Below are 72089 nucleotides of genomic sequence, written 5' to 3'. Positions count from 1 at the left end.
AGGCTATGGGTTGAGAGGGAAATATCTAGAGCCATGTAACAACTATGTTACCCTAGAGGCTATGGTTTGAGATAATAGTCTCCATATCCTAAGACATCTTGTGAAGAGGCCAATATTTGGGTAAAATATCTATGGAAATCATTCTTGAAGAGCTCATTATTTATGTCCTTGGTTTTAGGAGTGGATTCTAGACTTCTTGGGAAGGAGGTGAATCACTGGCACTACCATGGAGGGTGGAGGTGTTAAACCTCTAGATTCCCCATGTTGAATAAAGTTGCAACAAACAACTGGTGGGATTGAGGAGAGAGGTCTTCAGGAGTCCCTATTCAGCTAGCAGATGGAATTCAATCCCTTAAGCAAGCCCCTCAGTCTATGGAATATAGCTCGAGGGTGACAACTGTAAGTGAGCTTAGTTGTAGCCTTCTATGTTTAGGTGGAGAGTCCTTGTCCCAAACTCAGTTACCTTATAAATCAAAAGATAAGTGCTCTTATGTATATGAAATTCCCATGAATGCTTGTTCATTCTAGATTAAAACAATGTTTGTAAATGAATTGAATATTTTTTCATTTTTATGTGACATGGTATTGTAGAGATAGTTTAAGACTACACTCTATCATTATGATTCGAAATGGTATAACGTGTTATGTCTATACTTAAGAAGTAGGATCATGTTACATTTCTGGGTTGAAATGGTGTGCTTAGGAGATACATGAATGTGCTTTGTATGACTGCACAAATAAAATATATTGTGAAGCCTTAAATTCATTAAAAGGATCTATATGGATCTAAACAGAAAAACATAACAAATATTGGAACAAGAATCTCTTTATTAATGAATAATGGTTACATTGACGATGCCTATTTAACAGGGTGTGCGTGCGCGCGCATATTAGCTACTAACCTATGAATCAACTTATGAGGAATTGTGCTAATGCAGAGGAGTCTTTCCTCTTTCATATATAACAACTCGTGATCCTTAGATGAAGGCCTCCCCAACCTTGCATTTTCAATAGCATATGCTCTTTCCTATAGGCATTGATGGTAATGGCTATGCATCCCCACTAATAGACAAATTCCCTTGAAGCCCTTGAGAGGTGCCATAGAGCCACTTACAAGATTTCTTAGAAGCATAGAGACCCTGGCATGTGGTAGGAGAGGTGAAGGCCCTTCAAGAACTCACAACAAGTCATTAGCAAAGGATGGTCTAAATATCACTACCGTTGGCATGCCTAAAATTCCCTATCCTGATACAAGGAATTTTTGAAGGCCATGAAACCATTGGAGTGGCTTTGGCCTAATCTCAAGAGTGGTAGTGCTGATGGGTGCTTTACTAAGCTACGACTATCATTATCAAATGTTGGAGTAGATCTCGATGTCTACAAAAACATGACAACTGAGACATGGTCAAATAGACTAGTGCAAGGCTATAAGTGCAGAGAGGAGACGAGGTCTCTTGATAACCACTGATACCAGTGATCTAAAATGATCATAAACTAAAACTGATGTAGAAATGATTAGCCATTTATGATTTGAATGTTAGCTGAAAAGTGCGGAAATTGAGGAAAACTACTTGAGAAGATGACTTTACGACAACTAATAAAATACAAGATAGATGCAAACCAACAATGAAAACAATGAAAACATAGTGATAACAGACAACGAATTGATGACAGAGTTCATCCCTGATGGAATACGTCTCTGGGTCCGCTTTCAAGATGGGCGACCGTTTTTATTAGGAATGAAAATAAGGAGTTGATTACACAGATATTTGATCAATATGAATGTGAATGCAGTGTTGGCAATATGATACATATGTTGTACTTGATGGCAACCACTCATCTCAGATAATAAATTATAGTGTAGAGAAAATTTCACGCACTTTTATGCAGAGAAAAGTTTATTTCATGTAGAGAAAAGTTCACGCACTTTTATGTAGAGAAAAGTTTATTTCATGTAGAGAAAAAGTTCACGCACTTTCATGCAAGGAAAAGCACATATATGTTGGAGAACTTACCTTTGGTCCATGGTAGTTCGTCCTTGGTATTTGAACCTATGAGGAAAAGTGCGTATATGTTGGAGAACTTACCTTTGGTCCATGGTAGTTAGTCCTTGGTATTTGAACCTATGAGGAAAAGCGCGTATATGTTGGAGAACTTACCTTTGGTCCATGGTAGTTAGTCCTTGGTATTTGAACCTATGGTTTTGGACCATGGTACGCACTTTCATGCAAGGAAAAGCGTGTATATGTTGGAGAACTTACCTTTGGTCCATGGTAGTTAGTCCTTGGTATTTGAACCTATGGTTTTGGACCATGGTACGCACTTTCATGCAAGGAAAAGCGCGTATATGTTGGAGAACTTACCTTTGGTCCATGGTAGTTAGTCCTTGGTATTTGAACCTATGGTTTTGGACCATGGTACCTCGTCAAAAGTGTTGATCTCACGTAATTTCATGGTTGGTTCATGGTATTAGTCCGACAGTTTTTGATCCTATGGTTTTGGCCCGTGGTATTGCATCCAAAAGTGTTGATCTCACGTACTTTCATGGTTGGTTCATGGTATTAGTCCAACAGTTTTTTGATCCTATGGTTTTGGCCCGTGGTATTGTGAAAGGCCTAAGACTATAAAAGAGGAAGGAGATCATTTGGCAAAGCATCTTCTGAATTATCGAATATCTGATAAAGTTCTAGATCTGGAATATTGTGATTGGGTTTTGGTGCAGATCTGGATCTGAATGAAGAAGGAACCTGAGCGTAAGGAGAAGGATAAGTTCTATTGACGGGTCAAAATCTTAAGGCTGGAATAGTGGTATCTCTATATGATCTTGATCTGTGATATGTGGCATACGCTTGATCTATAAATCTAATAATCTGGGTTTGAATTATTGATGCATGTTTTATTTTACACATGTTATGATCTGGGTATGTCTGATGTAACAACTGCAAAGTTATAAGGAAATATTTGCAGATCTGTATGCGGGTTGGATTTGGTGAAATCAGAGATTGATGATGCAAGTGTAGTTGATGGGTTTTTGATGTTCTTGAATCCAGTTTGAAAATTTATGAAAAGTGGTCCTTGAAAGAAAAGAAGTAGGGGGTTGTAGCTCCCTTTCAGGAGAGACTGGAAAACGAAAGAGAGTTGTAGCTCTCTGCAGGTTGCAGCTTGCGTACTGGTAAAGGACTGCACCAGTACAAAACCATTGTAAAAGGAGTTTCTAATTTGAAAGAAGATAGAGACATATTGCAGAAGGTGGTTTTCACCCACATTGGGTTTCCACCTTACATCTTGTGTTCTTTGGTGTGACTATCTGTTTTCTTTGTTCATGCTCATTATTTTATGGTACTGACATGCAAAAATAATTCAAAGAATAAATAAGGAAGATTTATTAAAAGAACTTGATAATACTGATTCACCCCCCCTCTCAGTATTATTTCCAACAATTGGTATCAGAGCAAGTCCTTCAGAGAAGCTTGATCGCTTGAAGGAAGATCATTCATCATGAGCAACTACGAGAGGGAAGCATCAATCAGGCCACCAATTTTTGATGGGACAAACTTCAATTATTGGAAGGTAAGAGTTACTGCCTATCTTCAATCTCTTGGTACAGAAGTTTGGGATATCATAGATACAGGCTACACTTTTCCTTCAGCTACTCCTACAGAAACGACCGAAAAGAAGAAATATGAAACAAATTCTAAAGCAGTCAATACTCTGCTGGGATGCTTATCTCAAATAGAATTAGTGAAGGTTATGCAATATAAATCCGCAAAAGAAATATGGGACAAGATTGTCTTGAGTTACGAAGGAGATGAACAGGTAAAGCATGCTAAACTTCAAACCCTCAGGATTCAGTATGAGAATCTCAGAATGTATAATGATGAAAGTGTGGCTAACTATTTCCTTCGGGTAGATGAGATTTTTAATTGCATGAAAAACTTGGGTGAATAAATAAAAGAGGCTATTGTGGTTGCAAAAGTTCTAAGATCATTGTCCCCCAAGTTTGAATCTAAAGTGTCTACAATAGAAGAAAAGGAAAATCTACGAATTCTTACTATGTCTCAGCCACACGGAATTCTAACTGCTTATGAAATGAGAAAGGGAGGTCCATCAGACAAAAGAGAAGCTGCTTTCAAAGCTTCAGGCAAAGGAGACTATTATGAAGCAAGTCACGTGCGAGAAGAAGAAGAAGAAGAATCAAATTTTGTCAGAAATCTTCAAAGGGGAACTGGAAGGTTCAGAGGTAAGTTACCTTTTAAATGCTTTGCTTGTGGAAGAGTAGGTCATTATGCTGCAAAATGTCCTCATAAGGATAAAGGAAAGGAACCTGCTAGATGGAACAAGAAACAGATTGCAAATAAGAAAAGCTACTACACTCATGAAGATAGTGATGGTCTATCAAATAGTGACGAAGATGAACAAGGTAATGACTATAAACTCTTAATGGCATTTGAAGATGATGATTACATGGATGCTATAGATGTGGATAGCTTTTGTGAAGAAATTTCTAGACTCAAGACATGTATAGAAGAAAAGAATAGGATCATTGATACTCTACAACTTCAAATTGATGAAAAAGAAAAATATCTTGAAAAGTTAGAAGGTGAAATTGTTGGTCTTAGAAAAGAGATTGAGAAAACAAAGGCTATTAATCTTAAGTTTGTCAAAGGATCTGAAACTCTGGATGAGATCATCAATGTACAACGCTCTCCTCTAAACAAGACAGGTCTGGGCTATAATGGAGAAACTTCTCAAGCATCCACCTCAAAGAGTTATCTTGATGCAGCAAGAAGGAATGAGCAAAAGCACAATGGAGATCACCAAGTAAAGCAGGGACCAATTACAAACAAAGACTATCAGGCAAATCAGGGGCAATCTGTCTTAAGGATGAACAAAAGCTACAACCAGCCACAGGTAAAATCCTCTCAATTTGCTTCAAGAATGAATGACAATAGAAATTACAATCGTTTGGCCAGAAGATTTGATAACCGCAGAAATTTCTTCAATGGACAATGCTTTTCTTGCCATAACTTTGGTCACAAAGCAGCTCAATGTGTTTCATATAAAACGATCATGACTAGAGAAGCTCAAAAACAAAGAAGTATGACCGGGATTACAAAAAGGACCTATAACAACTTTTCGGTTCTTGAAAATGAAGTTGAATGTTCTATTTGCAATAACTTTGGTCATGAAGATTCTGAATGCAGGAGCAGGTTTCAGCAGACAAAGGAACAAGCCTCAAGCACCAAAACATGGAGAATAAAGGAACCACAAACAGAAAGATGTGGGATAGCATTTTATGCAGAGGGACAGGAAAATCTATGGTACATTGACAGTGGATGTTCGAAGCATATGACAAGTGATAAAGAAAAACTTGAATCATATTCTGATCTAGAAAAAGGAAAGAAAGTTTCTTTTGGAAATGATACTCTTGCAACTATAAAAGGAAAAGGCACTGCTCAGTTAAAAGAAAAGGTCAAAGCTGGAAATGTTTTGTATGTTGATGGATTGAAACATAATCTTCTAAGTGTCAGCCAGATGTGTGATCAAAGAGCCGAGGTGATATTCAGATCAAATGGATGTCTTGTTCGTGGTCTTGATACAGGTAAAACAGTGATCAAAGGTAAAAGAACTCCAAATAATCTATACATATTTGAAGAAGGACAACAACAATGCTATCTGAGCAAGGATGATGAGCACTGGTTATGGCACCAGAGGTTGGGGCATCTAAGCTTTTCACAAATAAGGAAAGCATGCAAATATCAGGCAGTTTTTGGTCTTCCAGATATCAAAGTTCCAGACAACACCATATGCAAATCATGTCAGTTTGGAAAGCAAACCAGATTTACCTTTCCGGAAAAGGAAGGATCAGCTAGCATGCCTCTTGAGCTAGTACATATAGATACATGTGGTCCATTTAGGAAAAGGACACCTCGAGGAGAAGAATACTTGATATTATTCATTGACGATTTCTCCAGGTTTGTCTGGTTATGACTTATGAAGCACAAAGATGAAGCATTCAAAAAATTCAAATCCTTTAAAGCCTTGGTTGAAAATGAATCAGGATACAAAATTAAGTGTCTTAGATCCGACAGAGGTGGGGAGTTTACCTCAAATGAATTTTTCTATTTCTGTGAAGAACATGGGATAAGAAGAGAATTCTCTACAGCTAGAACTCCTCAGAAAAATGGAGTGGTGGAAAGAATGAACAGAACTGTCCAACAAATGGCTCGTGCTATGCTTGATGAATTTGGAACTCCTGCAACTTTCTGGGGTGAAGCAGCACATGCTGCGATTATTATTCTCAACAAAACAAATGTCCGAGTGAACAACATTCAAACCCCTCATGAGCTCTGGTATGGTGAGACTCCTTCGGTAAAGCACTTCAAAATATTTGGGAGCAAATGCTATGTTAAAAATACTGATGAGCAACTTGGAAAACTTGAACCTAGAGCAGATGAAGGCATCCTTCTTGGTTATTCTCCACACAGCAAAGCATACAAGTGCTATAATAAAGGACTTGGAAGAATTGTTGACAGCATGATGTAGTGGTTGATGAGAAGGGATACATTCCTAGGCAAGTAAATCATGAAGATATCGAAGAAGATGAAGGCCATCCTCAAAGACAGAATGATGAAGAAGAAGAACCTCAAGAAGAACCAGAGGAGCAGATAAGGATAGAAGAGAAGACTCCATCCAGATATGTTCAGAAGAATCATCCAGAATCTCAGATTTTGGGACAGAAAGAAGCAGGTGTACAAACAAGAAGAACAATTGCAGAAGCTTCAAACTATTTGGCATTAATCTCTTCCACTGAACCACAAAATGTGAAAGAGGCATGCAAAGATGAATGTTGGGTCAAAGCAATGGATGAAGAACTTGAGCAGATAAAAAAGAACAACACTTGGGAGCTGGTTCCTAGACCAAAGGATAAGAATGTTATAGGAACAAAATGGGTCTTCAAAATAAATTGAATGAAAATGGAGAAGTAATTAGAAACAAGGCCAGACTTGTTTGTAAAGGGTATGCGCAGCAAGAAGGAATAGATTTTGAAGAAACTTTTGCTCCTGTTGCAAGACTTGAGGCCATCCGAATGTTCCTTGCTCTCTCAAGCTTTCAAAACTTCAAAGTATTTCAAATGGACGTGAAATCAGCCTTTCTGAATGGAGACTTGGAAGAAGAAGTACACATTGAGCAGCCAGATGGTTTCATTCTTAGAAATGATCCAAATCTTGTATGCAGATTGAAAAAGGCTCTCTATGGCCTCAAACAAGCTCCAAGGGCTTGGTACTATCATTTGGACAAATATCTTCATCAACAAGGTTTTTCAAAAGGATCAGTAGACAACAATCTTTATATAAAAGTTGAAAATGACAAATTGCTGATACTTGTTGTGTATGTAGATGACATTATCTTTGGCAGCAATGAAGAAGCTATGAGTCAAAGCTTTGCCTTGGTGATGCAGAAAGAATTCGAAATGTCCTTGCTGGGAGAACTGACATATTTTCTTGGTTTGCAAATCCAACAAAATGAAGTAGGGATCTTCTTGTCTCAAACCAAGTATCTCAAGCAGATTTTGAAGAAATATGGTATGGAAGAAGCAAAACCAGTATGTACACCCATGGTCACAGGATGTAACCTCAGTGCAAATGATGAATCAGCAGCAATGCATCAACCAACTTACAGATCTATGATTGGAAGTCTACTTTATTTGACAGGTACCCGAACAAACATCATGCATGCAGTGGGAATAGTTGGAAGATTTCAGGGAAATCCAAAGGAAACTCATCTTCAGGCAGTAAAGAGAATCTTCAAATATCTTCAAGGGACTCAAAACTATGGCTTATGGTATCCTAGAGATACAGATCTTACACTTCATGCTTATACAGATGCAGATTGGGCCGGAAGCATGGATGACAGGAAAAGCACAAGTGGTGGTGCATTCTTTATGGGTTCCAGATTAGTATCTTGGTTCAGCAAGAAACAGAGTTCGATTGCCTTGTCTACAGCTGAAGCAAAATATGTTGTTGCTGCATCTTGCTGCACTCAACTCCTTTGGATGATGCAGACCTTGCAGGATTTTCAAATCACTTGTACACCACCCATCTCCATCTTATGTGATAATACAAGTGCAATCAACATTTCAAAGAACCCATTCATGCATTCAAAAACCAAGCACATACCAATCAAGTATCACTTTCTCCGGGAACAAGTGCTTGAACAAAAGGTCAAGTTGTAGTATGTTCCTTCTAAGGAACAGGTTGCTGATATACACACCAAACCATTGCCTAGGGAGACCTTTGAATACCTTAGGCAAAAGCTGGGGGTTGTTGATGCATCATCTTGTTGTTGAATCTCTTCTGATTGTTGGTTGTACGCAAGGTTCATCTGAAGTATATGCGTACATGTGCTGGGTTGCGGATTGGTCAAAGATCGAATGGCACAGGTTCAGGGGGAGCATATCATGCATTGTTGGCATTATGGAGGAAGTACAGAAGGAGATCATGGATTGGTCTGAATATTGCTGCAATACGTCTCTATCTCTTTCATGGTCATGGATTATGGTTCTTCTTTGCAGATCTGGTTTATAGTCAGGGGGAGCATGTTCTTAGGGGGAGCATAACCCTTTGCCCTTGATGTCAAAGGGGGAGAGTGATTGGTTGTTGTTGCCATCAAGTCCAAAGGGGGATATTGTTAGCATTATGATACATATGTTGTACTTGATGGCAACCCACTCATCTCAGATAATAAATTATAGTGTAGAGAAAAGTTCACGCACTTTTATGCAGAGAAAAGTTTATTTCATGTAGAGAAAAAGTTCACGCACTTTCATGCAAGGAAAAGCGCGTATATGTTGGAGAACTTACCTTTGGTCCATGGTAGTTAGTCCTTGGTATTTGAACCTATGAGGAAAAGCGCGTATATGTTGGAGAACTTACCTTTGGTCCATGGTAGTTAGTCCTTGGTATTTGAACCTATGGTTTTGGACCATGGTACGCACTTTCATGCAAGGAAAAGCGCGTATATGTTGGAGAACTTACCTTTGGTCCATGGTAGTTAGTCCTTGGTATTTGAACCTATGGTTTTGGACCATGGTACCTCGTCAAAAGTGTTGATCTCACACAATTTCATGGTTGGTTCATGGTATTAGTCCGACAGTTTTTGATCCTATGGTTTTGGCCTGTGGTATTGCATCCAAAAGTGTTGATCTCACGTACTTTCATGGTTGGTTCATGGTATTAGTCCAACAGTTTTTTGATCCTATGGTTTTGGCCCATGGTATTGAGATCATTTGGCAAAGCATCTTCTGAATTATCGAATATCTGATAAAGTGCTAGATCTGGAATATTGTGATTGGGTTTTGGTGCAGATCTGGATTTGAATGAAGAAGGAACCTGAGCGTAAGGAGAAGGATAAGTTCTATTGATGGGTCAAAATCTTAAGGCTGGAATATTGGTATCTCTATATGATCTTGATCTGTGATATGTGGCATACGCTTGATCTATAAATCTAATAATCTGGGTTTGAATTATTGATGCATGTTTTATTTTACACATGTTATGATCTGGGTATGTCTGATGTAACAACTGCAAAGTTATAAGGAAATATTTGCAGATCTGTATGCGGGTTGGCTTTGGTGAAATCAGAGATTGATGATGCAAGTTTAGTTGATGGGTTTTTGATGTTCTTGGATCCAGTTTGAAAATTTATGAAAAGTGGTCCTTGAAAGAAAAGAAGTAGGGGGTTGTAGCTCCCTTCCAGGAGAGACTAGAAAATGAAAGAGAGTTGTAGCTCTCTGCAGGTTGCAACCTGCGTACTGGTAAAGGACTGCACCAGTACAAAACCATTGTAAAAGGAGTTTCTAATTTGAAAGAAGATAGAGACATATTGCAGCAAGTGATTTTCACCCACATTGGGTTTCCACCTTACATTTTGTGTTCTTTGGTGTGACTATCTGTTTTCTTTGTTCATGCTCATTATTTTATGGTACTGACATGCAAAAATAATTCAAAGAATAAATAAGGAAGATTTATTAAAATAACTTGATAATACTGATTCACCCCCCCTCTCAGTATTATTTCCAACATGCAGACACTTCTAATCACTATCATCATGTAGACCTCAGAACTAGCTTTCCAATGCCTCTTACGGATTCTAATTCCGACTCTGGATGCTCACGTAACACTGAAAACAAAACTTCTGATGATCTCCAGAATCTACAAACATTTATCAAAACCACTGTAATATCCTCCATGGACAAAAACTGCATCTTATAGGCCTGCAGGTGTTTAAAAACCACCTTTGGCTACATTTGAGATGAATTTGGTTGATTTTGGATAGGGTTTAGCTTCGGTCTAGTTGTAAGAGGACACTTAGGATTAGGTTAGCATGGTCACCGAATTAACAACTATACATTTAAGCAACATAAAACCCAAAAATAACCATATTATAAAAATAACCCATTGGCGGTCATCAAAACTGTGCGCTCTGGCTAACTACCTATGTGAACAGGCTTGCAGTCAAACCATAAGTGGACACGGTTACAGGTTTAACCCGCGGTTTTAGAACCATTTTCCAACATTGCATGTGACAGCTGCCTCTTGACGGTCTCGGCTGATGGTGCGGCTTCCAGACTCCAACCCCAGGCCATGGTAGTTAAACACATGTTCATATGTCGCCGTTACGTTACAATCTCCGCCACGGTTAGAACAATCTTCGCCACGGTTAGAGCCTGTCCATTAGTTTGTTCACATGTACCGTGGTTCTGATGCAGCTAACTACTATGGTTAGGGACTGTGGGTCTGTTTTATAATGTTTTGATAGGTGATTAAGCTGGGAGTGTTGTGGTAAGGTTTTATGCCATGGAATTTAGGTTTTTAGCATAGGAAAATAGGTTTTTAAGTCATAGTTTGTATTTGTTTTAGAACTAGGTTGATACATAGTTTTGTAGTACTTTTCAATATTTGATGCATAGATTTAGTACTAGGGTTTGATTGAGTCTTAGGCTTACGGTTTTATGATTTCCTTTATAATCCCATGTACAATGGATTGTCACAATGTGACGATACCAACGCATATCGTCGACACAATCCAAATTTGCGACGACAACCTGACGATGAACCACATTGAAGTTTTTCCATAGATGACACCCATGTCGACACCAAATCCTGCGAGTCTAATAACAAGACACATGTCATCGACCAATCCTGGTGGAACTGTCGATGAACACATGTCGACAGCCAGGTACAAACCTGTATCAACTGAACACCATGAAAACCATATTACCTGAACCAATTGATCCATAACCAACACTGTCGATGAAGCTGAACTGAATTGACGATGACACTTGAACACTTGTGCAACTGAATCAATGGAATCCTCCTGGATCATTCCTCTCCACTTGAAAGCTTTTGGACCACAAAAGTTTGAGTAATCAAATAGTTGATGAGGTTAGAACTTCCTCTCTTTCCACCTTGACCTTATGATGTACCAATACATTTCATTAATCAATTGCAAGTGATGACCCTCATGCTGTTGACCATGGCACATTTTGATTCAGTGACTCGTTCCATCCATCTATAGTATAAACAACTTGCGATGATGGGCAAACAACCTGTTATGAACATGGAAGTTGAATTCTTTCCACGAAGAACCATGAGTTAGTGATTCATAATCTTTGAAAACAGTCTCTACTGGATGTTGTTTAATACCAGCAACATGTATAAACAATCTATTTTGTGGAATGACAGAGACAATCAAAGATGTTCTTGAAATCAAACCAACTACTTGAATTGACATACTTTCTTGATTTAGGGTTACTAAGTGAACTTGCTACACTGAACCTATCCAACTGTAAGGTGAAATTTGCTGCACCTTAGCTTGATTATGAAATTGAACACTAAATTTCCCCAATACTGATCTGTATCCCTGCAACTGTTAAGCTCCAAACTTAAACTGAATTGATTCATTCTGAAATTAGGAAGAGGATCTTTAGGCACAAACTGTATTTCATGTTGTATTTCATGTTGTATTCCCTGCTTATGAATACGATGTTTGGTTTTACATAGAACTGAACAAGTTTCTATCTCTTTAATCAAACCATCTTTAAGCTGAGTTGTATAACTTAAACAAGAATCATGTTGATTGTTATGTTGATCCTTTACATACATGATTACAAATCTCTTGTTTGAACTTATTAATCGCTTCATCTAATCAGCATTAACTGAATTCAAGTGATTCTTACTTTGATGTGCCCTGACAATAAATTCAACCCCATCTTTCTTAAGGTGATATTTATGTTCTCTCCCGTAAAATACTGCATCATGATAATAAAGATAAGGACTTCCTAAGACAACTCCACATATGTCTAATGGAACCACATCTAATTCCACTTCATCAATGTAATTAGTTGTAATGGAAAATCTTAATCAACACTGTTTGGTGACTTTTATCTGAGTTGATTTATTTAGCCATCCTAATGGGTAAGGTCTTGGATGATTCCTGTTGGCATTATGACACAGATTTGGCACTATGAAACAGGTGTTGTCCTTGATGGCAACTCATTCAGATGACAAATCATAGTTCAAACTCATAGATTGAAGAAATAGAGGTATACGCAGGTTCCCCATTGACCAAGCCATGTGTACACACGGGTTAGCAAACAAAAATGAGTATATAGTGTACACACACACTTTCATAGAAGGAAAGGCGAGCACATGTTGGAAAGCTAAGATTTGGTCCATGGTATTGGTCCAAGGTATCTAATCCAAAGTGTTGACCCTAGGTATTTGGTCCAAGGTATTGGTCCTAAGTGGTTTTGGTCCATGGTATTGAGTAAGGCCTAAGATTATAAAAGGAGGAGAAAATCATTAGGCAAAGGCACTAAAGTATTGAATATCTAATGAAGAGAAAGATCTAGAATACAAGTTATTGTGTTATGGTGCATAGCTAGAACTGAATCAAGGATGAACCTTAGCACTTGATGAAGGATAAGGTCTAATGATGGGTCAAGATCTTAAGGCTTGAAGTGAAGTATCTTTGTGTGGTTTTGATCTTTTATTTGAATAACTGGTGCATGTTGTAGTCTGTAAATATGATGATCTGGGTATAACTAAAGTTTGGAATTGTTGTAAAGATTAAATCCTCATTTACATATCTATACGTAGGTTCACTTTAGAAAAGGCGCGTATACACGCTGGTTCTGCATATCAAAACAACGTATACATCTTAAAGTTGGCTTGCATATCTGTACGCAGGTTCACCTTGAGAAAAGTGTGTATGCACATAGGTTCAACACATTGAAGTAGCATATACCTCATAAAATATGCTTTAGATACTTCTGTTTGGTGTTGCAGTGTTCTAGGTTTTGGTTACTGTATTCTAGTTACAACATTCTGAAAAGTGATTGATTGATTCAGTTGTGGTTGGTGCAAACGTGATGCAGGAGCATCTAGCTCACCATGACCGGGTGAAGTCTCTGCTAGGTTGGAAGGTTGTTGAGTATCTGGGTTGTTTTTTTATTTAGTTTATAAGGTCATGAGATAGGATTTTATTTTATTTTACTTTTAGTTGCTTTGTGGTCAAAGTTAAATGTCGGTTAGGGTTGTTATGGTCCAAACAGTAATAAACAGTAATTTAAAATTGATCTATCAACTTAAAGAAGAAAAGACAAAAACTGTCTAAAGCAAGATCTTGTAATGAAAACGAACTGTAGTTACACAACCATATCATTTTTGTTCAATTGAAGGCAATGGCAGTTTCAATTAACTGTAACCAAAATGTATAAAAGCAGCAATGTAAGACAAGAGAAAGGTTTAGCAATTCCATAATAGAGAAATAAATAGAAAAGATAGATCTTATTTCAAAAAGATAGTCCATCTGTATCATTGCCTACCACTGTAATGTTATATTTTTATCTATTGTATGATTAAGAACAGTTCCAGTAGACCAAGATCGACCACTGTAGGTCGTATTTCTAAATATTCCCATCAAACAAAAATTCAAAAATGAATTCACATAATACAGCAGAACGAGAACACGCAAGTGGTGAGCGTAACGAGAACAACCAAGCTCAGCAGGATTTCTAATGATATTATAGCGAAACAGAGTGTCGGAGGTAACAAAACACAACACATGTAACTTCTGATAAACTTTCCAAATTTCACAAGTAAACAAAGATTTGTAGAACTGTATCCATAATACTATTGTTCAAACCATACTTATATTACAGTGACTTATAAACAAAAAGACGAGTGTTAGCGTCCAGAGAGGACAAACCCTAGGTTAGGGTTTCATAACAAGGTCCATTTCTTTTTACCAAACAGAACAATTAACCAAAACAAAATTCGAAGCCAAGTTCAAGTCTCATCCTTGACAATGATTTGAACTGAATATGATTACCAGACAACAAATGACAAACCCTACAAGGACCAAAACAAAACCCCTAACTGTAAATTGATGGGTCCCAAGAACCAGAGCCTATCGGCAAAGGGTCGTTGAATTTGAAGGCCGAATCGTTAGGAACCGCATGCCCAGGTCGAACCACAGACCTGCATAAGCCAAACAAAGTTTTGTTAATCTACTATTACAGCAATGCCTAAAATATGAAACCGAATGGAAGGTGAGTGGAAGCTCTAACATACCTGAACAATCCGGACCAAGGAGTTGTGGAACAGAGCTGCTGACAAATTGACAGAGCCTGAAACAGAGGGAGCATTCCTGGTCAGATTCAACGCTAGATGAAGGTGGGATTAAATCAGGGAGAGGAGCATTTACCTGTTCACAGTTGAAGAAGTCTTTTACCCTGTTACTTGTGTTCAAAAGCACCAACAGTTAAACCGATTTACAAATCGAGCAGAGACTAGAAGCAGTGAGAACAACAACAAAGAAAAAATACCGAACGAGAGACCAAATTCCAGAAACTAAATGACTAAAAAAGGCCGAGGAACTTACTTCCTAGAAAGAACTTGAGCAAACGCACCTCTAGATCCCAGGCAAGTTCGTGCCACAGGAGGTGTCTGTAGACAACCACACCGCCAAGCTGAGAAGGCCAACATTCATTTGCAACCATAACTGAAAGAAAAACAGAGACTGCCATATGTGTATGAGGCAAAGCCATACAGATTAGCTACCAAACCCTCACCAGACTGCAAAACAACATAGAAGAGTCGCAAATGACCAGACAACAAAGGCATTTTGGGCAAAGAGTGAACGGAGGGAACCAGGCCCGAGGCTTGTAGCTGGGCATTGAATGTTGCATTACAACATTCCCATTACCAACACAAAATATCTATTACCCATACCACATACAACCACCGGTGACAACAAACAAAAGCTGCCACGTCATAAAGCCCAAAACCAAGTGTAAAGCCAAGACTATGTGTAAAGTGTGGGCTAGGTCACATCAGAGTGGTATCAGAGCCAGGTTGTTTATGTTAGTAGGAGGAATGGAGAGAGGAAGGCAAGGTCGTGGCAGAGGTGCTCGAAGATTGGCTGAGGAAGGGTTGAGAGAGGAAATTAGAATTCTTGTTGCCCATTTGGAGGCAATAGAGGTAGGTAGCTGAAGAGATCCAGAAATAGGCGATGACAGTGAAGAGGAAGTTGAAATAGCAGCAGATGGACCAGAAGGTGAGTTCGCAGAAGTGAGATTGTTGAGATCTATTTTAGTAGCAAGTAGTAAACCCAAGCCAGAACTCCCGACGTATGACGGTAGCCTGTCTATCGAAGTTTTATTGGATTGGATCAGTGAGATGGATAAGTATTTTGAGTGCGAGGAAGTCAGTGAATACCGCAGAGTTAAATTTGCTGCTACGAAATTGAAGGGACACACAACCCTATGGTGGGATAGTGTCTAGAACGAGAGGAAAAGATTGAACAAGGCGTCGATTAAACCTGGTCAAGGATGGTGTCCAAGTTAAAGGGTAGATTTCTGCCGAGAGACTATCAGATTGCATTGCACAGGCAGGTGTAGAATCTGAGACAGAAAGGATTGACGGTAAGCGAGTACATGGAGGAGTTCTATCCATTGAATTTGCGAGCTGGATATACAGAGGATACAGCAGAAAGAGCAACCACGTATGTTAATGGGCTAAGGTTAGATATTTTGGATGAAATCAGTATTTTGTCTCCGAACAACACTGAGGAAGCATATCAGAGTGCGATGAAGGCTGAAGAGAAAATTGCCAGAAGGAAGAATGCCCAGAGAGGACGAGGAGCCAATAGAGGGAAAGGCCAGTCCTATGGCAGAGGCCGAACTACTATTAGCAACGAGGAAGGAAACAGTTCTAAAGCTTCTAGATCAATAGACAAAGGTGACAGCGCGAGAGGCGGTAGGTCATCCCAGTGAGGCAGGGGAAATGGTCGAGGTAGAGGGGCTGGTTATCAGTGTTATAGGTGTCATAAGTGGGGACACCGATCATTTGAATGTCCAGAAGAAGATCAAGTTGGACAACGAGGTGCATATGTGGCGCAACCAGAGGAAGCAGCAGTACCTCCCCAAGAATTAGAGAATGCTCCAGAGATGGGAGAAGCTCTGGTGCTACACAAGGCACTGTTAAAACCAGTCAAAGAAGTAACCAAATAGAAGCAGCGGAAGGCTTTGTTTAGGACAATTTGTAAGTCACGAGGTAAGTGTTGTAAATTAATTATTGACAGTGGTAGTACTAATAATTTAGTTTCCACAAAGATGGTGGAAAAATTGGAGTTGAAACGCTTGAAGCATCCCAACCCTTACAGAGTTTCATGGCTGCAAAAAGACCATCAGTTGCTGGTGGATGAATAGAGCAAGGTAGAGTTTCAGATAGGCAGATATAAGGACAAAGTCATTTGTGACATCATGCCGATGGATGTATGTCACATACTGTTGGGCATACCTTGGCAGTACGATAGGAAGGTGGTACACGATGGATTGATGAACTGTTATAAATTTGTGAAGGATGGAATCAAGCATATGCTTGTACCCATCAAGGAAGAAGGGACAACAGAGACTAGTGAACCAAGAACATTGTTGGTCAGCGGAAAACAGTTTTTAAAACAGGTTGAGGACAGTGAGATAGGTTATGTAGTTGTAAAGAAAGCAAGGACAATATTGTTGCATACAAAGGTATCAGATTTACCTATAGAGATCCAGAAAATGTTGCAGGAGTTTACAGACATAGTTGTAGATGACTTGCCAGACAAGTTATCCCCCAAACGGAGCATAAGTCATCACATTGACTTCATACCCAGAGCCAATTTACCGAACAAGGCGGCATACCGAATGAGCCCCAAGGACGATGAAGAAATTAGGAAGCAGGTGCAAGATTTGTTGGACAAGGGATTGATAAGGGAAAGCTTAAGCCCTTGTGCTGTTCCAATGGTCCTCGTTCCCAAGAAGGGAGGAGAATGGCGGATGTGCATCGACTCAAGGGCCATCAATAAAATCACCATCCGGCACAGGTTTCCATTGTCGTGAATGGATGATATGATGGATTGTTTAAGTGGGGTAGCTTATTTCTCTAATATAGACTTGAAGAGCGGGTACCATCAAATTCGGATACGAGAGGGGGACGAATGGAAGACATCCTTTAAGATGAATGAGGGGCTGTACGAATGGCTAGTCATGCCATTTGGGCTGAGCAATGCGCCCAGTACATTTATGAGGTTAATGAATGAGATGATGAAGGAGTACATTGGGAAGTTTGTGGTAGTATACTTGGATGACATACTTATTTTTAGCAGGACAAGGGAAGAACACCTTCAACATGTGCCTAAGGTGCTAGAGAAATTACAACAGAATAAACTACTATAAATTTGAAGAAATGTACTTTTCTATAGAAGGAATTGATTTATTTAGGGTTTGTAATAGTAGAGAATGAACTAAAGATGGATCTGAAGAAGGTGGCAGTGATAGTGAATTGGCCATCTCTGAAAAATTTATTTGAGGTACGTAGCTTTCACGGATTAGCGAGTTTTTACAAAAAAATCATAAAGGATTTTAGCGAAATTTGTGCGCTTATGCTAGACACCATAAAAAAGGCCAGCCAACATTTTCGATGGAAAGAGGTAGCGGAGAGAATTTTCCAATTGTTAATGAGAAATATTACTGAGAGGCCGATCCTGAGATTACCAAATTTCAAGAAGTTATTTCAGGTTCGATGTGATGCCAGCGGGACAACAATTGGAGCTGTACTCAGTCAGGAGGATAATCCTGTAGCGCTTTTCAGCGAGAAGCTGAATGAGAGTTGACAAAAATACTCATCGTATGATAAGGAGTTCTATGCTGTCATACAGGCATTAAAATACTGGAGGCATTACCTATTGGGAAATGAATTTGTGTTGTTTTCAGATAATTCTACACTAAAATATGTAATGCAGCAACACAAGCTGAACCATAAACATGCCAAATGGGTGGAGTATTTGTAGAGTTTCAATTTCGTATTGAAGCATATTAGCGGGAAAGCAAATAAGGTAGCGGATGCACTGAGTAGGAAAGCTCTACTTCTGAAGGAAAGAACTGTTCAGGTGCTGGGTTTTGAGCACTTACAGGACTTATACCAGACGGATACAGATTTTAAGGAAGCCTATGAGGCATGTCAAGCCCTTTAGTGAGAGCTAATAGTCCTTGGTTGGACTACAATCTACAGGAAAAATTGCTATTTAAGGGAGGACAACTGTGCATACCAGACTGCTTGATGAGGGAGAATATTATTTGAGAGAAGCATAGCAAAGGTTTGGCCGGACATTTCAGCATGGACAAGACACTCGAGCAGCTTAGTCATTTTTACTTTTGGCCAAAGATACAGAGAGATGTACAACAATTCGTGGCCAGGTGCAAAGTGTGCCAGTTAGCAAAGGGTCACAGTCAAAACATAGGACTGTATACACCGTTACTTGTTCCAGGCAGACCATGGGACTCAGTCAGCTTGGACTTCGTCTTAGGTCTACCTAAGACTCAACGAGGTTACGACTTGGTAATTGTAGTAGTGGACAGATTTTCAAAAATGGAACATTTTATTCCTTGCAGAAAGACCAGTGATGCCACTCACGTGGCCCACTTGTTTTTCAATGAGATTGTCAGGTTACATAAATTGCTTAAATCTATCATTTTGGACAGGGATGTGAAGTTCATGGGACACTTTTGGCATACCTTATGGAAAAAAATGGACACACAGCTAAGCTACAGTTCTGCATATCACCCGCAAACTGACGGGCAAAAAAAGGTTGTAAATAGGAGCCTGGGAAACCTGTTACGAAGCTTGGTCGGAGAGAATTCGCGGATGTGGGATCGAGTGCTTGCATAGGCAGAGTTCGCTTACAACGACTCGCCTAACCGTAGCATAGGTTTCAGTCCATTTCAAGTCCTGTACGGTATGCATCCTCGCAGAGTGCATGAACTACGAGACCTTGGACTGCAGGACAGGCGAAGCGCAGATGGAGAAGATTTCGCTAACACAATGAGAGATTTGCATGAACAGGTAAAAATTAAATTACAAGACAGTAGCCTAAAGTATAAATCGCAATAAAATTTGAAGAGAAGGGAAGTACAGTTTGACGTGGGGGACGAAGTCCTTGCGCATTTACGCAAAGAATGCTTCCCTAAAGGTACGTACAATAAATTGATGTATAAAACGATATGACCTTGCAAAGTCCTTCAAAAAATTTCGGCGAATGCCTACGAGATATAGTTGCCACCCAGAATAGGCATTTCACCGATCTTTAACGTAGCAGACCTATTCCCTTATACGACTGACCCAGAGGAGAAGGAAGAAGATGGAAGCACGCGACCTACACGGCCTACCCAAGATGAAGGAGAAGCTTGGAAAAGACAGATGCCTTACGTTCAACCTCCTGAGATCGAAAGCATTCTCGACACTTAGGTGGTTAAACGAACTCGGTGGAAGGAGTATGTACAGTACCTGGTCAAGTGGAAGAACCGTCTATTGGAAATAATACTGAGAGGGGGGGGGTGAATCAGTGTTATCACATCAATAAAACTTTTTCATTTCCATATTCAGATTCATATATGCTACTTCCACAACTTCTTATGATTCAGTTAGTTGATCCTTAATGAGTGCATTAGAACATTATCAACCATATTAACAGTAAACAGGTGCAATAAAATGGAACAGATCGTCACACATAAGCCACACACATGAACACCATGATATAAGGTGGAAACCCAATGTGGGTGAAAACCACTTGCTGCAATATGTCTCTATCTTCTTTCAATTAGAAACTCCTTTTACAATGATTTTGTACTGGTGCAGTCCTTTACCAGTACGCAGGCTACAACCTGCAGAGAGCTACAACCCTCTCTTGTTCTCCAGCTTCTCCTAGAAGGGAGCTACAACCCCCTTAGCTCTTGTACTAGCCAAGATACTAGTACGTAGGTGCTGGCCTACTGAAGGCTACAACCTTCTCTTTCTTCCAGGGACCATGTTTCATACATTTTCAGACTGGATACTCCTGAAGCACAACACATAATCTGAAAGGCCACGTTTCATCCAATTTTCATACTGGACCCATTAATATCATTGAAGCACATAATCAATCAATCTTTTGAATCACCCAAACACCAGATCAATACATATACAAGGATAATATATGTGTTAGCACCCAGATCTAGTCCATCACATCATGTAAATATGAGTCATTATGATCCTGATCCAATATTAGTTCTCATCCATCAATACTGAAGCTAAACACAATCAACCAAACAGGATATGCAGAATACTGACACCTTTAAACTGTCATCAGAACCCATCAACAACCAGAACCACCTGTGACTTCAAATATCATAGCTCAAATTGTATACGCTACTACAATGAACCAAACCTGCATATATATGCGCTTACACCAAAGCCAACCCACGTACAGATCTATAAATATTCAAACATGACTTGCAGCGATTTCAAACTTAAGTTATACCCAGTTCAGATCATTTTTCAATATACAGATCTAGAATAAGCATAATCAAATATATAGAGATAGTTCATTTCAAACCATTTGATCCCGATCTATCCTTAGATCTTGTTCTCCATCAACCGGTGAGATCCCTCTTTAGCTCAGATCCAGATCTGCACCATAACCCAATCACAGTATTCCAGATCTAGCACTTTATCAGATATTCAATAATTCAGATGATGCTTTGTCAAATGATCTCCTTCCTCTTTTATAGCCTTAGTCCTTTCTCAATACCATGGTCTAAAACCATAGGATCAAAAAAACTGTTGGACTAATACCATGAACCAACCATGAAAGTGTGTGAGATCAACACTTTTGGATACAATACCACGAGCCAAAACCATAGGATCAAAAACTGTCGAACTAATACCATGAACCAACCATGAAAGTGCATGAGATCAACACTTTTGGATGCAATAACATGGGCCAAAACCATAGGATCAAAAACTGTCGAACTAATACCATGAACCAATACTTGGGATCAACACTTCTGATGAGGTACCATGGTCCAAAACCATAGGTTCAAATACCAAGGACTATCTACCATGGACGAAAGGTAAGTTCTCCAACATATACGCGCTTTTCCTTGCATGAAAGTGCATGAAATTTTTCTCTACATGCAATACCACGGACCAAAACCATAATAAACCAATACCACGAACCCAATACTTGGGATCAACACTTCTGACGAGGTACCATGGTCCAAAACCATAGGTTCAAATACCAAGGACTAACTACCATGGACCAAAGGTAAGTTCTCCAACATATATGCGCTTTTCCTTGCATGAAAGTGCGTGAACTTTTTCTCTACATGAAATAAACTTTTCTCTGCATAAAAGTGCGTGAACTTTTCTCTACATGAAATAAACTTTTCTCTGCATGAACTTTTCTCTACATGAAATAAACTTTTCTCTGCATAAAAGTGCGTGAACTTTTCTCTACATGAAATAAACTTTTCTCTGCATATAAGTGCGTGAAAGTTTCTCTACATTATAATTTATTATCTGAGATGAGTGGGTTGCCATCAAGTACAACATATGTATCATAATGCCAACAATCTCCCCCTTTGGACTTGATGGCAACAACAACCAATCACTCTCCCCCTTTGACATCAAGGGCAAACGGTTATGCTCCCCCTAAGAACATGCTCCCCCTGACTATAAACCAGATCTGAAAAGAAGAACCATAATCCATGACCATGAAAGAGATAGAGACGTATTGCAGCAATATTCAGACCAGCATCCATGATCTCCTTCTGTACTTCCTCCATAATGCCAACAATGCATGATATGCTCCCCCTGAACCTGTTGAAATCTCTGAATGAGCTCCCCCTTTGTATATGCCATGGTGCACCAATCTGTCCATGCTTTTTCTGAGAACATGCTAAAATCTCTTCTCTGCTGAAATATGCTTGTTCATGCTCCCCCTGACTGTTAAACAAGGTCTGCAAAAAGATGTTCTACAAGAAGTACATGACTCTATACATCATAAATGACCTTCCTATCACCAAATACTCATACATACATCCATCTCCCAACCAAGTGGGGATATACAGAAAATGACAACCAAGTACATTACATCATTCATCCCAGGCATAGTGGGGAAACCAACATAGGCCGTTACATGACCTTGATATGACTGAAATATTTCATCAAATGACTGCAATAGATAGAGACACACTATTACATCATGAGTCTTGATATGACCTTTACGTCGAATGATATACATGACATTTATAACAGAGACCAAACACCTAAATAAGATCATGATAAACATCAGCAATGACACTGAATGATCTGTTCCATAGCATCTGTCACCAACAACTTGTATTAGTGCATGAATCATCAAAGTATGTACGTATCAACTCATCCTTTTGAACAGAATTCTGTATATACAGAATCATTATATCATATGTGAGAAACACCATAGCCATCTAGATCTGCATGGACCAAGTATCATCAATTGGGAATATCAATCAACATATGTACGGAACAACCTATCATCATATAGGTAAGAACTCATCATCATCATGTCTCCAACAATGCAACATTGAATAATTATCCATGTATCCAGCCAACAATCCTCATCCATATATGTGCCAAGAACAATAGGAATCCTACATCATAACTGTAATATATGATCTTTATGCATATGACGACAACAACATATGAGTGACTCATCATCAAGTAAAGAAGATGTGAATTCAAGCTATGTACTTCTCCTTATCCTTATGAAGATCACCATGTAAGCACCATTAGAGAATCAACCACAAATCTGATCTAAATATCAACTATGTAACCCCAAGAATCATCTGAACAACTCATAACCATATCATAGCAAGATGAATCATTTATCCATATAAGCATCATCACCAAGGACTATTAACCATAATGCCAACAATGCATTAAGAGCATATTCTCCCCCTAAACCCGTGCCATCTGTCATATCTGATCATGCATATTAATCAGCAATATCAAGTTAGAACCAAAATACTTCTAACCATCATATCCACACATCATTAGCAAAATGCAACCATTATCAATTAGAGCAAAACTGATCCTTTTCTTGAATCTGTCCCTATTGCCTTTCTTCAAACAATCATATACGCGACTGTGCAGTAACAAATTCGCGTATATATGCAACTTCCCTTTATCAAGCTTGCGTAGGAGATTGAAGTTTTACACTTTCGGCTCCCTCTGTTATGTCTGTATAATGTGTTGTGCCGCCACTTTCTGACTGAACTTCCATTTTCTTCCATATCTTCAAGTGTGATGATGTTTTCTCCTTTTGGTGTGATGTCCGTGCTTTGTTCCTGCATTCCTTTGCTATATGTCCAAGCTTGTTACATGCATAACATCTTACATGTCTCATATTCCTTTTGTAGCAATCAGCAGCTTTGTGACCAAACATATTGCAAGCAAAGCAATATCCATTAAAGTACCTTGACTAAGATGATCTGTTTGTTTGATGATCTTGAACCCTTCTTCTACATCTGGCTGCAACATGTCCAAGGTTATGACATACATAACATTCAACATTATTCATAGGAGGAGTAAAAGATTTTCTTTGAAGAATTTCTTTCCTTGGTTGATGATGAGATTGACCTTTCATCTCTCTTATCTCCTTGTTGATCATTTTAGATTTCTCTTTAGAGTTCCTTGCCTCACCTTGTGAACTAGATTCACCTTCAACAAATTCATGAAAGCCAAGACCAGTTTTGATAGCAAGAGATCTTTGACTATTAAGAATATCATCCAAGACTTTAGTACTATCTTGAAAACATAAGAGCTTATCCTTTTCTTCTAATTTACTTTTCAAGGTATTTACCTCAACCTGAAGTTGTTCTTCTTTTTCTAGATATTGCTTCTTCATGTCTTCTTCAGCTTTCCTTTCTTCTTCCAACTGATGCTTTAGCTTGAGAATCTCCTTTTCTTGTTCTTCATTCAGATCCTGTTTCATTTGACGAATTCTGAAGGCACATTCTAGCTGAGATTTTACGCTGATAACTTCGTTTCCCTGTTTTTCAATATCTTGGACTAGATCTTTATTCTGCTTCTTTGATTCTTCAAGATCTTCCTTTAGAGAGCGGATCGTGGCTTCAAGACTTTCATAGTAACTGGATCTATCTCTGAGTTTCTTGATGGTTGTGTTCTTTTCATTGACTTCATTTCTTAGAGATGTTGCTTCAACCTGCAACTTTTGATATTTCTCCTTGAATAACTCTCGTTGAGCCTTTTGTCTAGTAACAACTTCTTTGAGGGCACCACTCTTTATGTTCATAAGTCTTTCGTGTTCACTAATTTTGTTTGTCAGCCTGCTAAATTTTGCTTCTATTTGATATCCTTCTTCCTCACCCATAAGAGCACATTCAGTTGTTTCGTTATCACTTCCATCTTTTCCAAATGGATAGATAGCTGGAATATCAGAGGATAGCAAATTCATACCTGATAGTTCATCTTCATTCTGAAATGATTCCGAATATGAATCTGAATCTGAAGAGCTTCTTATACCTAATCCCCAATCGATTCTCCCACTGTCATAGTTCTTCTGAGATGTCTTCTTCTCCTTATGAGCTTTCTTCTTAAGCTTCTTTCCCATTGTTCCACGGATCTCCTTCAAGCGATCAAGCTTCTACCAAAGGACCTGCTCTGATACCAATTATTGGAAATAATACTGAGAGGGGGGGGTGAATCAGTATTATCACATCAATAAAACTTTTTCATTTCCATATTCAGATTCATATATGCTACTTCCACAACTTCTTATGATTCAGTTAGTTGATCCTTAATGAGTGCACTAGAACATTATCAACCATATTAACAGTAAACAGGTGCAATAAAATGGAACAGATCATCACACATAAGCCACACACATTAACACCATGATATAAGGTGGAAACCCAATGTGGGTGAAAACCACCTGCTGCAATATGTCTCTATCTTCTTTCAATTAGAAACTCCTTTTACAATGATTTTGTACTGGTGCAGTCCTTTACCAGTACGCAGGCTACAACCTGCAGAGAGCTACAACCATCTCTCGTTCTCCAGCTTCTCCTGGAAGGGAGCTACAACCCCCTTAGCTCTTGTACTAGCCAAGATACTAGTACGTAGGTGCTGGCCTACTGAAGGCTACAACCTTCTCTTTCTTCCAGGGACCATGTTTCATACATCTTCAGACTGGATACTCTTGAAGCACAACACATAATCTGAAAGGCCACGTTTCATCCAATTTTCATACTGGACCCATTAATATCATTGAAGCACATAATCAATCAATCTTCTGAATCACCAAAACACCAGATCAATACATATACAAGGATAATATATGTGTTAGCACCCAGATCTAGTCCATCAAATCACATAAATATGAGTCATTATGATCCTGATCCAATATTAGTTCTCTTCCATCAATACTGAAGCTAAACACAATCAACCAAACAGGATATGCAGAATACTGACACCTTTAAACTGTCATCAGAACCCATCAACAACCAGAACCACCTGTGACTTCAGATATCATAGCTCAAATTGTATACGCTACTACAATGAACCAAACCTGCATATATACGCACTTACACCAAAGCCAACCCACGTACAGATCTATAAATATTCAAACATGACTTGCAGCGATTTCAAACTTAAGTTATACCCAGTTCAGATCATTTTTCAATATACAGATCTAGAATAAGCATAATCAAATATATAGAGATAGTTCATTTCAAACCATTTGATCCCGATCTATCCTTAGATCTTGCTCTCCATCAACCGGTGAGATCCCTCTTTAGCTCAGATCCAGATCTGCACCATAACCCAATCACAGTATTCCAGATCTAACACTTTATCAGATATTCAATAATTCAGATGATGCTTTGTCAAATGATCTCCTTCCTCTTTTATAGCCTTAGTCCTTTCTCAATACCATTGTCTAAAACCATAGGATCAAAAAAACTATTGGACCAATACCATGAACCAACCATGAAAGTGCGTGAGATCAACACTTTTGGATGCAATACCACGGGCCAAAACCATAGGATCAAAAACTGTCGAACTAATACCATGAACCAACCATGAAAGTGCGTGAGATCAACACTTTTGGATGCAATACCACGGGCCAAAACCATAGGATCAAAAACTGTCGAGCTAATACCATGAACCAATGCTTGGGATCAACACTTCTGACGAGGTACCATGGTCCAAAACCATAGGTTCAAATACCAAGGACTAACTACCATGGACGAAAGGTAAGTTCTCCAACATATACGCGCTTTTCCTTACATGAAAGTGCGTGAAATTTTTCTCTACATGCAATACCACAGACCAAAACCATAATAAACCAATACCATGAACCCAATACTTGGGATCAACACTTCTGACGAGGTACCATGGTCCAAAACCATAGGTTCAAATACCAAGGACTAACTACCATGGACCAAAGGTAAGTTCTCCAACATATACGTGCTTTTCCTTGCATGAAAGTGCGTGAACTTTTTCTCTACATGAAATAAACTTTTCTCTGCATAAAAGTGCATGAACTTTTCTCTACATGAAATAAAATTTTCTCTGCATAAAAGTGCGTGAACTTTTCTCTACATGAAATAAACTTTTCTCTGCATAAAAGTGCGTGAACTTTTCTCTACATGAAATAAACTTTTCTCTGCATATAAGTGCGTGAAATTTTCTCTACATTATAATTTATTATCTGAGATGAGTGGGTTGCCATCAAGTACAACATATGTTTCATAATGCCAACACCGTCTTATTGAGGACAGTTCGTGGCTTGATGCCAGGAAAATTGAACAGATAGGTATTTCAATCGAGAAGCTCATGGACCGGAGCCATGATTTCTTTTTGCCCGGAGAGCCTGATGCAGGAGCATCTAGCTCACCATGACCGGGTGAAGTCTCTGCCAGGTTGGAAGGTTGTTGAGTATCTAGATTGTTTTTTTATTTAGTTTATAAGGTCATGAGATAGGATTTTATTTTATTTTAATTTTAGTTGCTTTGTGGTCAAAGTTAAATGTTGGTTAGGGTTGTTATGGTCCAAACAGTAATAAACATAATTTAAAATTGATCTGTCAACTTAAAGAAGAAAAGACAGAAACTTTCTAAAGAAATATCTTGTAATGACAATGAGCTGTAGTTACACAACCATATCATTTCTGTTCAACTGAAGGTAATGGCAGTTTCAATTAACTGTAACCAAAATGTATAAAAGCAGCAATGTAATACAAGAGAAAGGTTCAACAATTCCATAATAGAGAAATAAAGAGAAAAGACAGATCTTATTTCAAAATAGTCCATCTGTATCATTGCCTACCACTGTAATGTTATATTTTTATCTATTGTATGATTAAGAACAGTTCTAGCAGACCAAGATCGACCACTGTAGGTCGTATTCTAAATATTCCCATCAAACAGCAATTAAAAAATGAATATTCATAATACAGCAGAACGAGAACACGCAAGTGGAGAGCGTAACGAGAACAACCAAGCTCAGTGGGATTTCTAATGATATTATAGCGAAACAAAGTGTCGGAGGAAACAAAATACAACACAGGTAACTTCTGATAAACTTTCCAAATTTCACAAGTAAACAAAGATTCGCAGAACTGTATCCATAATATTATTGTTCAAACCATACTTATATTATAGTCACTTATAAACAAAAAGACGAGTGTCAACGTCCAGAGAACGGACAAACCCTAGGTTAGGGTTCCATAACAGGGTCCGTTTCTTTTTACCAAACAGAACAGCTAACCAAAACAGAAGTCGAAGCCAGGTTCAAGTCTCATCCTTGACAATGATTCGAACTGAATAGGATTACTAGACAACAAATGACAAACCCTACAAGGACCAAAACAAAACCCCTAACTGTAAATTGATGGGTCCCAAGAACCAGAGCCTACTGGCAAAAGGGTTGTTGTATTTGAAGGCCGAATCGTCAGGAACCGCGTGCCCATGTCGAACCATAGACCTGCATAAGCCAAACAAAGTTTTGTTAATCTACTGTTACAATAATGCCTGAAATACGAAACCGAATGGAAGGCGAGTGGAAGCCCTAACGTACCTGAGAAAGCTGGACCAAGGAGTTGTGGAATAGAGCCGCTGACAAATTGACAGAGCCTGAGATAGAGGGAGCATTCCTAGTCAGATTGAATGCCAGACGAAGGTGGGATTAAATCAGGGAGAGGAGCATTTACCTATTCGCAGTTGTAGAAGTATTTTACCCTGTTACCTATGTTCAAAAGCACCAACAGTTAAACTGGTTTACAAATCGAGCAGAGAGCAGAAGCAGTGAGATCAACAACAAGGAAAAAATACCGGATGAGAGACCAAATTCCAGAAACTAAACGACTGACCAAGGCCAAGGAACTTACTTCCTGGAATGAACTTGAGCAAATGCACCTCCAGAGCCTAGGCAGGTTCGTGCCACAGGAGGAGTCCGTAGACAACCACACCGCCAAGCTGAGAAGGCCAACATTCATTTGCAAACATAACCGAAAGAAAAACAGAGACTGCGATATGCACCTGAGGCGAAGCCATATAGATTAGCTACCAAACCCTCACCGGACCACACAGCAGCATAGAAGAGTCGCGAATGACCAGACAACAAAGGCATTTTGGGTAAAGAGTGAATAGAGGGAACCAGGCCCGAGGCGTGTAGCTGGGCATTGAATGTTGCATTAAACATTCCCATTACCTACACAAAATATCTATTACCCATACCACATACAACCGCCGGTGACAACAAACAAAATCCACCACGTCATAAAGTCCAAAACCAAGTGTAATGCCAAGACTACGTGTAAAGTGTGGGCTTGTGTGGGCTGGGTCACATCAAAAGGAGATTGGTTGATGCAGATATATTTGATGTTTGAATGATGTTATTGATGGATCCAGTCTGAAAATTTATGAAACGTGGTCCCTGGAAGAAAAGAGAAGGTTGTAGCCTTCTGTAGGACGACACCTATGTACTAGTAAACATATCAGCTAGTACAAGAGCTAGGGGATTGTAGCTCCCTTCCAGGAGAAGCTGGAGAATGAGAGAATGTTGTAGCCTTTTGCAGGTAGAAACCTGCATACTGGTATAAGACTGCACCAGTAAAAAAATTGTAAAAAGAAGTTTCTTATTAAAAAGAAGATAGAGAAGATTGCAGCAGGTGGTTTTCAACCACATGGGTTTCCACCTTATATATTGTGTTCATGTGTGTGATTGTTTGTTCTGTTTTTACTGCACCTGGTTACTTTTTATATGGTTCTGATGCATAGACTAAAGATCAAAATATGATGAATTAACTTAATCATAAGTTTGCAGGATATACGCTAGTTAACTTAAATACAGTTGTGTATACATGCAAGTTCCATTAACTGAAGTAGCATATATGAATTTGATTATGGAAATGAAATATTATTGACTTGCTAATACTAATTCACCCCCCCCTCTCAGTATTATTTCCAACAATTGGTATCAAAGTAGGTCCTTCAAAAGAATCTTGGTCGCTTGAAGGAAGATCTATCATCATGAGTAACTACGAAAGAGAGGGATCCATTAGACCACCAATATTGTGTGGGAGCAACTTCCTTTATTGGAAGGTAAGAACCACAACCTATCTTCAATCTCTTGGAACAGATGTCTGGGAAATCTTGGAAGGAGGATATACATTTCCATCAACAATTCCTACAGATACGACAGGTAAAAAACAATATTAAACCAATGCCAAGGCTGTCAATACATTATTGGGGAGTCTGTCACAATCAGAATTTGTCAAAGTTATGCAGCTCAAAACCGCCAAAGAAATATGGGACAACATCGTTCTAACCTATGAAGGAGACAATCAGGAAAAACATGCAAAACTGCAAACTCTCATAATTCAATATGAAACTCTCAAAATGCATAATGATGAAAGTATAGCTAGTTACTTCTTACGTATAGATGAGATTGTTAATTGCATGAAGCACTTGGGTGAAGAGATAGAAGAAGTTACTTTAGTTGAAAAGGTTTTAGGATCCTTGTTTAGTAAGTTTGAATCAAAAGTATCTTCCATACAAGAAAAGCAGGATCTTCAGACTATTACTATGACACAGCTGCACAGAATCTTAAATTCTTTCAAAATGAGAAAAGGAGGTCCATCAGATATGAGAGAAGCCGCATTCAAAGCTTTGGGAAGAGAATAACTCAATGAATCAAGACATATTTTAGAAGGAGAGGAAGAAGCAAACTTTGTCAAGAACCTTCAACGGGGTTCCGGAAGATTCAGAGGTAAACTGCCTTTCAAATGTTTTGCTTGTGGAAGAGTCGGTCATTATGATGCCAAATGTTCTCATAAAGATAAGCTTGATAAAGGTAAGGAATCAACAAAATAGAATAGACAAAGTGTAAGTAAGAAGATCTACTATACACATGAAGATAGCGATGGTTTATCAAATAGTGATGAAGATGAAAATAGTAATGACTATAGACTTTTGATGCCTCTTGAAGATGATGATTTCTTGGATGCTTTAGATGAACATGACCTTTACGAAGAAATCTCTAAACTCAAAATATGTTTATAAGAAAAGAATATGATTATAGATACTCTGACATTCCGATTTGCTGAAAGAGAAAAACACAATGAAAAACTATAATGTGAAATTGTGGGTCTAAGAAAGGATATTGAGAAAAAAAAATCTCTCAATCTCAGATATGCTAAAGGATCAGAAATCATAAATGAAATTATCAAAGTGAGGCATTCTCCTCTAATAAAGACAGGTCTTGGATATAATGAAGAAGCATCCCAAGCACAGAAGTCGTCAACCTCCACTAAAAGCTATCTTAATGCAGCAAAGAGCAGTGAATAGTTTGACAATTGAAAGCAAAGGCATGAAGCAGATCACCAGATAAATCAAGCTCAATTTACTTCAAGGATGAATAGAAGCTACAAAAAACCTCAGGTGAATCATACTCAATCTGTTTCAAGAATGAATATCAATAGCAACTACAATCACTAGGTCAGTAGATTCAATAATCACATGAACTTCTTTAATGGCCAATGCTTTTCATGTCATAAGTTTAGACATGAAACTGCTCAATGTGTTGCTTACAAGACCATCATGACTAGAGAACCACGAAATCAAAGTAATGTGACGGGGATCATGAAACAGACCTACAATAAATTTTCTCTTCTTGAAAATGAAATAGAATGCTCTATCTGCAACAACTTTGGTCATGAAGAATCTGAATGTAGGAGTAAATTTCAGCAAACATCTCTGAAGGAGAAAACTTCATTAAATCCCAAAATATGGAGAAAGAAAGAACCGTAAATAGAAAGATGTGGTATAGCCTTGTATGTAGAAGGACAAGAAAATTAGTGGTACATTGACAATGGATGCTCGAAACTCATGACAGGTGATAAAGAAAAACTTCAGCCATATAATGCCTTAGGAAAGGAAAAGAAGGTCTCATTTGGAAATGACACTCCTGCTGTCATAAAAGGTAAAGGTTCTGTTCTCTTAAAAGAAAAAATTAAAGCTGGGAATGTTATGTATGTTGATGGTCTAAAGCAGAACTTGTTGAGTGTTAGTCAAATGTGTGATCAAGGAAACGAAGCAGTATGTCAATCAAATGGATGTGTTGTTCGTGAGCTTGATACAGGAGAAACCATGATAAAATATATAAGAAATCCAAAAAATTATACATACTCAAGGGAGGACAACAACAGTGCTATCTAAGCAAAAATGATGAACACTGACTATGGTACAAAATATTGGGGCATCTAAGCTTCTCTCAAATAAGAAAAGCATGCAAATTCCAGGCTGTTCATGTTCTTCCTAGTATGAGCATCTCAGAAAATACAATATGCAAATCATGTCAATTTGGTAAGAAAACCAGAGTGCATTTCCCTGAAAAGGAAGGATCAACTAGTAAGCCTCTTGAACTTGTTCATACTGATTTATGTGGACCATCAAGGAAAAAGTCACCTCGTGGAGAGGAATACTTTATATTGTTCATTGATGATTTTTCCCGAATGTGTTGGATAGGGCTTCTAAAGCATAAAGATGAAGCATTTGAAAAATTCAAAGCTTTCAAAGCCTTGGTTTAAAATGAATTAAATCACAAAATCAAATGCCTCAGATCTGATTGAGGAGGGGAATTTACCTCGAATGAATTATTTGACTTTTTTGAAGAACATGGAATAAAAAGGCAATTCTCCATTGCAAGGACTCCTTAGCAAAATGGAGTGGTAGAAAGGATGAATAGAACTATTCATCAAATGGCTCGTGCTATGCTAGATGAGTCTAGAACTCCTGCAACCTTCTGGGGTAAAGCTGCATTCGCTGCCATCACTATTCTCAACCAAGCAAATGTTCAGGTAAACAACACTCAAACTCCACATGAAATTTGGTATGGTAAGACTCCTATTGTAAAATACTTCAAAGTTTTTGGAAGCAAATGTTACATCAAAAGGACTGATGAAAAACTTGGCAAGTTTGAACCCAAAGCAGATGAAGGCATTCTCCTTGGTTACTCTTCCCGAAGTAAAGGATATAAGTGTTATCATAAAAGACTTGGGAAAATTATTGAAAGTATTGATGTTGTGGTTGATGAAGCATTCAAAAATCCAAAGCAGGTAAAAACCGAAGATTGTGGAGAAGATGAGGATTATCCTCCCACATCAAATCAGACTAATTCTGAAGAAGAAACCCATGAAGCACTGGAAGAACAAATAATAGCGGAAGAGAAGACTCCATCCAGGTATGTTCAGAAAAATCATCCATAGACTCAAATTTTGGGATAGAAAGAGGCAGGTGTGCAGACAAGAGGAACTATTACAAAAGCTTCAAGCTATCTAGCATTGCTTTCCTCCATCGAACCTCAAAATGTAAATGAAGTATGCAAAGATGAATGTTGGGTCAAGGCCATGAATGAAGAACTTGAGAAAATTGAAAAGAATAATACTTGGGAATTAGTTCCTAGACCCCATGATAAGAATATCATAGGAACCAAATGGATATTCAAAAACAAGGAGAATGAAAATGGAGAAGTTATTAGAAACAAGGCCAGACTTGTTTGTAAAGGATATGCTCAACAAGAAGGTATGGATTTTGAAGAAAATTTTGCACCTGTTGCTAGACTTGAAGCCATAAGAATGTTCCTTGCTCTTTCTAGTTTTCAGAAATTCAAAGTATACCAAATGGATGCAAAATCTGCCTTTCTTAATGGAGACTTAGAAAAAGAAGTATATTATGAGCAACCAGATAGATTCATCCTTGGAAATGATGCAAAACTTGTATGCAGGCTCAGAAAGGCTCTCTATGGTCTAAAACAAGCTCCAAGGGCCTGGTATTATCCTCTTGACAAATACCTCCATCAACAAGGTTTTTCACAAGGATCAGCTGATAGCAATCTATATACAATGATTGACAATAATAAATTGCTAACAATTGTTGTGTATGTTGATGATATCATTTTTGGTAGTAATGAAGAAGCCATGAGTCAGAATTTTGCTTCGTTAATATAGCAAGAATTTGAAATGTCCTTGCTTGGTGAGCTTACATATTTTCTTGGTCTACAAGTTCAACAAAATAAAGATGGTATTTTTCTATCACAAACAAAATATCTCAAGAAGATCTTGAAAAAATATGGCATGGAAGATTCTAAACCAGTATGTACCCCCATGGTAACAAGATGCAGTCTCAGCTCAAATGATGAATCAGTAGCAATACATCAACCAACCTACAGATCCATGATTGGCAGTCTACTTTATCTAACAGGTACCCAACCAGACATCATGCATGCAGTGGGAATAATTGGAATATTCCAAGAAAATCCAAAGGAATCACACCTCCAGGCAGTCAAAAGGATTTTCAAATATCTTCAAGTAACACAGAATTTTGGTTTATGGTATCCTAGAGATACAGATATTACACTTCATGCATATATAGATGCAGATTGGGAAGGAAGTGTTGATGACCAAAAAATCACTAGTGGTGGTGCATTTTATATGGGTTCCAGATTAGTGTCTTGGTTCAGTAAGAAACAAAGTTCAATTGCATTATCTACAGATGAAGTAGAATATGTGGCTACTGCATCTTGCTGCACACAACTCCTTTGGACAATGAAAACATTGAAAGACATTAATATCACATGTACTTCACCCATCTCCATTCTATGTGATAATACAAGTTCCATCAATATTGTCAGGCGGATGAGTCGTTCTTGCGGACAAGACCGACCTCCCTGGTATCTAATGATATCCAGTGACAAACAAACCAAACAAATCCTATCTTTCTCTAAATATGCAATTTATAAACAAAGGAAAATGGGTGTTTTAGGCCTACCTTGGGTCCAATGCAAGCTTGTGGAAGCCTCGCTCCGTTGATCCAAATGAGCTCCCTTGTGGAGAATCTGAAAACACAAACAAGCACACACATTAAATAGCACCTGAAAAGCCAATATAATAAAGCATACTTAGCATGATGATCATGGAATTCATGAAACAAATCACATAAGACAATTTGTTGAGAAAAAGGAATCTGATTGTATTAACTCAAATCAAAGAATAACTTTACAACCTATGCCTTGATGTTGTAAAAGCTCCTCCCGGGGTCCAGCAAGAAGTCTCCTCTACTTTGACAAGTTTCACTCTCTTCCCAATGAAGCCAAAAAGGTATGTAATCTATCCTCTCAAGCTTAACTAGGAAGTCTCAATTCCACCAGCATTTACCCTAAAAAATGTTCAGCTTCTAACCTCTCTAGCAACCAGCCCAATGCCTTAATTTATAGTGGAATGGAGGGAAGTTACTAGGTCCTCCTTGAAAGGGATAAAGCCCTCCTTCAAAGGGATAAAGCCCTCCTTCAAAGGGATAAGCTCCTCTCATCAAGGGATTAGCTCCTTCACTTTTAGGATGCATGAACCACCTAGGAGCGAACCATCCACGTCAAGATTCCTTCTAGAATCATCTAGAATTAACCCAAAGTGAGTTTTTAAGAATAAACTTACGCCTTTTTGACTTTCATAGGGGTCCGCACCCACTCCTTTAGAGACAGAGCAGGCAAGTCTGTAGGTAATATGAACAAGGGGTACGGGACCACAGGCAACAATGAGAGAAAGTGCGGAACCAGAGCTTTATTGATTTTTAAGGTCTTTCTCTCATTTTCAAAGCTTGACATGAAGAGTTGAGGTTTGATACTTGCGAAGGAGGATAGTATGAGTGGTGATAGACTCACACTGACTGCAGAAAGTCATGGTGACAATATTTTGTGTAACAGATTTCCCCCTAAAGTGCAAAGTCTGTAGTAGATGAGGATTTCATTTATCATCTAAGAAGAGTGAAGTACTTTATCATTTCGAGGATCATCTTGTGGAGAGCCCGGTTGGAACCTGTAAAAACATTCAATGCAAAATATATATATAAGATCATATCATCACTGAGGTAGGCATTCCCATACTTAGATCAAAACTGACTAGAAAACTAACTACTGCTCTGATATAGGAATGATCTTGTAATACATCACAAGTACAGACACATGTAGAAATAGTATGGACGCAACCATCTGTTTATGAATAGTCCACTGTATAATGAATACAAAATTCCTCGCAGCCTAGATGGTGGAAACTAGATCCAGGGTCTTGATTTCTACTTCCCAAAATAGTACGATTCTAACCATGTGAATGAATGTGTCGAAGTCGAACATGGTAGAAACCACTTGATTACCAGTCAATGATTTAAACTGTTAACAAGTGTGAGAGAAACCACCAGTAATGTCAATGGCTCCCAAAGTACTCAGTACAATCCATGAGATGCGAATAGATGCGTTGATGTCGAACATGTCACAGAATCTTTTGATCGAAGGTCAATGATGCAACCTATCGTCGAAGGCGAGAAACCTGCCATTGAGGCATGCAGATTCCAAGGAACTGACGATTTCTAGATAATCTTTCTAGATAATGAGCTGAAGTTGATAGAAAGTGATCCGTCGTAGGGAAGCCCACAACACAAAATCATAGATCAAGTTTGAAGAAATATAGTTGCAAGGATTGACTCAGGGATGGTCAAGATGGATGACAGATATTTTGCAGATCAATGGTTTATTTACACTGATCTCTTGAACACATAATGACACAGTAGATGGTTTGGTGACAATTGACCCAAAGTTAATACCCAGAAACCGGCTGAAGACTTTCAATATGGTTTGATCAACTGTTATGCAAAGAATTTCCCAACCCAGGTGAATAAAAGTGTCATGTTCAAGAGTGGTTACAAATTATGACAAACAGGCTCATTTTTCTCTCTTTCCCCCCACCATTTTTGGCAAGTACCTCTTTATTTTTGACAAGCTTGAGGAGGATAACATTTGCTTGATTATAAGCTCATCCTTCAGATGAGTCCAAATTAGTTTAAATTCGAACGCTAAGAAGGAGTGGTCCATTCCTGTTTGTAATTGAACAGGTCCTTTACTGTTAAATTTTAACGAGTCCAGTATAGGAGAAACTCGGAATTTTTCAATTTAGAGAGTGAAAAAACTAAAGAAAACTCCATGGTTGTCCTTTTTCATAAATTTGTGTCTCCCAAGCCCGAAAAGGTATAAAATAATACTTGAGAGAACCGATTGATCATTACGACCAAGGAGTACTTTTCATAATTAGTGCCTCTGATCTGAAAAAGTAAAAAAGCGATCAATGACACGTCGTTTTATAACCAATATCGAATTTGAAACGACAAAAATTTGGCAATCTTTTCATGTTTTTACGATCAGAAAAGAGCTGTAAGTGGACCGTCTTTTTAGTTTTGTTTTAACGAGCTTAAAAAGAAAACCTCGACAATCTTTTCATATTTTAGGAGTTAGAAAAGAGCTTAAAGGTGACTCCAAGGTTTCACTTTTTTGTAAGTTTTAACGAGTTCGAAAAAATGATAAAAATGTACTCATGGTTTTCATTTTTTCGTAAGTTTTAATGTGTTCAAAAAAATGATAAAAATGTACTCATATGGCCGACTTTCAATTTAATTTATGAGCAGGAAAAGGCGGAAAGAACTTGGAATTTTCATTTGTTTTACGAGTCAATGAAAGATAGCAAAATAATCTTGGGATTTTCATGGGTTTAACAAGTCTTGAAAATAACTAAAATTGACTCGAGATAGGCTTCATTTTTACAAAATCTTGAAACAGAGAAAAACTATGCTTCAAAGTAGTTTCATTTTTACACAAGCTTGAAACAGAGAGAAAACTGTGCTTGATGCCCCCTAAGCATAACTGCTAGAGCGCATGCCCCCCAGCTTCATTTCATTCAACTAAGTACACTGCTGGTAATTAATAGCTGGATGGAATGAAGGTTCAGTTACGAGATCATTTGAAAGACTCAACCTAAAACTGTAAGAAAATTATGCAAAAAACTGAAATAACTAACCTAAATATACAACTTAACATTTATGAGATCTAGTCAAACTCTCGACTCAATTAGAGGAGGATTTGTTTCATTTTTTAACGAGCTTGACACAGGAAAAGAACTATGCTCGGATCCGGTTTCATGTTTATGCAAGCTTGAAACGAAAAACTATGCTTGTTATAAGTTCGCATGCCCCCAACATAATGACGCAAAACGAGGTACATGCCCCCCAAGCTTCATTGCATTCAACGAATTGGATGGAATGAAGGTTTACGTCCAAGATCTTGGAAAGACTCGACTCGAAAAGGGCGTTGTTTCATTTTTTAATGAGGTTGGCATAGGAAAAGAACTATCTTAAAAACCCTTGTTTCATTTTTTAAACGAGCTTGACTCAAGATAAGGAACTATGCTCATGACTCCTTATTTCATTTTTTAACGAGCTTGACACAAGACAAAGAACTATGCTCATAAAATCCTTGATTCATTTTTTTAATGAGCTTGACACAAGACAAGGAACTATGCTCTAAAATCCTTGATTCATTTTTTAACGAGCTTGACACAAGACAAGGAACTATGCTAAAAAATCCTTGATTCATTTTTTAACGAGCTTAACACAAGACAAGGAACTATGCTCATGACTACTCTCTACAATCTACCTATATAACCTATCCTTGTTTCATTTTTTAACGAGGTTGACACAAGACAAGGAACTATCCTCGAACCTGATTCATTTTTTAACGAGGTTGACACAGGAAAAGAACTGTCCTCACACCTGATTCATTTTTTAACGAGGTTGACTCAGTAACAGGAACTATCCTCTGACCAACTGATTCATTTTTTAACGAGGTTGACACAGTAAAAGGAACTTTCCTTGAACAACTGATTCATTTTTTAACGAGGTTGACACAGGAAAAGAACTGTCCTCATACTCACTGATTCATTTTTTAACGAGGTCGACACAGTAAAAGGAACTTTCCTCGAACCAACTGATTCATTTTTTAACGAGGTTGACACAGGAAAAGAACTGTCCTCATGACACCCTGTTTCATTTTTTAACGAGGTTGATACAGGAAAAGAACTATCTTCGTGCTCACTGATCATGGCTTCCAACTGGAAGAGAAACATGTCAATGGACACACCTTGATCATGGCTTCCAAGAGGTCTTCATCAGAAGGAAGAATAGTTCTCTGGAAGGAACACATGTCAAGGGACTCAAAAGGGATAAGAACATCACATTCAAATAATCCCATAGAGTTTTCCATGTCAATTACTGGATCTAAATCAAAGGAAGATGAGCAAACAATGAGAGGCTCACTTACATTGGTAACTGAAAACATGGGACCAGTTGCCACATAATTAACCGTGGCGGGGTAGGTACGACTTTAGAATCAGGAACATTTAGGGGTGTCATATTATTGGTAGTTGAAACAAGACTAGGGAACGAAAGCTGGTCTATAGTCACAATATTTCCATTGTGAGGGAAAGACATCACGCGAAAGAGTGTCGATACGACAACTTTCATTGCATAAACATAGTCTCGCCCAAGGAGTAAATTGAAATCCAAGGGACCTCGAACTACCATAAGATCAATATAGATAGTTTTACCTTCCAAGGTAATAGAAAACTTAGGAAGGATCCCTAAAGGTTCACTAATGGTTCTATTAAAAGCTTTCAATTTCTGCGTAATAGGCGCAAGCTGAGGGGAACCCAAAGATTTCCAAGCGGTTGAGGATAAAATACTAACAGAAGCACCTTCATCTGCTTGTGTGCAATGCATGTTCCTACCACCAACCTTGACAACGATTTGGAAAGGGATGGAGGAAGGAAGACGAGGTTCTATCAATCTATTCCAATCAAAGGAAAATACCTTAGTACTTGGAGGGGGTTATGTAAAAACAGGTGAAATGCACCTCGGCATAGAGGAATCTGATGTAACAAAAAGAACCTGAGCGGTATGAAGTTCACTCTCTAAAGGGAGAGTGGGCTCGAACAAATGTGAAATTGAATCAACCACTTGATCAACTAATGGATCATCAACCTGAGTGACATGAGTTTCACTCTCGAATGGAAGACTGTGATCGACTGTACTTGAAATTAGATCAATCACTCCGTCAGTTGACGGTAGGTTGGGAGAAAGTTTACGGTAACCAGTTGGAAATTCTTGCTATGGAACAGTAAGGTTTTCCAAAAATTTTGAGGCTTCATTCATGTGAGGGAAAATGTGAGTTTGATGACTCCCTTTGCATAACTTACAAGGAAACCTAACTTTACCCTTTTTCCCAGGAACCTGACTATCACTGGTTGATGGATCAATGGAAAGTTGATGAGATTTTTCTGACCATACTTCCAAGACCTTTAGAATACCAGGACAATTGATAAGGAAGTGGTCACCCTTACAAAGCCTGCAAGGGTATTTGTGTTTACGATGCATGTCGGAGTTTTCCTCAACACAACTAAAACTTACAATCGTGGTTGGTTGGTTGACTTCTTTCTTATCTTGCTTCTTCTTCTTCTTCCCTTTCTTCTTCTTCTTAGCTACCTGGTTACTAGCGTCAAGGCTTTTACCAAGCAAAGAGGAAGAAATGGAGGAAGAAAAATTAGGCGAAGAAGGTAAAGGGTCAATAGAAGGTTGGTGATGTTGAGATGGTGAACTCTGTTGAGGTGAATCATTCGGTTGAGGTGGAAAAATTGGAGTATTTGGGGCCAACGAAGTTGAAAATAACCATATCGGTAAACCTATTGTAAATCCAGGTAATGACAAAGTAGCCATATAAGGAGGACCAACATTTCCAAAGTAAGGAAAAGTACTAGGATTCTCATTAAGAGGGGTTCCTTGGTTGGTAAATTCCGAAACAGTTGCCATTATATTCAACTTCAGTGAATTTTATTAACAATTTAAAACTAAAATTAACAATTCACAATTCACACCTAACAATTAAAATTCACAATTCACACCTATGGTCTCTAAAAGTAAAAACAAACAAATTAACACTCACTATCAAATCTAGGAGTCAAACCACACACAAACAGTAACTTTCCGTACCGAAAACACTAGTTGGTGATGAAATCCAATGTCGTAGAATTCAATACAGAAATGGCAGTTGGAACAGTTACCCCGACAACCTGCTTAATGTATAGATTGGCACAAGTTTCTCCACTAAACCGTCTCGAGTGAAGAGAACCCCCCAAAAAATACAAGTGAGTCTAGTTGACGTCTGCTCCAACAGTGGGATCTTCCCTCCACCGTCACCTTAGGAAAGAATCCTATAGATTATGGTCATTATGGTTACCAACGGAAACAAATATACCTGGGGGAACAGTCTGTGATCCGATACACACGCAAGGGCAGAGTAACAAGCTCAATCCCCTTGAAGGCTCCTTGACATAATCCAAGGTTTACCAACAAGTGACCCCAGGCTCCTCGACAAGGGTCAATCCGAGGTTTACCATTTTTAATACGTGAATATCTTCTATCGTTCCCAATGAGGAAGGATTGATTCCCACATTGGTTCAGATATGATCTCGTGCTTCTCCTTTAAGAGGAGCTTTCCCAGAGCATAGATGTAACAATTGGAATTTATCTCCAACCGCAAGATACAACTACTTGTTTGTTTTACTATCTTAGAGAGTTAATTACTCCCTACTCCAAGATACTAGCCTGAGCTAGATTGGTGGAAAGAGCCCTAAAAATTTAAAAATTACTAGATGAATTTTAATTAAGCGCTGTGTTATTTAGGCTGTTATTACTCAAAAGGATAAATGGATATGAAACCAATGGTGTTATGACCCGACCCAAAACTGAATGCAATCGAATATGATAATCTAATCTTTTCAATTCGATGAATCCTAACTAAAGTAAGGAGAGAGTTTCCATTCACTTCCAACAATGCAAAAAATTGATCACTAAGAGAAAATATAACAAATTCTCTAATGAACTAATTTCATCAAGAAAAAGTAATGCAAATCAATTCCAAAACATTTTTTATTTTTATTTTTGTGTGTTAAAAACAAGAATAAAAATATGTAAATTCAAATCAAAGAAAGTTGATCTAAATCTACGATTGATTTTTCAGAATGTAAACTATGCAATTGTAATCTATGCACAATTCATTTGAAAAGTATGCAAATGTAATCTATGCACATTTTTCATTCATATTCTGAAAAATGAGAATTCTAATTATGCAAATGTGATCTATGCAAGAGAATTATCAAACACAAGATGATTCTAATTTAATCTAAGAACCAATCAAGTGCAAGTCAAGAAAAGCGGGTGAGAGTTTCAAAGATCAAAAAATAAAAACACTCAAAGGCGATTAACACTCATACACAATTTATCCCCCCCCCCGGTGAATGAGGGGGAATTTTTTTTGCAAAAACAAAAGCAAAAAGATGCAAAATTGTGAAAATACGGAGACAACCCTCAAAGTAATGACCAAAGGAAATCAAATTAAGAATTTCTCAAAAAAGAGACTCAAAACACCCAATTGATAAAAGCTTATAACATGAATGCCATTGGAATTAACCTAAGAAAAGTTCCTGACAAGTCACATGCAGATCTGGGCAGAGGCTAAAAACACATAAACAAATCCTAAGCTGGATGAAAGAGAAAATCTTAATTTTTTCAAAATTTTGACAGGGTCCGCAGGCCCGCAGTTCACCCAAGTGCGGTACCGCTCTGTGTGTAAAGCAAAAGTGCGGATAGGTCCGCACTGTGTTACAAGCAGAGGGTGCGGTCCTCTCCCAAAAGTATGAAAAACAAAAAATAATTCAAGATCTACTAAACCTACCCAATCCCACACACATCAAGCCAAAAACAGAAACAAAGACACAGTTTCTCAAGTCAAAGTAAAAGCAAAGGAAAAATCAAAAGTTCAATTCCCCAATGGAGTCGCCATTTTGTCAGGCGGATGAGTCGTTCTTCCGGATAAGACCAACCTCCCTAGTATCTAATGATATCTAGTGACAAAAAAACCAAACAAATCCTATCTTTCTCTAAATATGCAATTTATAAACAAAGGCAAACAAGTGTTTTAGGCCTACCTTGGGTCCAATGCAATTTTGTGGAAACCTCGCTTCGTTGATCCAAATGAGCTCCCTTGTAGAGAATCTGCAAACACAAACAAGCACACACATCAAATAGCACCTGAAAATCCAATATAATAAAGCATACTTATCATGATGATCAAGGAATTCATGAAACAAATCACATAAGGCAATTTGTTGAGAAAAATGAATCTGATTGTATTAACTCAAATCAAAGAAGAACTTTACAACCTATGCCTTGATGTTGTACAAGCTCCTCCAAGGTCTAGCAGGAAGTCTCCTCTACTTTGACAAGTTTCACTCTCTTCCCAATGAAGCCAAAAGGGTATGTAATCTCTCCTCTCAATCTTAACTAGGAAGTCTCAATTCCACCAACATTTACCCTAAAAAATGTTCAGCTTCTAACTGCTCTAGCAACCATCCCAATGCCTTAATTTGTAGTGCAATGGAGGGAAGTTATTAGGTCCTCCTTCAAAGGGATAAAGCCCTCCTTCAAAGGGATAAGCTCCTCTCATCAAGGGATTAGATCCTTCACTTTTGGGATGCATGAACCACCTAGGAGCGAACCATCCACGTCAAGATTCCTTCTAGAATCATCTAGAATTAACCCAAAGTGAGTTTTTAAGAATAAACTTGTGCCTTTGTGACTTTCACAGGGGTCCGCACCCACTCCTTTAGAGACAAAGCGGGCAGGTCTGCAGGTAATATGAAAAAGGGGTGCAGGACCACTGGAAACAGTGAGAGAAAGTGCGGAACCAGAGCTTTATTGATTTTTAAGGTCTTTCTCTCATTTTCAAAGCTTGACATGAAGAGCTGAGGTTTGAGACTTGCAAAGGAGGACAGTATGAGTGGTGATAGACTCAAACTGACTGCAGAAAGTCATGGTGACAATATCTTGTGTAACAAGTATTTCAAAGAATCTAGTCATGCATTCCAAGACTAAGCACATACCCATCAAATATCATTTTCTACGTGAACAAGTGCTTGAACAAAAGGTCAAACTAGAGTATGTTCCCTCCAAAGAACAGGTTGTTGATATATTCGCCAAACCACTGCCCAGAGAGACATTTGAATATCTCAGACAAAAGCCGGGAGTGGTTGATGCATCATCCTATTGTTAAAACTTATCTGTTTAAGAGAAAAATGGTTATATGCGAGTTTAATAAAGCATAGCCGTGTACATATGCCGGTTTCTGTGGATATAGTCGCGTATATGTTGGTTTGAAGAAAAGTAATTGACCAGACTCAGGATGAAAGGAGTCTGATATGGGTCTGATAGTGATCATCTGGCACAGATTCAGGGGGAGCATATACTTCTCATAATGCATTGTTGGCATTATCTTAGAAGATCTTGGTACAAATTCACAGTTGTTTTTGATAGATGCTGCTGACGATAGTTGTCTTGGTCCATGGTATTGAGTAAGGCCTAAGATTATAAAAGGAGGAGAAAATTATTGGGCAAAGGCACTCAAGTATTGAATATCTAATGAAGAGCAAGATCTAGAATATAGATTATTGGGTTATGGTGCATAGCTGGATCTAAATCAAGGATGAACCTTAGTGCTTGATGAAGGATAAGATCTAATGATGGGTCAAGATCTTAAGGCTTGAATTGAAGTATCTTTGTGTGGTTTTGATCTTTTATCTGAATAACTGGCACATGTTTTAGTCTGTAAATATGATGATCAGGGTATAATATAAGTCTGGAATTGTTGTAAATATTAAATCATCCTTTACAGATCTGTACGTAGATTCACTTTAGAAAAGGCTTGTATACACGTTGGTTCTGCATATCAAAATGGCATATACATCTTAAATTTGATTTGCAGATCTGTATGCAGGTTCTCCTTGAGAAAATTGCGTATGCACATAGGTTCGACACATTGAAGTAGCGTATACCTCCTAAAATATGCTTTAGCTACTTCTTTTTGTTGTTGCAGTGTCCTGGGTTCTGGTTACTGTGTTCCGGTTACTGTATTCTAGTTATAGAATTTTGAAAAGTGATTGATTGATTCAGTTGTGGTTGGTGCAAAGGAGATTGGTTGATGCAGATATGCAGATATATTTGATGTTTGAATGATGTTATTGATGGATCCAGTCTGAAAATTTATGAAACATGGTCCCTGGAAGAAAATAGAAGGTTGTAGCCTTCTTTAGGCTGGCACGTACGTACTAGTAAACATATCAACTAGTACAAGAGCTAGGGGGTTGTAGCTCCCTTCTAGGAGAAGCTGGAGAATGAGAGAAGGTTGTAGCCTTCTGTAGGTAGAAGCCTACGTAATAGTATAAGATTGCACCAATACAAAAATTGTAAAAGGAAGTTTATTATTAAAAAGAAGATAGAGACGATTGCAGCAGGTGGTTTTCACCCACATTGGGTTTCCACCTTATATCTTATGTTCATGTGTGTGATTGTCTGTTTTGTTTTTACTGCACCCGGTTACTGTTTATATGGTTCTGATGGACAGATTAAAGATCAATATATGATGAATTAACCGAATCATAAATTTGTAGGATATACACGAGTTTCCTTAAATACAGTTGCGTATACACGCAAGTTCCATTAACTGAAGTAGTGTATATGAATCTGATTATGGAAATGAAATATTATTGAATTTCTAATACTGATTCACCCCCCCCCCTCTTAGTATTATTTCCAACACGTGTTTCCAAACCCAAACTTTTAACTAAATATTCAAAGATTAAATTCGCATGTGATCCACTGTCAAACATTGTATCTATCTTTGTATGCTTAGAAGTTATCCTTATGTTAAACAATTCAACTCTTTTATCCTCATGTGAAGGATCTATGATTGATGAACATGTAATAGTTTTCGAACTTGAACCAGTGTCAGAAGTTATACCTGTCATAACCATGGCAGTTATCCTCCTTTCATCACCTGAATCTGATCCTAGATCTTGCTGGACTGCTGCAATGGCCTTCTTTTCATCCTTCTCCTTAAGGAAATTTTTGGGCTTAAGTTTTGGATGAAGTGTCCAACACTTAGATTCATCATGACCGATTCTCTGGTAATGAGAACAAGTAAGTCTTTCCTTCTGAGTTATCGCTAATTTATTTCTCTTCGAAATGTTCTTCCCCTAACTATCCCTGGAATATTTGGTTTCCAACTCTTTGGATGACTATGATGAAAACTTGAATGGTCTTCCACCTGATTCAATATGTATGGTCTGAACACACACCTCATCAAAATCATCAAGATTAAACATAAAAGATGTATGCTGCAAATATGAATGTAAAATGTTGATGTATTTTAACAAAGTTTCATGTGTATGCGATGAAATACCAAGCGCCAATGCTTTCTTTTTGAACTCCTGAGTAAACTCTTGAACACTCTGCCCTTTACCTTGCCTCATTTGCTGCTAATCAATAATAGTTTGCTGCATGTATGCTAAAGGATAGAATTGTTTCCTAAGAGCTTCTAAAAACTTAGAACATGAAGAGATGACTTTTCCTTTACGCTTTAAATCTATCTGAGTTTTACTTTCCCACCAGATTAAAGTTTTCCCCCCATTCTAAGTGTAGCTAACTAAATTTTAGTTTTATCTCTAGAAATGTTTCGAATGCAACAATACACTTCTTACTGCTTAACCCAGTTATTTAGCTTTTCAGGATTCATTTTGGCATCATAAACATGTAACTCAAATTTAACGTCAAGTTTCAAAAGAGATGTTTTCTTAGGTTTCTTTTCCATTTCAAATTCTGAACTAGAAGAAGAAGAAGAAAAAGAGGAGGATCATGGAGATGATGGAGGTGAAGGAGGTTTATTAGTCTTCCCTTTACCTCTGTCCTTCTTTGATGCCTTTGAAGAAGAAGTTGCATCTCTTGCCTTCTTGTCTTCATACAATTCTCCCAACATCTGCTACATAGCCAAGAATGACTACTGAAACTGTTCTTCACTCATCTTAGTTTCAGTGTTTTCACCTGCATCAAATCCTTACATGGTTGATTTATGAACGACTCATTGCTTTCCAATCTCTGGATTGATCTGCTCAAGGATTCCTTCTCCTCGTTGCGACTTTGACCTTGTTAGCATTCAATGGAAAATTCTACAAATTCAACCTGCTCTGATACCAAATTATATGATCTGAAATGATCATAAAGTAAAACTGATGTAGAAGTGATTAGCCATTTATGTTTTGAATGTTAGCTGAAAGTGTGGAAATTGAGGAAAACGGCTTGACAAAATGACTTTACGATAGCTAATTAAATACAAGATAGATGCAAAACAACAATGAAAATAGTAAAAACACAATGATACTAGACAACGAGATTGATGACAAAGTTCATCCCTGATGGACTATGTCTCCGGGTTCGCTTTCAAGATGGGCGACCGTTTTTATTAGGAATGAAAAGAAGGAGTTGATTACACAGATATTTTATCAGTATGAATGTGCACACAGGCACTTCTGATCACTGTCATCATATAGCCCTCTGAACCATCTTTCCAACACCTCTTACGAATTCCAATTCTGACTCTGGATGCTCCCGTAGCACTGAAAACAAAACTGCCTATGACCTGGAGAATCTGCAAACATTTATCAAAACCACTCTAATCTCCTCCATGGACAAAATATGCCTCTTATAGGCCTGAAGGTACATAGAAGCCACCTTTGGGTGCATTTGAGATGAATTTTGCTGATTTTGGAAAGGGTTTAACTTTGGTATAGTTGTAAGAGGACACCTAGGATTAGGTTAGCATGGTCACCAAATTAACAACTATACATTTAAACAAAATAAAACCCAAAAATAACCATATTATAAAAATAACCCGCTGGCGGTCATCAAAATTGTGCATGCTGGATAACTGCCTATGTGAACAGGCTTGCGGTCAAACCATAGCTGGACACAGTTGCAAGTTTATCTCACTGTTTCAGTACCATTTTCCAACGCTGCATGTGACAACTATCTCCTGGCGGTCTTGGCTGATGGTGTAGCTTCCAGGCTCCAACCTCAGGACATGGTAGTTAACCACATGTTCATATCTTGCAGTTACATTACAATCTCCTCCACAGTTAGAGCCTGTCCATCAGTTTGTTCACATGTCCTGCGGTTTTGACGCAGCTAACTACTACAGTTAGGGACTGTGGGTTTTTTTTATAATGTTTTTACAATGTTTTGATATGTGATTAGGCCGATAGTGTTGTGGTATGGTTTTATGCCATGGAATTTAGGTTTTTAGCGTAGGAAAATAGGTTTTTAAGTCATGGTTTGTATTTGTTTTAGAACTAGGTTTGATACATAGTTTTGTAATACTTTTCAATGTATGATGCATAGATTTAGGACTAGGGTTTGATTGGGTCTTAGGCTTAGGGTTTTATGATTTCCTTTAAAACCCCATGTACAATGGATTGTCACAATGTGACGATACCAACACATATCGTTGACACAATCCACAGTTACGACGACAACCTGGAGATGAACCACATTGAACTTTTGCCATGCATGACACCCATGTCGACACCAAATCCTGTGATTCAAATGACAAGACACATGTCACCAACCAATCCTGGTGGAACTCTTGATGAACACAAGTTGGCAGCCAGGTACAAACTCGTATCAACTGAACGCCATGAAACCCATATTACCTGAACAACCTGATCCATAACCAACATTGTCGATCTGTCGAAGCTGAATTGAATTGATGACGACACTTGAACACCTGTGCAACTGAGTCAATGGAATCCTCCTGGATCAACCAGGACCTAGCAGGCTAATTAAGTCCTAATAAGGTCTCTCTGGATGGGTGAGGGAGCATATCAATTACAAGCGATATGGCGGCGAAAAGAGGGTAGCGACTTAAACTTATAATATGGTTGAATCACCTTATCTTTCATTCTAGAAGAACCGTAACCATGGGAAGTTGGTATTCAAAAACTAGAATTTCCCCTATCACTATTATTTAAGGAAGCTTATGTGGTGTGAAGCTTCTACCCTAGGATTTTAATTCACATCGCAAAAGGGACCGACAGGGATGACATCATATGGGATGCATTGATAGACATGCCAGCCCGACAGTTACACCATTAGCTGAGGGGTGGTCCACTTAAAAAGTTATCCCCGCGGATCAATTCTCGGGCCATTGATGAGAGTTCACGAGAAAAGGGAGCATGAATGACAAGGCATCAGCCCATTTGGGCTCATAGCTTGGAGGCGGGAATAATTCCCATTGGCTGGAGAGAATCCCACCATCCATCTCGTCCCTAAGGCCAAAGATCCCATAAGTTAGATAAAAGGAATTGTAGTAGGGAATTGGGTGATGTGAGGCTAGGCTAGGATAACCTCCATGTAACACCATATGCATTCTAGTTGGTGCAAGGAGGACTTACCCGCCGAGTCCGCCCAATGACCCAACCCTGGAGCATTTGTAAGCACACAAAAGAAAGGGATCGGGGTGAGTAATGTTGGGGAGTTGACATCACGATGTTGTGGTGCCTTAGCCCCTTGGGCTTATCAGAAGTAATGATGCATGGAAGTGAGACCCACCAATCCACAAAGACCTCAAGGTTTCACCCCGAAGGAACAATGGGTGAAATGAATGTGAGCATTGCGATAAACATGCGAGATGATGTAAGTCAAGCCACTCTAATAGAGCATGCACCCCGATTTGTGGAGAGGTGGTCCCACTAGACAGATCATCCTGACGCTATGACCAAGAAATAGTATAGAGGAGAAACAAGTGATGGTGTTAGGATAAAAGGAAAATGGAGTGACGTGTCCCAAAGGATCATCCCAGAGGAAAAAATGGAAGTTAGTGTGAAATCATCAGTATGATTCGGTTAACTTATGTCCATTGGATCAATTGTGGGCATTAGAACCCATCAGTGTGGTAGTTGGATAAACACACACACACACACACACACACATATATATCTATATATCTCTCTCTCTCTCGCTATATATATATATATATATATATATATATATATATATATATATATATATATATATATATATATATATATATATATATATATATATATATATATATATATATATATATATATATATATATATATATCTATATCTATATATATATATATAGATATATATATATATATATATATATATATATATATATATATATATATATATATATATATATATATATATATATATATATATATATATATATATATATATATATATATATATATATATATATATATATATATCATGATGCCTACGTCGAGCCCCCTTTTTAATATAGGAAATGTTAATAGGCTCTTGTTATGAGGATTTGAGGATGATTGAAAAGCTTAGTTGATACACCCCAACCCAATATGAGAATTGATAACTATAATGAATAAGGAACAAAAAAATGATTATCCCATTCCTCTACTTTACATGAGGAGTTGAGTAATCAAGTAGGCACCCCACAAGGATTCAAGTGGGATGGTGTTGTTACATGTAGGCTACGACCCACTGGAGGTAATTACACCTAAGAAATGAAAGCTTCCATTGTGGTAGGTTGCAACCTGATTGAGGCACCAACCTAAAAAGATGTAAGAAACTACTCATTGTAAGCTACAACCTGATTGAGGCACCGACCTTGATGTTGAGTGGGCTCCAACTTTGTCTAGGTTCCATCTTTATTGAGGCTCCAAACTTAGTGACGATTTGACTCCAATATACTCTAAGGATCCAACATGATTCTTCAATTCCTTGTGGACCTCTATTTCATATCATTTTTCAAACTGGGTCCACTATCATTATTTATCATTGAATTATATGTAATATCACAATCTACAACCGATAACCATTGTCACTGCAATCACTACAACCACTATTGTTGCAATCATTATCAAAATTTACAATCATTGTCACTTCAATCACAACCTACAAACATTGTCACTGTAATCATTATTACAAGTTTCCACCACTTTCAATGCAATAAATAATCATAGCGATCACTATCATACTACTTCCAATGCTTTGCTCCAACAAGTTCATCAATTTGATCACTCAAACCACTTCTCAGAACCTGTTATTTACCATATATCCAAAACCACTATACCCTTCTCATATACTCTCAAAACATATATAAGATATCTTGTCCATCAAATAAGTGTCAAAAGAGCATCACACAACCCTAGTTACATCCATATCTAATCCATAATTTCCCAATTTCTTTTGGAATCAAATTCATAAAAATATTTAACCCAAAATTTTAAAATAACTATATAAAACTTTATATTAAGTTAAATACTCTACAAAAATCCCTTTTCCAAGCACCCTTCAACAATTTTTCAGGTTCCAACATCAATAAATCACTGGTGTGTTATCAATGCAATAGAATAGCAAACATTTGTAAAATAAAAACTACAAACCAAATCTATTTTCGGTAGAGGTCCAACCAAATACCTTGTCAAAATCAATTGACCCACTTCTAGTCATGTTGTTTGATTCCACTTGGTATGGCACCCATTGGATCAAATATGGTTTGAATTTTGTGGCATCAACATAATGTGCACCAATCTAATAACCTATCGACGTATGATCTGCTTCAAATGAAAATTCTACATGATCATCCACATCTTAGTTGTAATATCTTATCCAAGTTTGGTGATTGGCACTAGCTCCTTTCCTTGGTTTCCAGGAGCCTTGTCTCCATGTCATACATGGGCAATCCATGTCCTTCAATACTAATTCATTCTTTCACCTCTGCTCATAGTAATATGTCATCAATCCATGTCCTTTAGCATTGATCAATATCATGTCTCGACTCACATTAATACATGGTCAATTGACACCATTTATCACTTATCAACATCATGCCTTGTCTCATGTGATTCAACACTGATTAATATTTCACCTCGAACCACTATAAATATGGTCACTCCAGTTCTTTCAATGCTAAATAATTTCATTCCTCTACTTACTATAATATGTGTGTTGAAGTTTCTAAGTTTACTTAGTTTAGAAACCCTTCATGCACTTTTTTCTAATTTATTCCTACCTACTTGTTATTTTTATTTAACAAGTTATTTACAAAGTAAATACTGAAAATAAACACCAGTGCATGCTCAACATATTGCAGATCAACAACTAAAAGAAATAAGAACAAACAAACCACATTACACCATTATTTTTGGACCAATGTCCTAGGAAAAACCCAATGTGGGAAAGTCGGTGCAGCTATTTGAGGGTTTTCTTATTAAGCAATATCATAATACAATATGGGTGCCAAAATTGGCCTACAGAATAGAGAATTTCCTGAGCAGCTATACCTCACAGTTTGAGAGAAATCTCCTGGCTGAAACCCCGGGAAACCATTTTGGCAGCTCCTCAGCACAAAATTGCTCTGCAACCCTAGCGTCTACCCAAAATGGACTGCATTAGCCCCCTTTGCTGTTGCGCTACTCTCCTGTCACAATCTCTGCCTTCTATGTTTCTCTGTACTCAATTACCATCAACTACTCTCCAGATCATTGATTTTATCTCTCTTAGCAAACCTCGTTCTAGAGAATAGAATGCTTGATCATTTGGTGTACTCTCCAAGTGACCCTCAAGCCTCCTCTTATACTTCTCCTATTAACGATTCAACGACCGAGATTAATTCCCTAATCAACAGCTAAGATTAGATTTGGCTTGATCCATGTCTTTTGGACCACTCTAATGCCAATTCACATTAATACTCATTAATATTTTATTTCCCCTAAGTTTAAACTTAGGGACTCCATTAAAAATATTAATTATTTTAATATCTCCTGATTTTTTTAGAATTGGCCCAAACCATCTTTGGGTATTGGAGACCTCATGTGCCGCAACCTCTCCTCCAAATTTCGTGGCTAGAGAACATCCTATGCTACCCAAAATCAACACTCCCTCTTAGAGAGGACTGTGCTCTAGTGATACTCCTCACTGAGTATTGATCTAATCATACGACATCAGTACCTGCGCTGATGCTAGGCCTTCTTGCCCAAAATCCTTTGCACTGTTGCCCCCTATACTGCAGCCCATGGTTCTACCATTGCAACTGCTAAATTTGTATGATAGCTCCCTCTACATCCATGCTGTTGCTGGTCCTTTCTCCCAACACTGCATCCACACTGAACCTCCTCTCATCATGTTGCATCGTGCTGCTCATTGCTGCGCTGCAACTCAGTTACTGAGAAGTAAGTAACTAATCTCCCAACTAACCTCCCTATTGGGCTAGAAACACCCACTGATGTTGAATCTCCCTCTGCCGCTGATAAGTGATCCCTCTCTCTGACCTCTGCACTACTGCAACACCTCCCTGCATCTCGCACCGTTCCACACCTCTCTGTGCCTTCCTGCACTGGTGCACCATTCCTATGCCTCTCACACTACTGCAGCCTGCTAGCTCTGCACTATCTCGGGACTCCTGCTCTCTGTCAATCCATCCGAATCCATCTCTACCACTCAAATAGTCCTGATACTCCTCGTTGGGGCTCCCGTAGGAAGGTCTAATCCAAGACACTGGATACCTCAATAATCCTACCCCTCATCGCCTGTAGTCCTGCCTAACTACAGCTCAATGTCTCCCCATTTCCACTCAAGTGGCGCGTGTGTCCTCATGGCACAACCATTATCTATCAAAACTTCCTCCTCTTCCCATGCTGGCGTTGCGTCAATCTTGGAAGACTCTCCCTTACTCTTCTTCCTTGGGCATTGGGTCGCATAATGACCCATATCCCCACAATGGAAGCACTTTATCTTGGAGAGATGTTTTTTCTTCCTCTTCTACTACTTTCCCTTAGATGCTAAGGCCACATCCTCCTCCTCCTGTTGAACTTTGATCCATTTCCTGCTGCTACCTGTCTTCGACTGTCGTCTGATCCCTTTCCTGGTGAAGAGCTTCCCACATCTCATACCAAGGTAGGAGAGTCCCTTTCCCCAGGATACTCTAGACAAACACTTCCCAATCTTCTGAGACAACATTCAGGGCTATCCTAACCATAAGCTCATGATCTGGTGTCACTCCTATAGCAGTCAACTGGTCTCGGATCTCATTCAGTCCTCTGAGGAAGGTATCAATCGATTGACCCTTATTCATCTGATACGACCTCATCTGGTTCTCAAGAAACATTCTTTTCTGCACAAAAGTATGCTGGTAAAGGTTCTTGAGAGCCTCCCACATCTCAACTATCGTTTCCTTCTCAGTTATATGTGGTACCACATGATCCTTGACCCTCGCCATTACCTCTTCATACTTGTCGTTATCATTGTGGTCGACTGGGATAGCTATAACCTTCAAGGCGAAGTTCTTGACACGATTCTTGTCAAGCACTGATAAGATTCTGGCCTTCCAAACTACGAAGTTCGATGCTCTGTCTAGTCTATCCTAGTCTCTTACCCTGTGAAGTGCCATGAAGCTCCTCTACTTCCCTCCTAGAAGTTCTCTGTTTGAATCCTCTGAGTCTCTACTTCTCATCTAGAAGTTCTCTTCTGGACTCCCTCTGAGTCCTAATTTCCCTTCTGAAAATCCTTCTACCACTTGTCGAGATGCCCCCTACTCTGATCGTCTTATGCAACTGCAATACTGATCCAGGTTCCTCGACTAGAAACCCTTGGTAACAACTCCTCTGGACCTACTCTGTCAGGTACTATTCTGACTACAGTACCTCACTAGATCCACTCTTTAATATTCCTGCAGCCTTCTAGACCCTAGCAATTGCTTCTCTGTGAACTGCGTCAGCCCCTATCTGCCTCACGCTGGCTTTGTGTCACCCCAGATGGGTTTGTGTCAGCCTTGGGATGACTTGCATCAACCCTCTGGCCCTTTATGTCAGCAACGATGGCCTCTCTGAGGCTCTGCGTAGCTCCCGACTTCTTCTATGTGTCTCTGGCTAGGCTAGAAACAACTTCTGTCACCTCGGAACAACAACTTTTTGTTGCTATTATTTCGCTCGACTGATTTCCTTTAGTCCTCCCATCATCTGCAATCATGATCTGATACCATGTTGAAGTTTCTAAGTTTACTTAGTTTAGAAACCCTTCATGCACTTTTTCTTATTTATTCCTACCTACTTGTTATTTTTCTTTAACAAGTTATTTACAAATTAAATATTGAAAATAAACACCAGTGCATGCTCAAGATATTACAGATCAACAACTAAAAGAAACAAGAAAAAAAACACCACATGTCACCATTATTTTTGGACCAATGTCCCCGGAAAAACCCAATGTCAGAAAATGGTGCAACTATCTAAGGGTTTTCTTATTAAGCAATATCAGAGTACAATCTAGGTGCTGAAACTAGCCTACCCAATAGAGAATTTCCTTAGCAACTATACCTCACAGTTTGAGATAAATCTCCTAGTTGAAACCCCAGAAAACCCTTCTGGCAGCTCCTCAACACAAAATTGCTTTTCAACCTCAACATCTGGCCAAACTGGACTGCGTTAGCCCCATTGGTTGATACACTACTCTCCTGGCACAATCTTTTCCTTCTCTGTTTCTCTGCACTCAATTCCCCTCAGTTGCTCTCCCGGTCACTGATTCTATCTCTCTTAGCAAACCGTGCTCTAGAGAATAGAATGACTGATCATCTGGTGTACTCTCCAAGTGACCCTCAAGCCTCCTCCTATACTTTTCCTGTTGACGATTCAACAATCGAGATTAAGTCCCTAATCAATGGATAAGATTAGATCTAGCTTGATCCATGTCTTTTCGACCACTCTAACACAGATTCATATTAATACACATTAATATTTTATTTTCCCTATGTTTAAACTTAGGGACTCCATTAAAAATATTAATTATTTTAATATCTCCTAATCTGTTTAGAATTTTCCCAAACCCTTTTTGGGTATTGGAGATCTCATGTGCCACAACCTCTCCACCAAATTTCGTGGCTAGAGCACATCCGATGCTACCCCAAATCAACAATGTGGTCAATCCACATCTGTCAACACTAAGTAATTCCATGCCTCAAATCAATGTAACCACATGTGTTGCACATCAATAGAGCCATACAAATAAACATGCCATCAAACCAAAACCATTCACTAGTGAAAGCATAACAAAAACTAGAACTTACAGTTTGAGTTTATACCATGTGTTCGACCAAATTAGACTTTGTTGGATATTTTTTTTTGTTTTTGTGTGTTAGCCTATGATCAAAGGACATATTTATAATAATTTTCGTGGCCTAGGGCTCAACAGAGCCAACCTCCAATATTGAGTTTGAAAAAGTTATAAGTGGGATTATGTATGGCCAACCTAATCATATGATGATGTTTAATAAGTTTCTATAACCATGTCCTGTTGGTTTATAAATTTTGGCCCAGTTTGACCATGTGATTGCCTCATGTTACCTTATTGCGGGGTTATTGGTGCTTTCCTTGATGACATAATTATTATGTCATCGAACCACATGGAAGCCCATGAGGGGTGCCACATTTCACTTTTTTTTGGAATTTTCACAAGTCATAATGTGCCAAATAAGCTTACCACATGGTGACCTCTAGCTATGCCACGTGTCCTTCCATATTGTGCTTGTTTCCACATCATGTCCTGTGGTTGGTTTCCAAGTGGCTAGGATGCCATCTTAGTGCCATTGTACAAATGAATGAAATGTTAGGCACATCATCATGTTTGGACAGTGAAACTATGTCATGTGTAGAGATTGCATTGGTTTGTTTTGGTTCCTTAAACATTGTGCATATTCTAGCTATCTTCCACTATTCACTTCTCATTATGATCCTAGAGCTATTAGATCATAGAAAATTTGTATACTCTTTAACACAATTAAAGTTCAAACAAATTTCCCTGAGATCTATCATTGACTTTTTCTATGAGCCATAGATTCACTTGAAAGATGCACAATGTTTAACAGATTATTGGTTGTGGGTTTTTTCCCTAGAATATTGAGCATGTAGTTAATACTAAGTCCTCGAACAATCAACTTCTCATTTAGGAGGATATTTGTAGCGCAGGATATTCCATTGGAAAGATATCGATTATAACTATGCAACCATGTAGTTTATAGTATCATTCATATATCATAACTAATCAAAAATGTAAACAACTTCAAACGCTTTCAACTTCACTTGATGAGAACTTGTAAGAGATCTAGCTATCATATTGCTTCATAGAGAGTCTTGTTGTGTCCTTAGGCATCATGAGTGATAATAATATGGTTTCATACATCCCCTTTAACATCATTGCCATATTTATTTCATCAATGAAAATATTATGTGAAAAATATGTCCTTTGAATTAGCAAAAAAAATCAAGATCAATACATTGAGGTTCATTCGCAACCAATGGGATAGAAATCCCTGTGAGTTTCATTATAGTTGTTAGAAGTTTCAATGTTTTGTTTGAAACTAATTGTGGTATTTTCTTTAAGCCGGTATCTCCTATTTCTTCCTTACAATCACTTATGACGTTATTGCATATTATAGTGATGACTATTTTGATCAACTCTATTGTGTTATTTAATTAGTCGGATTGACATTCAACATCTAGTACATTGTTTTCAAGTATTTTAGACTAATGATTATAAATGGTGGAAGGATATTAGATGTGAACTTGTGATTATGTATATTAATTTTGTAATGAGTTTCACATGAACTATCACTATGTTGTGTTATATGCATTTTCTTTCATACTTTTTGTGTTCTATTTATTATTAGATATCTACTTTAGTATAATGTTTTCTATTCAATTGAATCTTGAATTAAGTGTTTTTTTAGGGTGGTTGTCTTGAAAAAAATGCTCCTTTCAGTTCTATTAGATTTTTATATCAATATCTAAAGAAATTTTGTTGGAATGATAGTTATGCATTGATAATTTACCTAAATATACATAGTTTCCCTCATCCTAAATACATTTAAATGAAATAGTTAGAAAACATATTTTCTTTCTAACTTACATCCACATCATCTTTGATTAGGTTGAGGGTTTTCTTAGGCCTAAATATCTCTATGAAAACATTTTGTAGTGTTATTTCATCCAAACAGATATTATGATGTGCTTTTTCCTTCTTGTCTTTTGGCCTTCAATAGAAAAATAATTAACAATCTTGTCATTTTTTCTTATTCCTAATATTCCCTTTATTATGGAACTAATATTGAGTTTGTGGCTTTCCCTTTATCGGTGATATTACTAGTTGGTATATTTAGTTTTGAGAAATGGCACTAGAGGCTTGAGATTTTTCAATTCAACTTGTCCCTTAAAGGTCCTTATACATAGTTTTACATTATTGATATTTTCTATCATTGGTTTACCAAAATGCTTAGATTAAATAGAAATAACCACCTTATTTATGGGTTAAAGATTTAGAGCATTATCCATTCTCAGTTTTGTATTTTGAATAGGATAGATAGTCATTACCATTCTCTTATTTTCTCTAGATGCACTAGAAAGAATATTAATGTTGACGATCTACTAATGTAATAGAATTAATACAACAATTTACATATAATATAAATGTTTTCTCATATCCCATTTTCCTTTATTCATTTATGCCTTTTCATTCTAGTTGTTATAACATATTATGTTTATTTTTATTTTTACTTTACGTGTCTTTGTCAAAACAACTTATGATGTTTTGAATTTGGAGAGTTGTATTAATGCAATGCACATGGAACCAATTGTTTCTTGTTTTCTTATAAAGAAGTGTTATGTAGTTTATGGTTATTAAATTTATATAATATATATCATGATCCAAGGGATAAAAATATGCTTAAAAATAAAAGTTTTCAAATTCTCCATAAACTAGTCCCAAATCATAGGTCTCTTTGTTGTAATCCCAACAATGCTTCAATTGCCTCAATCCAACAATGTATGAGAAAATTATTGTGTTCTAAAATTTTTGACAAACAACTAAAAAGTCAACTTGCAGAGTTAACTAGGCAGTTGACTAGGCAGAACGTATGATGACATGACACTAACATCAGCAAGTGACTGAGCATTACATTTTTCAAATAGGCCAACTGACATGTGGCATGATCATATAGGGGTAGTTGGCATGTTTCTATTGGTTGGTAAAGTTTTGGTTTTGGCCAATCGGAAGGCGCCATATGGCTCTATGACAGGGTGACACATGGGCATTTAAGTTCGTGTAAATTTTTTGTTATGGACTGAACGACCTCAACGGGGTTTGACTTCATGACCTTCGACCAACTAATCATCCATTCTACCATCATGCCATCATGTTACTTATTATAAATATATGGGTCATTTTTATTTATTGTAATATGGTTTGGCAGTTTGGGGGGAGGGGTGGGGTGTGGGGGGGGAGTCGGGTTGGTAGGCTTCCCTAACTGGCCCAACCCATGGTTATATCACATGGCACAAAATCGAGTGCGAAGGCATAAGGGGCGGAGAGTTGTCCCAGTCTCTGGTCCTATTTATTACAACAAAAATTGTCGGTATATGGTGTAGAGGGGAGGGTGCGTGGTACCCTGCCTGCGACTAAGCGGAGGGTCAGAGGGTGCATGGCCTATGGCCCACACCCTCGATCATATTATATGCCATGTGAATGATAAAATGGTAGAGTTTAAGGGACACAAAGAAAAATAAATAATCCAACATTTTGCACCTCTTTTTGTGAAAAGTTTTCCAATCCTGCGCGAATTCATCTCTTTACGAGTCCTTCAAAGGCAAAAATTGTTGCCAAATGTTGGCTTGTTGGGGCTTGATCTAGGTTTGGATTTAATTAGCCAAACAAATCCCTACACTACTGGCCCTTTTGGCATCAGCCCACAGTGCGTAGACTAAAGTTTCACCCGAAGTAGTATGAGGGGATGTTGGAACCAAGTTTTTGCACCCTTGAGATGTCTAAGGTGTCAATTTAGTCCAGCTGTGAATATCTTCGCGCAGGTCACTTTGTGCACTGTTCTAACCTACGATACCTTCTCAATCTATTATAATCACCTTCATGCAACCCTAACCAAGGGTTGGGGTGATTTCGCGTTGCTAGGGTAGCGATCTGCACTATTTCCCTAAGTTACACCGTGTATCTTACTTATCTTCTTACAAATGTTAGCTAATTTCATGTAAACAGATACTTTATCTCACATTCACTTAATCAACATAATCATATATGTTTGCGCACCACATAAACAGTAAAAATGTAATTCATACCCAATATACTCAATGCATGAAATTTGAAATAGATACACAGAATTGATGCAAAACTTCTCTTTATTAATGCCTCAACGGTTACAAACTTGACTCACCATGTGCACTCAGTTGCAGGAGTCCGTACACTGAGTTGCAGACTTCTAGGCATTTGCGCACTTAGCTACAAAGAATTCTCCTACTCTATGACCCAAAGACTTGACTTTACACTTAGATCTTCCACTATGCTTCTATTCCATCATCCTTCATTGAGTTAGATTAGATTTTTTACAAGTTAGAGCCTCTCTCTATTTATAAAATCCCATGGTCTGCATACCATGGGTAGATCTCTAAAGCTGACATTACATTACAAAATTACGGGCGGACAACCCTATGACTCATTTACAACTTCGCGCTCTACGCCCACAAAATGTGGAGTCTTTACATCAAATTTACATCTTTTGACCAAAGTTTGGGCTTTAAGCCCCAAAAATTTCCTTGGGGGATCCCATGCCCAACAGGCCTCCAACACAAACATCACGACTCACCCTCGAGTCAAATTTTCAGTGTGAAGATCTTTGTGCGAAGACCTCCCAACTTTTCCTGGACTGCTGCAAAATTGGCAGCGCACTAAGCGGCTGCCTGTTGCACTTCCTGGACGTGTTGTTCAGAGACCGTGTTACTTGAACTGATTCCCTACACCTGTTCCTGTGTTCCTAGCATCTGCATGAGATTTGCTTCAATAGAGGCTGTAATGATGAATGTCTCATCAGTCCATGGTTGTATGGTTGCCTTCAAAATGACTTCCTTATGTCGTGCAACGTCTACCTGCTCCTTGAGTGCGTTTGCCTACTGCATCTGAGTGAGCTTCTGTGTAAGGGTCACTGTCTGCGTGGCCCTTTTATTTCATTGTATTGTTTCTACAGCTCGCACGCCTTTGTTTCTAAGTGTTGTATGTTCAAGTCCTCCTACAGAGTGGTGAGGACCTCAAACGACTCTTTGAACATTTTGGTGTAGTCATTCACTGCATTACTGATCTCTGCTATTCCTATTGTAATGCGTTGGCACGCTGTTCTCTCACCTCTAGTGGAGTTGAAGGCTATGCCTTTAATTATAGCTCAACTATCTAAAGGTTTAGATCCAGCTGAACCTTAACCATCTCTTCTTTCGCCTCATGCACCCCTGCCGCTAGTCTCCGGATGCGCACCTCCATTAGTTCCTCTGCTGGGATTGCCAACTCAGGGACCATCTGGCAGGCTTCGTCAACCACCTGCACTAGCTATCTATTCTGTGTCATGACCTCATCACACTGTAGCTTCAATTGTTCAATATTAATTCACTTCTTACTCATCACCTGGAGCACGTGACCCTCCCTGGTCCGCAACTCTACAGTCACTCTGTCCTACAGAGCATAGAGCATCTCCCGAGGGAGCGCAGCCATGTTGATCCCAACTCCCTTCAGCACACTGACCATAGGCCTATCAGCCTCATTTTCTGTCACCAGTGCCCCCTCTGGCAGCACTATAGTGTTGGTCATGTGGGTGTGCAACATTTCCTTAGCCGCGGTCGTGGTTACTGCAAGGTTGGTTGACAAAGTACCTGCCTGAGGAGTGCACACCTGCAACTCCTTTATCTATGCCTGGAGGGCCCCCAACACCATTTTATTTTCCTTCGCGAACTATTGGAGGGCCTCCGCAGTGACGTCGTGCATCATTTCCCCTATGTCACGGAGATCCCCCTCAGTGAGGGTGATCAGGTCCAAAGAAGTCTTAGAGGCTTTTCACTTCTTCCGCGACCCTAGTTGCTGTCTCGGGTGCTATCGCTTTAGCTATGTGGACATTATCTATGGGTCTGCACCACCTTCCTTTGTTTCTGTCTCCTGTTCAGGTGAAGGTGACTTCTGGCCCTCGCACTCCTTCTCTGCTGCCTTCACAACGTCCCGCGCCACCTGGGCCTTTGCTACTGCTACTTTGTTCCTTCTCTTCTTTTCCAACTTTTCCATTCGCAATTTTGCCTCCTCCTTCTTCCTTTGCGCAGCGGACTTCTCTAATTCCACTATGGAACTAGCTGGAGCACACCACTTTGGCAGCCAAGACTCAAGCATGACGAATATGACATCGTTCGTGGCCAGGTAAGGGAGCTCGTTCCATTTCTTCGCAGGGTCCTTGTGGGCCATGATATACACATGATGGAAGTCTACTTGAACTTCATGAAGTTCTCCCGACTATTGTAGATAGTGGGCAATAACCACGGCTTGCGGTTCATCCCCATTCTGATGTTCATCTCCATTAACAACTAGAATATCTTGTTGTCTCTTATCCTTTGTGCATCTTTAGTTGCCCACAACGAAGCATACTTTGCTACCTATGGAAGATCTTGCACAATTGTGGGGAACTGGCTGTTCTCAGGCAATTCCCAAGCTACCAGCTCTATGGATAGTAGAAGCCATGCATAGTGGAAAGTCTTCCCCTGTTCCTATGCCTCGCGACAATTTTTTAGGAATTCTCGACACAAGTAATCCACCTAGTTAAACTGGACCCCCTCTACACACGGCGCGGCAAGTGCAACCACTGGTGTGGGGAACTCATTCGCGTGGCACTTTCACATAACCTTCCTAGCCAGTATCTATGGGACTCTGACTGCAACATTATTGATTCTGGAGATCGTGTACCCTATCTTTTTCTTTTCCAGCTTGATTTTTTTATTCATGGCCTCCGCGATGGCAAAATCATCACTTTTACCCTCAGATATGTTCGCTGGATCCTCGCCTTTGCAAGGGAGCCAGGTAATTCTATGAATTAGGTGGTCCGTGATGGGGATGGGTTCCTCTAGCCATAAACACCCATCATGCACCAGGCATAGCAGTTGCCTGATGACAAATATAGTCAATGGGGTGCAATGGTAATGCGGCACCTAGAGCAAGTTTAACAGCCCTTCTTTCTCTACTCCTCGCAACCACTTGTGCGGCTCCAACTCTATGACTCCCGCCACTGTGATTTTCTTTGGCCGCATTAGCTGCGCGGTTTCCAAATGTGGGAATTTCTTATGTTCTGCGAGATCCCAGTCTTCAAATTTTAGAATCGGAACCCATCCCAAATGAGCTCCGTAAAAAATGATGTCATCGGGGAATAGTGGAGTCTACAAAGAGCTCTTTCTATCATCTACGTCCTTGGGCACTAGTGCTTTCCCCTTCTGCAGAGGAACATACATGGGAAACCTAGTCATAGGGTCTGAAACTTGGGTTTCTTCCTCTATTTCTTCATCCTCCTCCTCTTCTACCAAGATTTCCTCAAGGTCTTCCTCCTCCTCATTGTCTTCCAAATTGATTGCCTTCCCCTTTTCTTCCATGGTAAATTTAGTTCTTAGCGGGTTTCTAGGGGACATGCGCATCGGAACCATAGGCTGCTTGTCTTTCTTGGGTCTCAGCATGCGCAGTGATTTAGGGATTTCTGTGACTATCCCGACGTTTTCTAGGGCATCTTCTATCGTCATGGATTGTGTAGCCTCTTCAGCAGTCATTTCTCCAATATACATGGCTTCATCAAACACTGCCATATTGCTGTTCCACAAATCTCTCAACGGCTTAGGTAAGTGCTCAAACAACGCCTTCAACTTCAAAAGATCAAACAGATCTAGGTTCATAAATCTTTGGGTGTGCAATATCTCAATTCTTAAATGGCCAAGTTTTGTTTGTTGGGCATCCCTTTGCAATGTATAGTGCCTTTTGAATTCGAATTTGACCGTTCCCCCAAAATCCGGTCCATTAATGCTCCCTTGGTGGTAGATTTTCCCAAATTTAGCCCATAAAGTTTGCCTTAAAAACCTGCCACCCACTCCATTTGGTCTCAAACCAAGCATCACATCATGAATAGTGACTATAATGGTCACTTTCCAGCCAACCCGTGCGGCAACGCAACTACCCCTGCACTGTCGCAGACCCTGTGACACCTCACTTCTATGCATAGTCCTGTCATTGTGTAGCTCTCAGGTAGAGTAGTTTATAGTCTCGTGCCTCATTTCAGCTGCTTGGAGCGCTAAGACTATGCTTCCTACGGCTATTCAGATGGTTGGGCCACCTGTATATGGCTTCAACTGACTATTGTTTACTTTTCCTGGGTAGAGTTCACCATTTAACTTCATCAACTGCACTGCGCCACCATCTGTGATTTCCTTAATAACATACGGTCTAATCCAATGCACAAAACGAATAAACTCTCAGTGGTAGTCCCCAAGTCTATCAATGTAATTGAGCTCATCCTACCCTATAACCATGGTCTTGTTACCAAGAAAGTCTTTCTTTATTCCTTCCTCAAGCTTCTTGACTTTTTCTTCCACCATGGCGCTTTTCTTCCTCAACTGAAATCTTTCATCCATGAGTTCTTGGAGCCTAAGATCACCCTGCTATATCTCTTCATCGAGTTCCAACTATTCTTGTTCGAGCTCTTCTAACTGCACAAGCCTTTTTTACAGGGCTCTGTGGTCCATCATAATTGTGGGCGCCGCTATGCGCAGACTAGGCATGACATACTCCTTAGGCATTATGGCTTCTACTTCATAGACTAGCTGAAATTCCATCTATTCTGTCAGTTTCTTGCATGTTTTCCTATAAGCCCATAGTGCTATGGGTATGTATAGGTCCGAATCACTTCGTTGCGCCTTGCACACCTTGTCCAGCGCATTGCACACCTTGTTACATGTGTCCGCGTGGATAACCTTCTGCTCGATTTCCCTTCCCACATATTGTTTGTCCAACATGAAGAGCTAGTTGCACATTTGCCCCCTCAACACATGCTTATTGACCATAATTCTCAGTGCTGAGTTCATGTGCATCTGTGTAGGTTGTTTACCATATGCTTGCACCCACCTGGATAGATGTGCGTGCGGACCATCCTATCCATTGTATTTTTCTGTCAATCACATTCTAGGCTTCCCAAACCATGTGTGCATCATTCTTCTACATTCATGCAAGTCGTCAAAACTCCCTTTGTGCATATCCCACCACCTCGCTGGTGCAGCACGCAGTACCCAATTCAAGGCCTAAAAATGTTGCTTTGCTGGCACCTCCCTTTCAAACTTATCCAAGAAAGTATCTACCTCACTTAACCCATCATAAGTAGGAAAATCTCACTTCTACAGATACACAATTCAATGATATTGTCAGCATATTACAGTTTAGCGTGGTTACCTTGTGTAACTGGTTCTGCCATCATTCTATCTCCTCATCAGAATCTGAAGTACAGGAGCTCTCGTGCTCCCATGAAATTCTCCCATCCACTGTGGGATTTACCCAGTCTTTCTCTCATGCAGTTATCTTGTAGATGCAGTCCAAATCATCATCGCTTTTATAGTCGCGCACCAGCTCTATATAGAGCAATCCTTCAGTAGGGTCCAAGGGTATAACTATGCATAGAGACTTCTTCTCAAAAATCATTTTGCGCTTATTCATATTAATCACCCCATTCATGTCAGTGGCCCAATCAATTCCTAAGATCATGGGGTAGCGATTGTTGTCATCAACAATATCTATCACTTCAAATTCTGCTAGCGTGCTTGCTCCCTCAATATCCACAGTGATTCCCTGCAATCATCCCATGGGTATTATCTTCTGCTGGTTCACCATTCGCAACTGAATAGGAGACCACTGCAATGTAGGTCTCCCCATGTGCTCCCATGTCTGCTTCAGCAGAATGTTCGCATCCGATCCTAAATCCAGAATTACTTGGTCCATCTCATATTCTCCAATTTGCAAGGTAAGTCTCATTTCTCTTCCCGTCCTTGTCTTATACTTTCCAATCTTCCAAACTATGCGTGGCTCTCCTAGCGCGATCCCAGCACATCTATTAATGAGTTCCTGCAATCCCTTTATAGCCTTACTATCACGCAATAACTTCATACATGTTTCCAGGAACGTTGTGAGCGTAGATGGGTCCATCTCTAGCTTTGGTCTACCTTTGCTTCCTGAAGTGGAGGCATCAACGAAGCTCTTATTTGCTTCCATGAAGGTTTCCCGAGCGCTCTCCAAATAAAACTCTGCTTCTTTTGACGGAGATTTGCAAACCCAAGTACTATCTTCTGGCTATTTGCCTTTGTCATCTCCCATCGCGATTCCACTTCGGAGCACTATGTTCACATTTGGATCTTCCTCGCATGGTTCAGACCTCATCATCTACAAGTTCTAAGTTGGGGAGGTTGTAGCACCCCCTTGTCGCATATCCTAGCTATCAGCGTAGGACAATCTTCCATCTCATGATCAAACAAGGTGCAATACAAACATGATGGGCGTGTTGGATTCATACAATCGTGGGCATAATGGCCTGGCCCTCCGCAATTGTAGCATATCTACTATCCGTGACCTCTTCCAGGTCCTCCTCCACCTCGGTCTCGTCTGCACCACTGAAATCCTGTTCACACCACTCCTGCATTTTGGTCTAGGGTTCACGTTTTGGCCTGAACTCTGTAGGTGGGAGTTCTATCCATCATTAACTCATAACTTCTACAAGTGCACTAATCGTTTCCCACCGACCTACAAAAATTATAGAACAACTATTGTGAATTTTGTGTATACTTCTGTAACAAATGGCAGTTGTCCGTAGCATGCTTTCCACCTATTTGAAAAATCACACACCACAAAGCAGGTGCCACACTAGGTCCTGCTTGAGCTTCTGGTCTTAATGGCATCGGTCCTCCTCCCGCAAGGTAATTTTCGAACATTGGGCAGTGGTCCTTATCATGACCCTGACCCTTACAGTTTACACAGCATACCTCTTTGTGCACTTATGGTCTAGTTGTCCTATCCTGTTTCAAACTTTACATCTCAAGGCATAAGTTTTTCAGCTGCGCATGGATTTGCTAAACTCCCAAGTTAGGATCCTGCATTAGGGTCTCATGAACCCTCATCGTGATCTCTAAGGCCTTTGCCTGAGTCATTAACTTCCGCTGTGACAATGCACTCCTCAAGTGTGGCGTTAGCGATGCTACAAACCATTCACGGTGCTATCCATCCTTTAGATTCATATTAGCTTCGCAAATTGTACACTTCAGCCTTTGATCCAGCTCCCAAGGAGTCTCACCTGGTAGAATTGTGATCTCTTTGAATCCAATGATTGAATGTGCTTCAAATTTTAGCCTACTAAACTCCTTATTTAGCACAATTTGGATATCCACGATTCCCGCATTTGGATTATCATTAGAGTGCTTCATATACCAAGTCACCGCATGGTCTTGTAGGGTGCTAACCACTGTCGCTTTCTTTATATTGTCATATGTAACTCCCAACACTTCCCATACGGCTCTTACTACAAACCAAAACTGGTCCATATCCTCATTTCCCAATCCCTTGAACGCATGCAACTTTATTGTGCTTTCCATATTGAAATGTGGTGACGGCGGAGGTGGTATGGGTGAAGATGGAGGTGATGGTGGTGAATCTGGTGGCGGTGTGGGTGGAGGTGGTATGCGCAAAATTATTTGCCTTATCAAATGAATCGCCCTTCGCAGAGAGACCTTCGTGAGCTCTTCCTCATCCCCTCGCGGAGGTGAAATCAAAGGACTATTCTCTAGTCCCTTACTTCCTTCGTTCTTGTAGGTTTTTCCACTTCGTGTAGCTCCCAACATCAAGGTAATTGCATAACCCTCTTTTCATACAATAACATTTTTCATCCAAGTATTCAGAGACTTTACATACTTACCTTGTGATCCTTTGAGAAAGTGTCGCTTTGCCTCGCTATAGTTGATTGAAGTGTCTACCGTGAACTTAGTAATTAATCCTCCTATAATCTGATTGATCTAGTGATCAAGCAGCGCGAACGATCTTATCCTTCGATGCTTCCAATCTGTGCACCAACTCTGGGGTCCACACAATAGGACTGTCGAGCTTCCACCTTCCTTGGCTATCTGCTAGCTTCGCAACCCACTTGTACAACTCAATAGGGAAAAATGCAAAGAAGATCTCGTGGATTTATGTGTACAGGTAGCAGTCTAACCACTCTTCTTTTGTCAGTCACAGATTCCTATTCTCTTGCACCACAAACTCATGAATTCTCCTATCTAACCAACCTTCAATTTCCTTCTTAGTCGGATTCCCATGATACGACATCAGAAATGTCTATGCAAATTCTGGTCCCGACAATGGAACCATTTGTTGGCTTGTTGGGGCCTGACCCATGTTTAGAGTTAATTAGCCAAACAAATCCCTACACTACTTTCCCTTTCGGCATCAACCTGTGTGTGCAGATTGCAGCCTCACCTGAAGCGGTATGGGGGGATGCTGGAACCAAGTTTCCGTACCCTTGAGATGTCTGAGGTGTCGATTTAGTCCAACTATGAATACCTTTGCGTAGGTCACTTTGCGCACTCTTCTGACTTGCGATACTTTTGCGATCTGTTATAATCGCCTTTATTCAGCCCTAACTAAGGGTTGGGGTGATTTTGCACTGCTAGGGCAGTGATTTGCATTATTTCCCTAAGTTACACTGCGTTTCTTACTTATCTTCTTACAAATGTTAGTTAACTTCACGTAAACAGATACTTTATCTCACATTCACTTAATCAGCACAATCATATATGTTCGCACACCACATAAATAGTAAAAATGTAATTCATACCCTATATAATTAATGCATAAAACTGGAAACAGATACACAGAATTGATGTGAAACTTCTCTTTATTAATGCCTCAATGGTTACAGACTCGACTCACCCTGTGCACTCAGCTGCAGGAGTCCGTGCACTCAACTACGGACCGCTAGGCCTCTGTGCACTTAGGTGCAGAGCCTTCTCCTACTCTACAACCCAAATAATCAATTTTACACTTAGATCTTCCGATAAGCTTCTATTCCATCATCCTTCATTGAGTTAGATTATATTTTTTACAAGTTAGAGCCTTGCTCTATTTATACAATCCCATGGTCTGCAGACCATGGGTAGATCTCTAAAGCTGACATTACATTACAAAATTAAGGGTGGACAAGCCTATGACTCATTTACAACTTCACGCTCCGTGCCCACAAAATGTGTAGTCTTTACATTTGATTTACATCTTTTGACGAAAATCTAGGTTTTGAGCCCCAACATTTTCCTTGGGGGATCCCGCGCCCAACACTAGATTTGACAGAGGGTCAATTTTGTAGGATAGTTAGCACATAAATGAAAAAGGAAGCCTAACTTGGCCATTTTTTAGCCTTTTTAAGCCCAAGAAGAGCCTACAGAAGGGTTTTTGGGTGGTTTGGACATAATGGAAGTGTTAGTTTTGTAATTGGAGCATTGTATGTTGATGTAATTTTAAATTTTGAGCATATAATATAAGGGACAAGATTTGAATCTAAACTCGGAGATGCAACCCAAAAGGGGTAAAATCCGTCATCAAATTGTTTTTTTGTGATGCTACTTATTGCTTATTTTTCACTGTTAAAATTTACAAAAGTTAAAAAAATTTACTAAGTTTATGTGCTTTTGAAATTTTGATCCATTTCCCACAAGACATAAAATATCTTCAAAATTTTTACAAGAAACTCTCATTTTTAATTTCAGATCAGTTTGGTACTAGAGCATGTTGTTTTTTAACATTTGACAATTTTTGCAAGTGTTTTCTTAAATGATTACAAAGTCTAAATTGAGAAGAGGATGAGTGCATGAAGAACCAAACCGTCAAATTAGTTCAAGGAGGTCACAAAATCCAAAAACTACACCAATAATGACACATGAAGAAGGACAGGAGCTGATGTCTGAGGATGAGAGAGATTTTAGAAAGGATTTCTATGATATGTCTAAGATGGTAAAAGCGTTGTACAATGAGAGGATAATGAGGTTACAAGGATAAAGTTCAAATCATTCGAAAGGTAATGGTGGTGATGGGAGAAATCATCCACCTCCATATCCTCCTCCACCTCCATCTACTCCTCCATCTTGACCTCCTTCTTCACCTCCTTCATCTCATAGACCTACTCCTCCTCCATCTCCAAAAGGACATGCTAAGTTTCCTTTGATTAAGCTTGATGTCAAGTTTAAATTTCTTGTGTACAATAAGGGAGTAAATGCTAAAAAGGTGGATAATTGGTTTTGTCAAATTGAAGTCTATTGAAGGATTCAAAATACTGATGATGATTTTACAAAGATCTAGCTTGTTCCTCTTTCTTTAGAAAGCACAAACCTCATCTAGTTGGAGGCCATAGCTCAAGAAGATTTGAAGAAAAGTGGTAAAATTATCTCTTCTTGGAATGATTTTTATAGTTGCATTAAGAAGGGAATTTTATCCATTAGCTTATGTGCAAAACAAAATTATGGATTGGAAAAATTTTAGACAAGCTAAAGGCCAGAATGTCCAAAGTTACACACAAGAATTTAGAAGAAGAGTTTTAATCTTGGGTGTTGGTTTGTCTTCACAAAATACTCTCCTTAAATGCATAGGTGGATTACATAATTTGAGACATACTATGCTTATGTTTAATCCCACCAATATATATGAAGTATGTGTTTAGGCAACTCATTTAGAATCAAAAGGAAATAATGTTTCTGAACAATCTAGTAAGAAACCTTCCAAATATGGGGACAAAGGGAAGGGGAAGTTTAAAGGAAAAGGAAAAAATAATGCTACAATAAAGAAAGAGGGAGAGGACTTACTTGTAAACATTGTTAAAAATAAGGCCATGATGAATACCACTGTTGGAAATTACATCTAGAAATGAGACCAAAGAAGTTCAATAAGAAGGGGAAACAAAATACTATTGATACATCTCAACAAGATCTAGGATCTTATTCAGGTGATGGAACCAAAATCGCTGCCATCGAAATGAAAGGTATAACTTCTAATGAAAGTACAAGTTCTTCTAGTAAGCCTAGTGAGTTTCAAAATTATAAAGAAAGAAGTGATCCTTTTCATATCAGGGTCATTACAAAACATATAGAAGTTGATACATTCTTTGATAGTGGATCCCAAGTCAATCTTATTTATGAAGAAATTTTCAAGAATCTAAATTTAGAAACTAAACCTCATACTAAACCTTACCTTTTGGGTTGGGTACATGATGATGCCAAATTAAAAGTGACAAGAAAATGTAAACTCAAATTTTCCATCGCTGTTAATTTTATAGATGAGGTAGATTTTGAGGTTATACCACTTGATATTTGTGAGATTGTTTTAGGGAGTCCATGCTGGTATGATTGAAAATCCATATTCTATTGTCACGAGAAAAAATATCATATTTTTAAAGATGGAGTTGAGTATATTGTTATAGCACATCACAAGAAGATGAACTTGTCTTTTGTTAGTGTTGGTAAGATGAAAAGGCTTGTAAATTCTAGTAAAAAGTTTGTTTTGTTGATGATTAAAGCTTAAGATATTGTTGAATCTGAAGCTTTCATAGGATGTGATTCAAGCTCAAGCATGAATTGGTTGAAGTTGTTAACAATTATGACAATATTCTTTAGGAATATGAAGGATTTCCTCCTAAAAGAGGAATCCAACATGAGATTCATTTGTAGTAGGATGCACCAGTTCCAAATATTGGCATGTATAGAATGTTAGTTTTGGAGAATGCATAAACCAAGAAGAAAATTCAAGTATTACTTGACAAAGGGGTCATCAGGCCTAGCACATTTCCTTGTGGGTGTCCTATTGTCTTAGTTATAAATAAAGATGGTACATGGCACATGTGTGTGGATTTTAGAACTTTGAACACGATCACGGTAAATAATCACTAACCTCTTACTTGCATTGATGATTTTCTAGATCAGTTAAAGGAGGTTTCTTAATTTACTAAGTTATTTTTGAGAAGAGGTAATCATCAGATAATGATTGCTAAAGATGATATATGGAAAAATCCTTTCAAGACAAAACAAGGTTTGTTTGAATGGTTAGTTATGTCATTTGGGCTTTGCAATGCATCTGCAACATTCATGAGAGTTATGAATGACGTGTTGAGACCATTCGTTGATTATTTTTGGTAGTCTGCTTAGATGATATTTTGATTTTTAGAAAGACTTGTGAAGAGCATGTCAAGCATGTGAAACAAGTTTTAGATGTATTTAAAAAAGATACATTTTATTTGAAGAAAACCTCTTTGGTTTATTTGGGTCATATTGTAGAAGGGGGTGAATTTAACATTGATCCATCAAAAGTTGAAGTTACTGTGAATTGGCATAAACCGAGAAATGTCACAAAAGTTATGAGATTTTTGGGAGCAACCCAATAT

This window comes from Pinus tabuliformis, chromosome 4_2, assembly GCF_031772625.1.
Source record: "Pinus tabuliformis cultivar Carrire ecotype Pingquan chromosome 4_2, CPIR1, whole genome shotgun sequence".
Lineage (NCBI taxonomy): Eukaryota > Viridiplantae > Streptophyta > Pinopsida > Pinales > Pinaceae > Pinus > Pinus tabuliformis.
Note: the sequence above shows the minus strand (reverse complement) of the source record.